This window comes from Manihot esculenta, chromosome 5 (genome assembly GCF_001659605.2).
Source record: "Manihot esculenta cultivar AM560-2 chromosome 5, M.esculenta_v8, whole genome shotgun sequence".
Lineage (NCBI taxonomy): Eukaryota > Viridiplantae > Streptophyta > Magnoliopsida > Malpighiales > Euphorbiaceae > Manihot > Manihot esculenta.
Genome location: NC_035165.2, coordinates 5,204,745 through 5,273,378, shown reverse-complemented (window position 1 = coordinate 5,273,378; position 68,634 = coordinate 5,204,745). Strand labels below are relative to the sequence as shown.

Here is a 68,634-nt window from a genome sequence, read left to right as displayed (position 1 = left end):
TGCGCACTACGGCACTAAGCCAAGTCCAAGTCACAATTAGTTCTGCTTCTTCGCTTCGTTGAAAGCAATACAGCAAAAGACGTAAGCATAGAGACATCTTCAATGGCAAACGCAGAGAAGCAAGTGGTAGTGGTTGCTGTCGATGATAGCGAGCATAGCTTGTATGCTTTGGGCTGGACGCTCGATCATCTTTTCGTTCCCTTTGGTTCTAATTCTCCTTTCAAGCTTGTCGTTCTCCACGCCAAACCTTATGCTGCCACTGCCGTCGGTCTTGCTGGAGCTGGTACTGAACATGCCGTCTATCCATTGGCTTTTTCTTGGTTTGATTAAACTAATAGAGTTGAAATTTACTGTGATTTGTTTAAGCTGCTGCTGATATTTTGCCGTCTGTGGAATCGGACTTGAAGAGGATAGCTGCTAGAGTTATTGAGAAGGCTAGGGAAATCTGCACCAGTAAATCGGTGATTTTTTCTTGCTTGCTTTAGTAATCTACTATCTTATGATGATTACTAAACTCTCTCCAACGATGATTATTTCTGCAATGTTTGTTTTGTATAAGTAGTGACTTCCAAGTATCTATACTAAAAAATTTTCAATCCCAAGATGGATAAAGAAGCTTTTTCCGAACCTCAATCTGTGTACTGCATCTGTAGCCTAAACATGGAGCATTGTTAATTTTCCAATAATTAGGAATTGCGGCTGCTTCTTGGTATGATCAGATTTTGTTTGTTCGAACGAGAATCATATACAGAGGAAACTGTCCTATAAAACATCACTTGGAAAAAAAAAATAGAAGTCTCAAAATTTGGCAACGACTCAAGAATTTTCCGTGTTAATTAAAATAAATAATTACATAGAATTGGGCACTCTCTCCCTCCCAGTTAACGTGAGTGTCGTGGAGCAAATACTCGCTAGGATATTTATACAAAAAAAAAAAAAAAGAAAGAAAGAAAGAAAAAAGAACTTGAACTGTGGCTTTCTTTAAACTACAGTGGCTTGAAGTCGAGCTTCTAAGTTGAACTAGTTTAAATGGTTACCTCTTCATAGTATCATGGGCTATTTGGAATTTTTGACAGGTTTATATTCAGTTATTACCGACCATAATTAGAAAAACTGTATATGCCTACTTACTGTTGTGCGCCTGACTTCCCTTAAATCCAATAAGCTAAACATGGGCAACATTAGCTTGTGCCTTTATATATAAATATTTGTAGATGCTTCGAGTCCCTACCCATTCAAATCACGGTGTTTGCTGCCTCCTGTGTTTGAAAAAAAATACATTTACAGTTATGTTTTAGCCGCTGAAAACAAGGTGGAAGCAGTTGTCTAATTGTGCTCTTGTTTCCCTTGATCTTTTGCTGTGTAGAATACGCAGTAGGAAATTTGAATTCATAGTTTTCTGGTTTGAATCAGTAGTTTCTTGGTTATTTTGGTTTCTATGCAGGTGAATGATGTGTTGTATGAAGTGGCAGAGGGTGATGCAAGGAATGTTCTCTGTGAAGCTGTAGAAAAACACCATGCTTCAATACTGGTTGTGGGTAGTCATGGTTATGGAGCTATTAAAAGGTATTGCCCTACCCATTCTCTGCATTATTGAAAATGGTTGCGGCTGTTGTGAAGGGCTTGTCTCTTGCAGCTATAACAGTATAATTCATGGAGTTTCAAATGGCTTCCTTCTTAGAATCTCTCGGTTGCATTTGGCTGTATGCTGTACTCCATCCAGCAATTATTGCAGAAAGGCTCTTCAGAATTCCAAACTCACATTGTCACCACACATCCAAATCCTGTCTTTAAGTAGTCTTATACAGTCTTTTAACATGTTATCTTTCTATTGCAGGGCAGTACTAGGTAGTGTGAGTGACTACTGTGCTCATCATGCTCACTGCAGCGTGATGATTGTGAAGAAGCCTAAGATAAAGCACTGAGACGACTTACCTGCATCTGAATTAACAGCAATAGGAACAAATACTTCTATGTAATGAAAATAATGGTGCACTTGTCAATGCCGGATGCATGTAGTTCATAATTGCTGCCCATTAAGTGTATGCAAGTGCCTGTGGCTGTGTGTACAACCACTGGCTATTGCGCTTCAGACATTCAATTTATAAATTATATTGTCATATGTAATAATGATTTAGCAATTATTTTCTTTAAAATGTGTGTGTATTTCATTGTCATTTTAGATCAATCTCTAAATTTTATTGTAATCCTCATTTGGCGTTTTGAGATTTAGCGTAGTGTTCTTTCTAGCTAGAAAGTTGCACTGGGGATAGGTCTTATTAATTTATTTTAATTTTTTTAAAATCTTATTAATTCTATTGAAATTTTTAAATATATTTTATCAACAAGTTTTTTTAACAAAAAAAATTATAATCAAATAATGAGTAATAAATTATTTTTTAGAAAATAATTTTATTGAAAAATATATTTTAAATACAAATTATTTTTAGTGAAATATACAGTTTTTGTCCTCTTAATTTCCTTAATTCATTTTTCTAAATCTAATAGATTTCTTTGTTTGATGTAAAAGGATCTGCGAACCAACCAAAAATAGACACGATGCAGTTTTGGGTCAGCAGTTGTATTCTCCGAATTGGAATATGGTCCACAAAAGGTCCGAACCACGTAATCTGACAGGTCAAAAGGAGGATACGTTGAGATAGATTTCCTCGTCCGAGTTTTTCAGATTTGTAGCTTTATTGAAATTTCAAGAATACAAGTGTTCATTGAATGCGTCATAACAGAGAAGTTTGCATACTCTCTCATTCATTTAAGTAACTTGAACCATTAAACTTCTTTGTTTTTCCTCGGTACATCGTAGAGAACCCATTGAAATTCATAAACAGGAGTTTCTGAGCTCCTCGATGCAACTGAAGTAGAAGTTTTAAAAATGCAAAAAGTGACATCATTCTTCCCACAATTTGTTCAACACGTTAAGCAGTCGAGAAGCAATTTTTTTATACCGTTACATTTTGAACTGCTCAATAAGCAATGCACTAAAGAACTTCCAACTAAAAAAACCAGTAAAAGAAAAGAAACATTTCAACCTACTGAAACAATTGCGTCTGAGGAAGACTCGCCCAATGATTCCTCCAGTTCAAAAGTTCCATCTGAGCCGACCTTTCCTCCTTTCAAAAAGTTAGAGTACCAATATGCAGATTTCTTCGGTAGTCTTGGCAATCTGGGATCATCCATATCTACGAAATACAGGCCGTAGCTAGATTCTTTGCCACCGAATATCTCGATTACATCTAAAAATGACCATACAAAATACCCTCTTGTGTCCGATCCATTCCTTCACAATTTTAAGGATGGAAAAAAAAAAAAGAAAGAAAAGAAACATCAGATGAGAAGATATTTGGATGGTACAGCTCTGCATAATCAAGCTTGATGCCAAATTAAGAAACCTGATTGCATCAAGCACACTCCCAATATATGCATGAAGATATTCCACTCTTGATGCGTCTTCCAACGATGAAATATGCGGGCTCACTTGCCCTGCAAAACCATGCAACACAACCGAATTTTCCTTTAAAACCAAACTAATCAATCTTAACAAAGTGAGGAAATATGCACGTAAAGGAAGGGGACAAGACCATTTTCATGGATGTAAATTGGAGGATTGCCATATGCTTGCTTAAAATACTCCAATATTCCTTGCAGACCCCAAGGCCTTAGAGGATACTGAGTCAAGAATAAGAAATTAGTAAATAGTAATGAAATGAAATACTCAAATACTTTGCCATATTAACTAATTTAACAATGTTCAATACATCAATCAACATCAAATTTCCCCCCTCCTAAGTTGTCTCACCTCTGATGAAAATAGTCCGAATGGAACATCTCCATCTTGGTCGACTGCCAGAACAAAAGATTCAACAAGTTACTTCAGCTTCCTAGAGAATTGCAGAGCATATATAAGAGACTTCAGTCTAGTCTAGTAATAGGTTAACGTTGTCAAGGAAATACAAAAGAGAGCTACTGCCATGTCTGCATTAAAATCCCTGTTCTCCAATTTCAGACTTTTGGAGGAATCCATGACGTAGACTGTAGTATAATGTATCAGCCCTATGAAGTCAAACGCTCCCTTAACCAATTCGGATTCTTGGTTGGCAAGCACTGGAAGTCTTAAGCCTGCATTTTTTTTCATTATTTCAGGATAGTCTCCAAACACCAAGGGATTTAAAATCCTGCAAGACAAATAATAAAGAGAAATATAATCAATTGGTTCAGAAAAAGAAAAGGTCTTGCCCATATATTCTGCCTTATTAACTTACCAACCAAAAAAGAAGTCTCGGGCTCTTCCTGCAGCATTTATATCCTCTGTTGAGTTAGACAGGGGGAGAAGCCAAAAGGCATAGAGGGTGATTCCTATAACCCCATGTTGCTTGCTCTGTGCAAGATGCATTATCAGAAAATCAAATTTTATTTCCTTGGGAAGAAAAATGCTGGGGATGATGAGATGGTACCTGATATTTATTCTTATATAATCTTACAGTTGATGAATGTGCCAACAACATATTGTGAGCTGCCAAGTATGGCTCAGTGGATGAATCGCCTTTGGAGCAGTTACCAAATGGATAAGAACATCGTCCAGGCGGCACTGTTCCCTGGTCGTAGCCTCCCACAGCAAAGACGTTGGGTTCATTTATGGTGGACCATGATGAAACCCTATCTCCAAATTCTCTGAAGCACACGTCTGCATAAGCTGTGAAGTCTCTCCTGCACATCCACATAGACATTGGGTAACCTCCAAGCACTGGAAAGCAAAGTGATTAAGAACAAGAATCAAGTGATATACACAATGTTTCTGCTAAGCCATCCTCCATATTCATCTTCAAGTGATTGAGGATGATCAAAATTGTATAACGAAGCGTGTGCTTGGATGCCTGATTCACCAGGATGGATTAGAGCTAAAAATAAGCATTATAGAGAAATAATTTGGAAGTACTTTGTTTAATAGCTAAGATAAGAGAAAAATACTATCAAAATACCCAGAAAGCTTGTTAAATTTTGCTCTCACCATGGCTTATAAGTTCATTGATGAGGTTATTGTAGTACTCTAAGCCCTTTGGATTGAGAGGTCCTCTTCCATCTGATAATGAAAAATTGAAGAATATATATGACCAAATAAACCAGAAATTTGAGATTTTGCTTGTTGCTTCAGAATCATATGGGTTGTGGATAGGAAATCGTACCAGGGATAAGCCTTGACCATGAGATGGAAAATCTATAGGCTTCTAATCCAGTTTCAGCCATAAGTTGGACATCTTCCTGCAATACAGAGATGAAAAATCCCAAAGTTAAACACCAGCTAGTGATTCCAATTACATATAGATATCTAACTGAAAATTTCATCTCACTTAACCTTGTACTTGTGATACTCGTCAACCGCCACATCTCCACCTGGAAAATTAATTAGAAAACTGATCACTTACCCACTTGTTTGGAATCTAAAAATTTAAAATAATTCAGTTCAGTTGATTTCTTTTAATTGTTATGTTTAGAAACATGATAACTGAAAGAACTCAATCATTTTAACTTAAAAATATTTGGAAAAAAAAAAGGCTAAAAGAAAGTGGTTATTGAATTCATTTCTCTTCTTATACATAATCCATTCATTATAGCTTATGCCAAAATTACCCATATAAAACTACTCGAAGTTGCAGAAGAAGACACTGACCTCCATGAGAAAAGGTATCCCAAATGCTGGGAGTCCTCCCGTCCTCACGTGCAGCTCCTTCCACCTTTCAAGAATAGCAAGTATACCAAATACCCATGAACAATTCTTTCAAAAAAAGATAAAGAAAAAGACTTGCTGTACAGACTGACCTGATAAGCAGAGGTTGCTGCACCAAAAATAAAGCCAGGAGGGAAGTCATCCCTGCTATATTTATCAGCAGAAAAGACTGTTAATGCTAAAGTTAGAGTAAGAATTAGCAAGAAATAGAGCCTCAGCATTGCTTCCCCAATCACAAGTTAAGTATGCTGTCAGTTAATTTCTTCTACTTCAACTGCTTATACTGAGAACAATGACGCTAGTTTATCCAGAAATCCTCTCGGAGCCTTGCTGTTAAGATTTTTTAAGTTAGAAAAAAACACTGTTGTGGTTTCTTGACAATCCCAAAGGTCAATTAATGCAAATAAAGGGTGTAGAGACAAAGAAAAAGCTATCAGGACGATTGTGGAAGAGCAAGTGAGTGGCTGTCGAAGGTTGCTTTCAATCAATCTGAAATTATTTGTGTTGAATTTTCTAGTTAAGACGATGTTGGCATTTTCTGTTCTCTTCGTCCACTCATTTTTCAAGTGGGATTTGCCTCTTCTTACTAATAAATTTAAACATCGCTTACGCAAGCTCTGATGCTTTTTTTTGCCTTTGTTTTCAAGTCTCTTTAAATTTCCTTCATTTCTATTTTTTGTAGTTTTCTTTTACGAAAAATGTCAGGTTACCGTTGAATACTCTCCATCATATATAATAATTAATAATTAATTAAATATAAAATAATAATAATTAATATAATAAATATATTTCAACTAATAAAATAAAAAATATTTACTCATCATCTCTCCAAATTATTGTTGTTAACAATTTTTTGTTTTATTTATATGTTCAGTCATTTAATTTATTAGTGTTTCATTAGTAGATACAAATTTAATAAACACTGATAACTTTATTAAAATATTATATAAATTTTAATATTGAAATTTATATAAATAATATTTTATTATTAAAAATTAATACTTTAGTATATTATAATGTATTTCACCTTAAATATAAAATTGTGATCTATTTAATGAAAATAAAAATAAAAATAAATACTTTTTTCAAATAAAAAGTCTAAAAGAGGATTTCAACTTATTTTCCAAAACTAATCATTCTGGTAAGACCGGTCAACTGAGAAAAGAAAACAAAAGTGTAAAATAAAAAATATTTCAATCTTATTTATTTCAAAAGAAAAAATAAATTAATTAAAAAATATTGTGTGAGACTGTGAGTAACTTTTGGAGAGAGGATGAAATTGTTTTTTTTTGAACTGGGGAGAGAGGATGAATTAAAATGAATAATTTTTTTATTGTTATATTTATTTTTATTAAGCATAGACACATAGGCCAATTAATATATTTCAATATTTAATGTACATTTTCAATAATTAAAATAATAATAATAAATGTTTTAATAATTTATAATATAATAATTAATCATAATATATCCTACCAAGATAATTTGAGGGAATCAAGAGGAGGTTTTAATTTTATTATTGTTGTTGTTAGTTTTGTCAAATTAATCACTTTGCACCTCTGCTCATATGCGTGTCGGGAGAATTAAATAGTCACTTGATACGAAAAGAGATTTTGATATACTCATATATACGGATTTAAGTAATAGAGATAGGTAACACTTAGGTGACATTGTGATAGAAAAGCGTTTAAGCGTCATTAACTCATAAAAGGAAAGGAGATAAAAGAGAATAACGTTTTCCTCTCCATCTTACAGAATTACCATAAAATCTTATTGTTTTTGAGTATCAGAGCACCAATAAAAAATATTTTCTTTTAAAATATCAAGAAAAAAAATGCAATGCTTAAGATTTTTTTCAAAGTACAACGATTAAGCAAAGATCATATACACAGAAGGTCAGGTAATGGGAGACAAGGGCGTGAAGTTTTATTCTTATGCAAGCTCAATTAGGGCATCAGAGGTAGAGCCGACGGGTCTTCCCTTCAGAAATTGAGAGTACCAATGTGCAGATAGCTTAGCATGTCTTTTCAATTGTGGGTCATTAATGTCCACATAATAAAGCCCAAAGCATGCTTCATATCCACCCAACAGCTCAAGCACATCTATCAACGACCACGTAAAATACCCTCTTGTATTTGATCCATTCCTGACCCGACCCACCAAACCAAACCCAAAAAAATATATATTTTATTTTCATAAAATTTACATAATCATCCGTAGAAGACCAAAGTTATTGAAATAATTAAAAAAAAAAAAAAGGATGCATACCTAATAGCATCAAGTACACTCCCAATGTATCCATGCATATATTTGACCCTGGAGGTATCATCCAAGGACGAAGTTCGTCGGGTCCTTTGGCCTGCCATTATTTGATCAGAGTAAATTAAAGAAACTCTAAACTCTTAGAAAATCAAGAATTCAGCTTGATATTTTATTTCAATTTAAATTTAATGAAGCTATTTCCTTTGCTTCAACCCCTTACAGAATAAGTTACTTCATAAAAACCTAGAAGAAATACATCAACTTCAGAGAAATTTACTAATTTAGGGATAGAAAGATACCATTTTCGTGAATGTAGATAGGAGGGTTGCCATAAGCTTGCTTCATGTATTCCAGCGCTGCTTGCATACCCGCAGGTTGTATCGGATACTGAGTTTTGTGTATAAATGTAATGACACCATACTTAATTAGTTATGCTACAAAATACGAAAACTAAAGCTTAATAGTGTAATGGTAAAATTAATCCTACCTCAAATTTCGTATTGTCTATATCAGCTTCTCAGCAACAAACGTTAATTTGAAGAAAAAGAAATCGTCAGTTGATGACTTTGACAAAGCTGAGCTCATATCTAGAAATTATACACTATGATTTTACCCATCATCTCTACTGCCATATCTGCTAGATAATCTCTGTACTCCGATTTCAGACTGGCGGAGTCGTCTTTAACCTGTATTGACATGTAGTGATTTACTCCCAGGAAGTCAAACGAACCCTTAACCTGCCTGGATTCTTGATTCGTGAAGGCTGGTAGTCTAGAGCCTGCGTTTTTCTTTACTATGTCAGGATAGACTCCATACACCACAGGGTTCGCTATCCTGGAACAGAACAGTAAATTCTCAAATAAGCTTTGCTGACAGGTAAAACAGAAAATTTCATCCGGGAAAATAGAGTAATTTTAAATTTTAACTTACAAACCCACAAAGAAGTCATTGGCTCTTTGAGTTGCAAGCACATCCTCTGTTGAGTTTGTTAGAGGATAAGTCGCAAAAACAAAGAGATTAATCCCAATAAATCCCTGTTGCTTGTCCTGCACCACCATGACCATCATCAGAACACAGAGTTTATTACAATTTTTGGGTACGAGTAAGTGGAAATGAAAAGGGTAGGACCTGATACTTTTTCCTGTACAATCTCACAGCTGAAGCATGTGCCAACAGGAGATGATGAGCAACCAAGTATGGTTCTGACGTTGAGTTGCCTTGGGTGCAGTTGAATCCGAACGGAGGAGAGCATCGATTAGGAGGCAACTGTCCTACATCATAACTGAAGAGTGGAAGAATGTTGGGTTCATTCAAAGTAGTCCAGTACATAACTCTGTCACCAAACTCTCTGAAACACACATCTGCAAAGGCTGTGAAGTCCTTTCTGCATTCACATTTTGATTCAGTGATGTTCAATTACAAGTATAACAAATGAAACAGCCAAGAGTTGAGTGCTGTACATAATTTTTCTGCTAATCCATCCTCCATACTCGTCTTCAAGCGCCTGCGGATGATCATAATGATACAGTGTAACATGAGGCTGGATGCCTGGTTATATCACCGAAAGATGAACAATCAATCAAATCAAAATAATAAAATTGAAAAAAGAAGTATTTTGTTTATTTTGAGAGCTTAAGCAGTGACCATGGCTGATAAGTTCATTGATGAGGTTGTTGTAATATCTCACAGCCTTTGGGTTGGCTGGTCCCCTTCCATCTGACAGAAATAAAATGATCAAATAAAGAACCAGAAATGGATTCATTTGTATAACACAAGAGTTACTGGAAATCATACTAGGGATAAGCCTTGGCCATGAGATGGAAAATCTATACGCATCTAATCCAATTTCGGCCATGAGTTTAACATCCTCCTGAAGTAGAAACGTGATCATAAAAAAATATATATATTAAATATGCTTCTTCAGATTGTAAGTAATATCTACACAGGATCAATTGTAATTAATAAGGTGCGTTTTAATTCACCTTGTACTTGTGATACTCGTCAACTGATATGTCTCCAGTTGCCCCGCCCATTTTCCCTGGAATTTTTTGTCAGAAATTAACTTATGAATTACAGAAAATTTACATTTGATACTGATTAAGAGCCACAACTTAAAAATACAAGAAAAACGAAAACTATTGAAGAAATATAAAGCAACAATCTGACCTTGGTGAGAAAAGGTATCCCAGATGCTAGGACTCCTTCCATCTTCACTAGCTGCTCCTTCCACCTTTCAAAATTTACCAGCTAACATTATTATGACCTTCCTTAAGTTTCATGTACAGATAGTGGAAACAGCAGTAAGAAAAAAGCTTGATAAACCAACCTGATAAGCAGAGGTGCCAGAACCAAAAATAAATCCAGGAGGAAAGTCCTCTCTGCTATATTTATCAGCAGAAAAGACAGCCACTGCTAAATTTAGCCAAACAATTGGCAAGCAATAAACCCTCAACATGAACATCATGTGCCACAATCTTACCTGCTATGTTCTAGTCCGATAGAAACAAAGCAATCCTTTGTTGCTTCCTTCCTGGTTGAGCTTGCTGAATTTTAACAGCCTCATGTTCCAGTCAACTGTGGTTTTCCTTCCAAGGAGAAGCAGCCAAAAGAAAGAGATAGGAAGCCTATTAAACTAAGAATAATTTGTTGAGAGACAAAGATGTTATTGTGTAAATTATGCAACACAACAGTATAGACGTGTCATTTATGGAGGAATGAATACAAAGAAGATGAGCTCGGCCTTTTTTCTTTTTATAGAAAATTGGGAGAGTGAAATCGGCGTAGACGATTCATCCTTGAATTTAAACAATTTTTTCTTTAACTTTTCCTTCCGTGTATATTTGCATTTGTTCCAAAAACAATAATTCCAGGTTTGACGTAGTCAATGTGACGAGATTCCCACCCAAGCGGCCAAGCCAATACGGACAGGTGATTATCTTCCTCTCTGTGGTTCCACATTTTTCTCACTTAAATCATTTCCACACTTTTCTCACTTAAAGTAATTTACTGAGAGCGTTTTAAAGGTAATTTACTGAGAGCACTTTAAATAGATGGACTCTATACGAGCAAATCTGTTTATTATAAAAAAAAAAAAAATCTAACTGTAAATTAAAATAATTTATTTTCAAAATCCAAATAATATATAATCAAAATATTAAAATTGTCCCGTGGTCATATTTTGAAACTAATGCTTCCCTTTTACATTTATAATCTAAACTTTTAATTTTAAATAAAAAATCTCAACTTTTAAATTTATTATAATTATAGTAATTTTTTAAATTAAATTTAAATTAACTTATACAATATACTATATGCCATTATAAATAATTTAATTAAATAAAATTAAATCTTAACTAAAATCTTAAATTTTTAATTATATAAAGTTCTTAAATTATATAATTAAAATATTTAATTCTCTCATATTTAAATAAAAATTTTAATTGAGAATTTTAGGTAATTAAGAGTTTAAAATTTTAATTAAAATTTAATTCAAGTTAATTAATTTACTTATATAATAAAAATAATGTCACATGATGTGCCTAATTTAGATATAATAAAAAATTAATTTAAAAAGTTAATATAATTACAATAAATTTAAAAATTAAAATTTTTGATCTAAAATTAAAAATTTAGAATATAAATATGAAATCTCGTAAAATTTGAATTTTTTAATCAATAAATTTAATTATAATAATTAAAGATTAAATATTAATATAATTTTAAAAACTATGGCAAAATGAATAAAAAGGTAAGAGGGACTAAATAATCTAATTTTCAAAATATAATGATCAAAAGTGATAAAATGTAATGGTTAAAGAGTAAATTCTACACTTGTCATTTCATCCTATGATTTTTACAATTATTAATGCTTTAGCCTTATTAAAGATCATCTAGCTAAATTAAAATTGATGTAATTTTTCAAATACAAGAACTAAGCTGCTGATCTGATCAAAAACAGATTTAACAGAATTTTGACAAGTGAAATTTCTTTTTGTTGCCATGTGTCAATCAATACAACTGATATACTCTTGCCTTTATATCCTTTCATTTAATAATGTATTTCTCAATCAGCCCTTTCAATTTCCTTTTGCATTCAATTCCTTTTCATTTACAACAAACTCCCACCCCTTTCTGTTTACATAAATTACACTCTCAATAAGCCCTTTTAATATATATAAAATTTGTAATTTCATACTTCATAAAACTTATTAGAGTTATTTATTATACAACACTCCTTCCACTATTGATTGACACATGGCAACAAAAAGAAATTTCACTTGTAAAATTGCATTTTCACAAACGTATCAAATGCTTAAAAATGCTATTTCCAATAACATTTTCGAATTCTTCTGAAAATACCATTTCAAGTGTCGTTTTCATCAGTATTTTCTCTTCTTTTTTTTTTTTCCTTTTTTATTCAGTTCTTACGTTCATTGAGAAAACATCAATAATAATGACGTTTTATTACTTGTACTTGGTCTTTAAGTAGTTTCAAAATTCACATCCACTTTTTTAATTAGTTTTTCTTTCATTTTATTTAAATAATTGATCCTAATTGTTATACATAAACGTAATTTTATCTCGGCAAAATATGTAACAGGAAAATCATAATGACAAGCCACTTAATTGCTTTTGAAAGGCATCTGCAAAATGCCATGTTTAAGAAACAATACATGTAGAGAAGCAGAAAATCATTTAATGCAACATCTAAAAATAGAACCCTTTTCTTTTTAAAATTTAAACTGGTAACCAATCGAGTCATTTGTTCATGGAATCTGCAATTTACATCTCAACAACTTTTTAAAGCTTAACAAAGGTTCACAGTTACTCTGCTCGTGTAAAAGTTCAGAATCACAATCACAAAATATTTCTTTCCTCTTCTCACTTTCCTGCTTTTATGACAGAAATTTCAGCAAAATAATCATGACGCAAAATCTAAATTTTCCTTAACTCACTTTCAAATAGTAGCATTCAAATGATCAAAGCTCCTACAGAATGGCAGCCCAACATACACACCTCCCACTTCTTGGAAGATATTTAGACAATCCCGCAGCAGCTTTAGATCTAACAGGCAAGCATCAATTCATGTCCTGTAACTGTACCCCCAAAAAAAAAACCAACTTGATTGATCTTCAAGTCAGAATATCAGTAGTTAGGAAAAAAATTAGCAGGTCTCCTGCTAATTGCCTAGGTTTTGAAGGGAGGCCCTAATATGTAGAATGCTACCTATATATGGTTATTATATCTAAAACATGTAATTTCAACAACTTTTAATATATGGCATATCTTTTAAGAAAGAAAAGGAATTCATAAACAGAAATCTTTATGGTTTGCAACTTTACTCGAGACATTAATTTTGGGATGTTCTTTTGAACCTCTAATTGCCAGTGAGAATTTATTATTCTTATGCGAATCCATTGGCAATACAGCTTGCCGGAAACCAAGTCTTCGCTTCTGCATATATAATAGACAAATAACAAAATAGCTAAGGTATTGGCATGATACACTTTCTTATCTATTGTTTTAAGACTGATCAAATTACCAATTTGTGATTTGTCTACTACTTAACCTTTTTTTAGAAAAAAAGACTTATTGAAGGTGCAATAGATTGATTTCAAATAATTCAAGGGTTTAAATATACATTTAACCCTTATAGGACTAGTCATTTTAGTCCCTAAGGTGATAAATCAGAAATTCTTCATTGAATGAGTTCTTAATATTTTAAATTAAACAATAATCTGATTCTAAAACAAAGACAAGCATAAGGAAGTTACAAGAGTGATGAAAAATCAGATGCAGGAAGTAAAAGAGAAATTCACAGCATTGGATGTCATTATAGATATCCTCAATCGAGAAACAGACTGAAGGATCCCCAGTCCCCAACCATATGGCTATTACTTTTTAGTACAAATTCAGTAAGGCCAAGTACTACTTGCTCCAATCTCGGGCTACGATTAGAATATTAATTAAGTTTGGAAGTTTCTATACAACTTTAACTATTACAAGTAAACTTACTTTTCCTTCAATATCTCTGTTAATTGAATTAACAAATTATGATCTAATGTTGAAAGGAACAAACTATAAACAAAATATATTAAAGTTCACTTTGTTAATTGGTTCAAGGTTGTGGTAGGACATAAGCAGGCCTGAACATGGAGTAGAAACTTATTACTATTTCAGCAGTACTATACGCATCAACAATGCATTCTGAAGAAGCTAAGAGCAGATTTATAAGTTGCCCACGAGATACAACTCAATATGGGGAAGAATACAAGGTGAAGCGCCCCCTAGTATCTTTCACTTATATTGCAATGGTCGAATCCAAGGGGTTCTGAAGTTATCTACTAGTCATTCCATGTAACAATCCTACATGGAATAGTAGGAATCTCATATAATTTCTCGTTCAGTATGTGAAACAGCCACTTCAAGCAGAAAATGGGAATGAGTAAAATCTGAACCAGCCGTATGAAAAACATATTGAATAAGTAAAACTACCGCCAAGCATAGTTAGTCGGAAAATTATAGACCCACATTCCTTGGGTAATGGGCAAAACTAGTCAATGACATGAGGAAACATTTAGAAAGAATCAAATTCTGGACTTAAAACTTACGTAACCTGGAAAAAATATGGAAACCCAGGATATTAAAGGAAAGAAGTAGCAGGAAATAAGCACACATGCCCAGGGAACCAAATGAGACCATATAATACTGGGAAGTCACAAGAAAAATACATTTATGTAGTGAAATTAAAATCCAACAACAACATCTTGAAGAAATAAAACAAGTGAATTTGAGAAGCAAAAAGACAACAACAACAAAATGCAATGATATAATTTTCCTAATTTCTTCCTAAAACAACTCTAATTCAAACAGTAAAAATGAGAAAAGGGGAGAAAATACCTTGAAATTTAAAGATTACAAATCGAAGCCCTTCAAATACTCGGGGTCACGTTTAGCCCTCTCCTGAAACTTCTTAAACCATCGGTCCAAAATATCCATAGGAACAATCAACCTGCTCCCATCAACTCCACAAAATGACTGCATATAATTAAACAAATTCTCCCCGACTTTCATAGCAAGTCTTTCGATCCTTTTCTCCGCGGCAACATCTAACGACGGCAGTGAAGCCAAGTCCTCGACAGAAACCCCTATTTTAGCAGACAGTGGGGCAGCATCCGGTGCCGTAAGCTGCAACTGTCCACCAGGCTCAGGCCAATTGAGAGAGAGGACGGCAGAGGGACGTGCTAGAGTGACAGCGCCACAGAATTGAAAAGGAGAACCAGGAGCCTGAATGTATACAGCTAGGGCTTTGTCGGGGGGAAGAGTGAAATTGTTTAAGAGGAATATGCAGACTTCGCGGATTTGATCGTAGGCCTCACCTGCGCAAGTTAGAACAAAGCAACAGTAAGGTGACAGCAATTTTTTAATACAACATGGAAAGAGAGAAAGGGAAGGCTTACCTACGAAAGTGTTCATGTCGAGTATCCAATGGAAGGTGTCGATTTGGGAGAAGGAGGAAATGTCCATAGGGAAGCTCCGATTGGGGAAGACTACACCGAACATGATTCTTCTAGAAAGGAAGAGCAAGTGCTTCAGAAGTTCGGTCTATGCTGGTAAACGGCTTTCGTTTGGGACAAGTGATGATGATAGTGATTAATGGAGAGTGTAGTGAAACGGTAGAAGGTTCGAAGACGAAGGAAATGGAACGGGGAAGAGTCTAGTAATGTCTAGAAAGCTTTGGGTTGAGCCAGGTTCAGGACTGCAGGTTCAACGTTTGTCCTCCTTTTCCAGTTTCCCCGATTTGTAGCTGTGGGCTCCAAGCCCAGTGCTATGGACTCTGGATTAATAAATTATTGATGTAACTTGAGTGTTAAATAAATTTCACCAGAGGCATTTTGGTAGATGGCTGATTTTTTTTTTTTTTTTTTATTTTGCAAGTTCAACTGTAACAACTAAATTCTTCACCATTATGGTTAAAAATAAATTGAAAATTTTCACATAAAATATTAATCATCATTTTTTTTCTCATGGATTATTTCACTTTCATAGAATGTGTGAGAAAAGTAATATTATGATGATACTATAAAACACCTTTAATTTTTTTAATTTTTAATCTTATATTGCGACATTGGCATGTGTTTATTACATTGAAAAAAAAAAAAGAAATTTTATGTAATATTTTTAAAAAATAATAGATTTTACGGTAATAAATTTCATATGACAGTGCTATTATAAATGACCAGATCTTTTATAATAACGTGATGGTGTTTTTTTCACATATTTCATTGGTGAAAAATACAAATCAAAATTTTAAATTTTAAATTATTTATCTAGAGATTAAACATAATTTATTCACATTTTTATTATTATTATTAATACTAAATTATATTTTTTTAGCTAATTTTATATTTTTATAATATTTTATAGAAAAAAAAAATAAAGAATAGAAAATTAGTGAAAAATGATTTTAAATGCATGAAAAAATTATTTGACCGAAACAAACCTTTAAAAATGGCTAAGAAAGCTATACTTGAAGCAAGCTAAAAATCAAGATTTTGATGTGCCAGAAGCGATTTGCCTAAATTACTGAGCAAATCGATTATCGCGGAACAGAGAAGAAAAAATAGGTACAGACTAGCGATTAGGGCAAATATCACCATAGGACAGAAAATGTCAAAATGGCGGAAAATACCAGAATTCAAATTCAAATTTCAAGAGTTTTCTTTCATCTTAAACAGGCCAAAACTCATTTAAAATACATCAAAGACTGCAAAAAAAATTCATTCATTCGAAAAAATCTATTTATGAAAAAATACAATTAAAAGAATAATCAAAGACTAAATCAAAAGGGAATTTCATCTCATAAAGGACTGATTTAGTATTTATTTCATCTATTAAAAGATAGCAACCACCAGCAGCAGATCATTATCAATTCGGAGAGTCTCAACAGCACTGAACCAAACTTTTTTTCTTATTTCTTTTCTCTTTGTATATTTTTTGCCCACCATGAGTGGCTAAATTCACTTTCTTCTAGTTGAAGGTGGTGAAATTTCAATTTAATTGTGAATTGGGAGATCTGAAACTCAATTATTAATCTTCTATTTTTCAGTATTTATGCAATTTTATTTTTTATGTCATTATTACCTTATATAGAATCAATAGGACCCGTTACTTTTAATTGCAAAATAATATATTGTTAGTTTAAATGATTTAAGTCCATAATTGCTTAGATTATTCAAATACAAGTAACAATTGGTATAACAACTAAGAGGTTACATGATCTAACTAAACCACGCAGCGGTACGCTAAATTAGAATTAGATTTCTCTATTTATTCAAGCATTTAAGAGTTAAAAAGTAAAAACTCCTAAGGACATTTTTTTGCGACTTGTTAATTAGTATTTGATTAGCTCTAAAGAGAGATTTGATTGTTTGAAAGTTTTTCACAATATAAACTAATTTATTGAAACAGATAGAAAAATCAAAATATCAATGATCAATTACCCAACTGAAATGGATTCTATACTTCAATTAAAGTCTTTTTATCATTAATTTACTCATCTTTTAATCATTACTTTCTTATACTACTTTAATTTTAATTTCAGTTCATTCTCGTCAAAAACCACCCCATTTGTTATTAATTTGTCTAAATTATTATTAGAGAAGCTATTTGTCCAAATCATTGTTAGAAAAGTTTTTTCGTGTTAAATCTCTATAGATTCGATCCTATTTATGTTGATTATTAATGAATTATTTTTTATGATTTTGATAACCTCTATTGCCCGGCTATGCCGAGCGAGCTTTTAATTCACTTTCTAAATCATGTTTTCTCTTGCAACGCGAGACGCCCCTTGTCACAAGATAGCAAGAAAATGCCTACTCCCCAAACTCTGCTCACAATGGAGCACACTCACCTGCAAATTTAGCCCCAGCAATACTCACCTCAAACTGAACCGTATCACCTCATCTCCGAACTGGCACTGATCACCCAGGTATCTTCGATCAAATTGAAATCGGACTAAACCTCCAATTACAGACCACAACTACTCTTTAAACAAAAATATCAACTATTGAATTTGATTAAACCGGATCAAACCTAAATCAAGAGGGACCTACAGTCCAATCCCGGTTTTCCTGAATTCTTAACTAGGACCATAGATTCTGGCCTAATGGCCATCCCTGCCTGCAACATATGTCCTGAACTTGGAAACACTAATTTTCCAGTAGTCTTCACATCTTCCTATTGTCATAACACTTCGTACAAGTATTAACAAAAGTAAGCAAAACGATCAAGATCAAAACCCTATCTCCCACTGCAAAGCTCCGAAAAGCTAAAAGCCGTCAAACAATAACACTCAGAAAGATTAGAAAAAGTTCAATATACCTTCAGTTATATTAAGGGTTCACCATTTAATGCCTTGTACATAACTTGATATCCAGTTACAAATCATGTCATCAGCTGTTCTTAATCTATCAGATAATTGAAGAACATAAACAATTCAGCGCCCGCAAGTTTCTGGCTGTGTCAAGTAAAAGAAGCTGACCGTCACCATGCAATAAATCTTGATTTGGCTTTAGCGTTGGGTTCAAATTGTAAAGAGACACAATAATCAGTAGAATGCTACCTAGTTTATTCCCACATGTTCTCATCTCAGAAAATCATTTTTATTTGATGATAAGCCCATAACTCAGAAAACTCTTCCACAACAATTTCAAGCTTAGTCAGATATTCTTGTATAAAAACAAATCTTAAAGTAACTGCAAAAGAAAAAGTCATATTTACTCCAGATTCAAAGCGATGTTGCTAATGTCAAAAGTAAATGATAAACATGTCCAAGGGAATATCATCTCAACTTCCTCCTAGTTGAGTTGATAAAAGATGAACTAGGTCAAAATAAAGACTAATGCAGTTGCTTCTGAAATTTCAGGTCCCGAAGCTGTTCTTCTATAGGGCAGAGGCTCCTTATTGGCATTTATTAACATACAAATGCCCCTGCAAACTCAATTTCTACCTCAAGCTTTGATTTGGTAGGATAAAGGGGAGGCTATGTGGAGGATTACATATGGAAATTGGATTCAAGAGTGGAATTTCAGCAGGAGAATTCTTTGACTTAGGCACTGTTTTGGGGTTGAGGATGGAAGGCTAAAAAGGGACTTCCTGGAAAAACACAATTTAGATCCTATTTAAAAGAAATGGTTTAGTTGCTATAAAATTGTATGACTAGAACAATGTCAAATTTAATTCTAAAATAATTTTAATACCCTCCAACTAAAATGTTTAATGATGTGCTTTCTTCAACAGAAATACACTCTCAGTCAGTTAAAGTGCTAGCATTGAGTTATATTAATAATCCAAGTCAACATAGGGATCAAATAAAGAAGCCATATTGCTTAATGTGTCCAAAGTTCATGTGGACTAATAATTTAAATGCCCATTGCTCGTAATTGGCATGCAAAAGTCTTAGTCAATAAAATTCCCGCAGTTTATGTTTTCGTTTTAGTCGTTTAATGTAGTTCTTAAACTAGAACACCGAAGGCTTTCTTGATAGGGGTGAACATTAGGTCCTGCTAAAGCGAGGCTAACAAAAATTTGTTTGCTTAAATTTTCTTTGGTGACGTGAAGAAACTCACATCTGCCAATCATCCTTTAATCCTAATTTTCTTGTTCTAGAAACCAAGCCTTAACATCTAAAAAATTGAAAGTATTCCTTGGTCATTCCAGGTCAATAGACCTGAGTTCTTAATCAACCTATGGAGATAACACCACTCAAACCGAATTCGCTATTCTACAAACAACGCCCTCAGTCTAAAAGACAATTCCTAATCATTATAGGTCAATGAGTTCTTAACGGATCCATGGAGATCACCCAAGTTCTGAAAGGTAAAGGCAATGCATTTAAGTAAATTATCTTTCATCAAGCCAAAGCTCGATGCAGAAGTAAGCAAACATAATTAAGTAAAAACCTGAAACGTTCTCAGACTTGAAAATTAGCACACCACAATTATATTAAAACTACGAACCAGTTGAAAAGGTACATAACACAGATATCGATATCATATGCAAGAAACACATAAGCACAGATACAATTACCAATTCAATACCAATCCCAATCACCGCAAAAATAAAATATCTAATAAAACAAGTGATAAAGCTGCTGCAATACCCATAAGAAGTGCCATCAATTGTACAGCGGCAAATCGGTCCAAGCCCCAGAGACATGCCCATTCTCACAAACATAGGCTCGAACAACTGGCTCACCATCGTCATGGTACCCGAAAAACCTCCTCAAACAAAAAGCAGAGTGCAGATCCCAGGTCTCCTTGCACCCACAAAAGGCGCAATTTAGATCAACCTTGCTCCTAATCCCATCATTTATCGTCCTCCAGACCCTTGACCGCTTAAAATTCTTGAAAATCCCCCTGAAAAGCATGTAATTCCGCTTCTCTTCGTTATGAATACAGCCAGGCCAATCACAAATGTACAAGCAATCCCCTCGAAAACGGCTCGCCAATAGCTTATTCCCTTGTTCTCGGCTCAAATTCCAGACCCCAGACGCCAAATGTGATCTCAAAGGTTTGCAGAGTTTCCTCCTCTTACTAACAGAGAAATGTCCACCCGCCTTAACAACAGCTTTATCGTCGTTAACCTCTCCACTCACAGCGGAGGCCCCATCTTGTGATTCAGAGGCATCGTACACGGTGTCGTAATAGAGGTCATCGAATAACGACCAAGAGCAATCGGAATTTCCAGAAGTAGGATCAGAAATGCTGGAAGAGGACGGTGGAGGCGGTAGCGTAGCTTTGAATTGAAAGGACGCGAGCTTATTGTAATTATCATCAGGGCCGAGCTCGCGTTCGAGGCCAAAATCAGAGTGTTCAAGAAGAACGCCGGCGTGGAGGAGGCCAGGGCAGCAGACAGCAAGCTTGTGGAGCGCCGACCAGCCTCCAGGAATCGAAGCGTCAGGAGCACCGAGGAGATCGGTGACAACGGAGGGAATTGTTTGGTTGCATTTAGCCTTCCAACAGAAGTTGCTGATGAGAGAGAGGAACTTGGTGCAGACACAAGCAAGGCGAGCCCAGTTGCGGGGGTCATCTTCGAGCTTGAAGAAGATGTTGAGAACGACGTCGTCGGACAGGATTGAGAAGACGGACACGGTGGTACTGGTATCCGGCATTTTTTCTTTTCTGTTTCTTTTGTTTCACCTTGCAAAGAAAGTGAAGGGTAGAAGAAAGGATGGGTTTTTTCAATTATGTACGGTTTGGTGAGAATGGAAATTAAGATTGAGTGGCTGTTCTGGATTTGTGAGAATCTGCTGGCGGATGCAGCAACTGCTTAATCACTTGAGTTACCATATACTCCCCCCAACGGACTCATTTTTACTTTTATATAATTTTAAAAAATAATCAAATAATAAACTCTATTCCGCTTCCTCCAATAATTTCTATCCATCATTTTTTTTATTATATTATAATTAATAAATTAAATTTTATTTAATTTTATATATTTTAAAATAATTTATATAATGATTATACAAAACACTTTAATAAAATTTAATATTTTTAAAATAAAAATAATAGGAAAGTTAATAAATTTTTTACTATATATAAAAAAATAAAATAAATAAAAATTATGAAATAAAAAGAGTATTTTTAATTTTTAAATAACATTGTTTTATTTAAAAATAAAAGAATTATTATAACATAAGTTTCTCTAAAAAAATGAAATAAATTTTAAAAACTAACCATCTTATGAAAATATATTAAATTGACAAAATTAATTCTACAAAATATATAAACATAATTTTTTTTGAAAATTATTATGATTAAATTATATTTAACCAATGGCATTGCATTAAATAGTTTAATTCTAGTAATATGAAATTATAACATTATTGAAAATATATATTATTCTACCATTCATAGATATACATTATTATCTTTATAATTTTTAGAGTTGTACTTTTTTATATTTATTGGAAATGACGTTACATTTTATTAATTTAATAATTTATCAAAAAGCAATTTTTTCACAAACATATGTATAATTTTATATAATAAATATATTATTATTTTTTGTTAAGATACGCAGTGATCGGATAAGGGAAAAATATATGACCTTTTCCCCTGTTTAGTTAACCAATGAAAAATTCTAACGGAAGGGAAAATAATGGCTATTTTAAATTGCATATTATCCCTCGAGAAAGTTGGCAACAAAAGTGGAAAAGTAAACAGTCAAATGGAAAATTATATAACCATTCTTTTTATTTTTATTCATATTTTCACCGTCACCATCAAGACCATACTCTATGATTATTTGCTATGACTAATTTAAGTAGCAAATTTGAGCATATTAAATAGATTGTTATTCAATTTTTTTAATTTATTGTATAAACATAATTTATAGGATAAGAATAAAATGATATTTTCACCTATTTTCTTTTTTTAATAAAAGAAAAATAAATTTATTTTTCTTTTCATTCACTTCTATTTTCTATTTATCCAAACATAGAGAGAAAAATAAAATTTATTTTTTGTTTCAATAAAGTGAATGTATTTTTTTGTTATAATTGATTTTAACAAAATAAATAGCATTTACCAAAAAGTTCAAAATAAAACATAAAATTATTATAATTTTTTTTTTATGACAACCATTTCTACGTATCCTATTATTAGATTGTTCATTAAATTACTTAAATTTATCTTTTTTAACCCGCACTCCCCTTTTGACATGATTTTCTTATGTAAGACGTTTTCTTTGGCACAGGAGAACAATTTGAAGACGAAACTGATAAGCAAATCCACAGGACCAAGTTTTGACGACTTCCTTTCTTTTATTTCAGAGTTTAGTTACTTGGCCCTAATCATTCCATCTTATTACAATCGGCAAGCAACCATTATTACTCCTAATATTATCATGTTCTCCACAAACTTGCCCGCATCCAGTTTTTGGTGGATTTATCGCCACCACTTGACGACACCTCCCCCTTTCAACTTCATGCCCGACAATCGGTGAAAGCATTCACGTGCGGGACTCTCGACTTTAGGCCTAGACACATGAATGGTGGGACTGGGGATATCACTTCCTATCTCATCTCGACGAGTCACAATTAAGACCGACCCCATAAGCTTCCTAATCGTCCTTGACGCGCATTCCCCTCTTATCAAATTAAACAGGGCTCCAGCGAACACATATTCCATTAACTTTCACCGACGAATCATGCTGCTCAACAAAAGCTCCCACGAACACGAACTGCCACCATTCACCAACACGTCCCACCAAACCAGCCTGCCAAATTAAAACTGAGCTCAAGTTGTTTAAAACTGGCCTCTTAAAATAAATTAGCATCAATCTACATTATAGTCACTTAAATCCATCAAAATAGAGTTCTCAGTTTGGACACAGAATCCACATCACGTCTAGAAAATGTGCAAGCCACAAGAATCCAACTGTCTTGCCCCCAAAAGAAAAAAAAAATATTGTTCTCAGAGTTTGATTGCCTTCAGCAATCAACAACTTCAACTATTTAACAGGGCAACTTAAGCATCACATGCTCATTCAAGTTTTCCCGACTCAGATGGATTCGCCAGTCACATTTCACCTGGTAAACAAATTTAAAACAAGTCAAAACTAGTAATAAATCCAGAAAAGAGAAAATCAAAGACATTCTCTACAAATTCTAGGCTATAAAACTAACAATGAAAGAACACAAAAGAATATAAGGAGAAATAAATGTGAACAAGATAGAGACCGGGATAAGCTCCTGCTCCTACTTCTGCTTCTGCTACCACTTGGGCTCCGGCTGACACTCCGCTTTTTTGGACTCTTGCTAGTCCGTTTCTGACGCTGCAGAATATATTACCAACAAAAATTATCATATATCGCATGCATAACATCCCCAGAGTCAAACAGTAGACAGCCCATTGAAAAGAGGAGAATGAGTTTATTCACAACCATGGCATGCTTGAATGAATTGGAATAAGTACCCTAAGTTGCATGTTATCAACAAATGCAACAGGAAATAGTTTCCTAATTCTAAATTGCATTCAAAAGCTATTCTGTTCAAGAAGAATCCAGTCCCTAATTCATTTTCACTTTCCAGACATTAAATTTTTTTTTCTTAACTCCATTAAAGTAGGTTCCATGACATTTGGAAATTCACATAAACCTATATAAGAAATGACTTACAACTGGAAGTGGAGATCTTGATCTTGAATGCGATCTGCAAAAGTTCCAGAAACAACCCAAATTTAAAATCCACACGTTCCTTTTAAGAACTCTCATCCAAGAGCCTTGATGCCTCTTCCACGTCAGAGTTACCAAATTCAAAAGGTATAAAAGACAGACATAAATCTTTAGCAATTAGAGAGAAAACAAGAAGGGGAAAGAAAGGCCCAGTGCATAAAATTCCACCCAAACAATATACCTAACTAGATGGAGAAGAAAACAAATCTCAACTAAAGAATTATAATAGGTTTCCAAGACACCATTGGACAGAAAGAAGCATGCTTCCCTACTGTACCACAAAATCCACAGTGAGTCCAGCTAGCAGGTCCTATTAGCTTGGCATCTGTTGGAGTAGAAAATGATAATGATATAGTTTCTACCGCACATTGCTGGTGACTTCCAGATCCACTAGCAGTTAGTTCACCAGAAATCCAGCTTTACTATGCAATCCATAATCTCCTTTGTTCCCAATCTAGCACCCATGGACATTTATAGAGCTAAATACATTAGATAAGAGACACCATGAAGGTTTCCAGAGCTGTCCATCTGAAAAACAGCATACCTCCACAACCCAAAAAGATGCAGGAACTGAACCATATCCAATCAAGATCCTATTATCCAATCCCCAGTTCGCTGCATGTATCAAACAAGGCAATTTTCATACAACAAAAAGAGAGAATAAAGATCTTTTGACAGTCCCAAATTGATTGTTTCAATTACCCCATTCATTGAAATTTAAAAAAAAAATTAAGGGAAGAATTTGACATGATAATCTCAGAAAGTAATTTGAACCTAAAATAATTCCAAGTCGTTATTATTAAAACAAAAGCAAATACCAATTTCAACCATTCAAATACAGGACATAATCTATGATAGTCATAAGGAAAATTGACTTGATGGCATTGATCCTAGCAACCACTAAGAGTATTCAAGCTGCATCGGGTTCAAACCAGACTTCAAATCACTAATCAATTGATAAAAAAGGAGCATCAGAAGATAATAAAGTCAAAACAAGACTAGAGAAAAAATAGAAGGATGTCTTGCTATCCAACCACTTGAAAAAACTGACTTAAAGCATATTTAGCATTAACTTCACATATCAGTAGTTGACTGCCTGTTGCTTAAAAAGGGTTTTACTCCAGCATTAGCAAACGGTCTGATTTGAACTTCCTCAGTATGCATAAACATATTGTTTGAATGTATAAATGCATGTACGAGTTAACTTTTTTAATTTTATAAATGATAATAGACTTGTTCTCTCTCTTTCTCTCTCTTTCATGTCTCAGATTCACCAAAAGCCAGTACAACAAAATAATCTTTACCTTGTTAGCCTTCTTTCACTCCAAATAAAGAGGATATCAGTGATCTATTAGGAGAACCTTCAAATCCCATTTCCACTTTCCAGGAATGGAGACCTCACAAGATTAACTCAACAAAAACGCATGCTATAAGAGGAGATGAGTTCAAATTTACAGATTGAAATTCTCATCTCTGTTCTGCGGAATGCGCAACAATTCCACAATACAGAAATATGTCAAACAAACATACATACAACAGAATATGGCAAGCATATCATCCAAATAAACAAAATAAAGAAGAGTAATGCCTCATCAAAGGAATCCTGAAATTAAGCAGACAAGAAAGAATACCTTGACAGAGAATGTGGCTTTGATCCAGAGCGGGACCGAGAAGCAGACCTTGATCTTGACCTAACAGGCGTGCGTCTTGACGACTTGGTTTTAGGTGATTTGCTGCACAAAATAACAAAATTGATAAAAAATAACAACTCTAACCAATTACTACTGAAAAGTGTAGAATAATACAAACCTCCTGCTCCGGCTAGAACTTCGGCCACGGCTGCGACTACCACTACGGCCTCTTGAATAAGAACGGCCACGACTGGGGCTCCTAGACAAGTCCCGCTTAGAATCATACTCCCTCACCTATAAGCCAAAATATTATTGAACAATGCAACAAATATACAAATATTAAGTACACACATATCAGTGCATGTACACATGCATATGTGTGTTTGCGCAAGAAAGAGGGAGAGAGAGATTCCAATCGTACACGAACATATGCCCGGGAAAATGCATTTCGAAACTCGGAGTCATCAAGTTTCTTGATCTGAAGAGAATATGTAAAATTATCAGGCCATGTAAAGTGAACAAAAGGTCAGTAAATCAGACAATAGAAAAGAGAAAAGAAACTTACTGCTGCCTTCATGTCTTCATAGTTTGTGTAATCCACAATCCCTGTGGTACCTAAAGCCAGCAATAAATGACAAGCACAAAATATTACTCCAGATATTTCCACTCCAATGAATCAATTAAAAAAATCCCCATCTTTGCATCAAAGACATTTGAAGCACGAGACTGTCAGTACTGCCCAATATTGAGTGGCATAATTCCAAAAGTATTAATTCTCAACTTGACTCATGTCCATCATAGTGCAAACAAAATATCACAAAGTGTCTAAATAAAAACTGTAAGTAGTAACAGTAGCACTAGGCATAGCCCATCTCAGGAAGAACTGTGCAAGCAAGAATCGAAGGATAAGAATATCACACAAAAATTTGAAAAAAAGAAATCCAGAACTAGATAAAATCCCAATATCAGTAAGACCGAGTATCTTACCGCTACCATCACGAAACACTTGAGAGAAGCAGACATCACCAGCACGCCGCATGTGATCCTGAAGAGAAATAGGCTTAGATACTGATCAACTTCAAATACAACTTTAAGAAATGTTGATTCAACATGCAGGTATCAGCAAGAACACAAAACTACAAACAGAATGAATAGATCACAAAAAGAAAGAAAGAAAAGGAAAAGGAAAAAAAAAAAAAAGAAGGGGGGAGAAATTTTTTCGCAGAAAAGTGGAAAAGGGAGTTCAGGACACCTTGAGGTCTTGCCACGAAGCAGACGAAGGTAACCCAGTGACCAAAACTGCACAAAAGATAATTTCAGGTTAAGTAACATATGATACATATGCTAATTTATGGCTACTCGTTAATAAAATGCTCAATGGTAAAATATGCATCACATTTACTACATACCACGATACTCAGAGCGCCTAGATACTCCTCGTCCCCGACCACCACTGTAACTACTATGGCGATCTGAGGATGAATGTCCACGCCCTCCATGTGCAAGCTCCACCTATATTATAAGCATGAAATATGAGATCCAAAAGAAGAGCACAGCTGACAGATAATCATACAATGCAAAGCATAACGCCATAAAATTAACTAACTCGTAATCGATGCCCATCAAAGTCATAGCCATCACGACCACGAATTGCATCTTCTGCATCCCGAGCCTCTTCAAACTGCAAAAACAATTAGTAGAAAGTTGAAGCACGCAAAATAATAGGAAGGAAGATGATGAATGAGCATTTGCTAGCTTACCTCAACAAATGCATAACCAGGGGGTCTTGGTGGGATCTTGAGATCAATGTGTGCTATGGGACCATACTGCAAATGGAAAGAGAATTTCAGAGATTCCAGAGGGACATTCATTACAACTTCAATTAAGTCCTACATAAATTATTACTATTTTCTTTCATGTCAAACCCTGCAACAGTTAGTCACAGACCAAAACTCTAAATATCAAGAAGTTTTCTTTAGTGATCTCACAGACAAGCTCCGACAAGTAACAATTAACACTCTTAAGTGCTAAAGACTATGACAATGGACAACAATTAAAACAACTCAATACAAGCACCTTCCATAAGAATTGCAGGATCATAAAAAATCCTTTGCTCCTCCTTCCAAGTCTATTATCAAGTGTTTCTGTGACTATACAATTACAGGTGAATGGATTTTGTCCACTTCTTAGTGGAAACTTCAACTGCTGTTCCAATACTTTACAATTAATATTTTGATTTTTCATCCCACACAAAGATATGGATCTCTTTAAAATAGCGTACAAACTAATTTTTACTTAACACATAAAAAACTTGTTAACCCCCATTCAATAGTAAGCTAATCCAACCAAAATGGATAGACACGCCATAAAAGAAAGAAACCCATCTGCTGATGGTGAAGAACCAATTATGAATTTCAAAAATGCAGGATTTAGATAGGGCATGATATCAGTTAGGCGTAGGGTTATTTATTTGGACACTTTCCTGCACCTCTCTGTATTTCTAATGGCACTAGACTGATAATAGTGCTATAGAACCCATCAACAAGGAAAAAGGAAAAAAAAAATTAAAGTATAGATTTGCATGCTTGGAATTGTAATTAACTCAAAAGAAACAATAAAAGGGCATATAATTGAAATAGCAAAATGCGTAATGTGGAAACTAGAAGCATATCACGTTCAAATTGAATTCAAAAAAAAATTAAAGTATAGATTTGCATGCTTGGAATTGTACATTAACTCAAAAGAAACAATAAAAGGGCATACAAATTCATAATTGAAATAGCAAAATGCGTAATGTGGAAACTAGAAGCATATCACGTTCAAATTGAATTCAAAAAGCACCGGAAACAGTATTACCTTGTAAAATAAATCCTCCACTTCTCTCTCGCGAATATCACCGGGCAGATTTCCAACATAGAGAGTTCTGCTCGCGCGGCTACTCATTCTCCCTGATATTTCACAGATAAGAGCCTTAAATTTAACAATCAAACCAGCGCTCATTATTTTCAAAACTTTATAGAAGAAAATAACTAAAATAGGAACTTATATCACGTATTTATGTATTCATTTATTTATTTATCATCAATCAACTAAACCTCAATACATTTAACAATTCCAACACATTTATGAGTTGAAAACAATGGAAGATGAGGGAAAACGTCACACTTTCCCTGCAATTTCCAGCAATCCAAACAAAGGTCGAATAACTGATCTTTAGGTTTGTCTGGAATGTAGATAAGAGCATACCTTTCGATGAAACAGAAGCTCCGCCAGAGGAGAAGAAAAACTTCGAAAGTTAGGGTTTTGAGATTGAGCGATAGCTTTTTTTTCTCTTTATCGAAGATTGAGCGATAGTTGGCGATACGCATATTGGTTAAGTAATATTATATGGTAAAGATATGGTGTTGCACCGCCTAGAAACTTTACGGTGCGCCCTCTTTGTAGTAGAGAAATCTAGTGGTCTAAAATCTTCGGATCTTTTTTGTAGTTAACTTATCTAGCGGGTCATCGATTTTGTAATGGGACCGCATTTACAATTTAGTCTCTGAGTATTGCTATTATTAACAAGTCAATTCTTGTATTTTTAAAAACTTATTAAAACATCCTTATCTTTTCTCTCCGTCAACAAAATAGTCCTTCTGTCTATTTTTGTCGTTGAAAATATAATAAATGACTAAATTACCCCTCATTATTTTCCTCCTCCTCCCTCTCTTCCTCCTTCTCCTCCTTCCTTTTCTTCTTCATCAATTCTTCCTCTTTCTTCTGCTTCTTCTTCTGCTTTTGCTTCTCCTTCTGCTTCTACTTCTTCTTTTGCTTCTTCTTCTTCTTCTTCTTCTTCTTCTTCTTCTTCTTCTTCTTCTTCTTCTTCTTCTTCTTTCTTTTGCTTCTTTTTATTCTTTTTCTTCTTTCTATTCTTCTTCTTCTTCTCATTCTTCTCCTTCTTCTTCTTTTTCTTCTTTCTCTTCTTCTCCTTCTTCTTTTTCTTATTTTTCTTCTTATTTTTTCTTCTTTCTCTTCTTCTTCTTCTCCTTCTTCTTCTTCTTCTTTTTCGGAGGAGGAGGAAGAGGAGGAGAAAAGAAAAAATATGGACTATTTCGTTAATAAAAAAACGATAAGAACATTTTAATAGATGTGAGAAAAGATAAAGACTATTTTGTTGACAAACAGAAACGATAAGGACGTTTTAATAGATTTCTAAAAATATAGGAATGGACGATTTCGTTGACGGAAAGAAACGATAGGAAATGACTATTTTGTTGATGGAAATAAACGATAAAGACGTTTTAATAGATATGAGAAAAAATAAGGACTATTTCATTTACGAAAATAAATGATAATGACGTTTTAATAGAAATTGAAAAAGATAAAAATATTTTAATAGATTTTTGAAAATATAAGGACTAACTTGTTAATAATAGCAATATCCAAGAACTAAATAAATGATTTTATTTGAGGGTAAAATTGGATTTTAAAAATTTTCTCTCTCCTCCTTTATCTAATTTTAACAGAAAAGAGGACGGAATGACTATTTCCAGAGACTAAATTATTAATATTGGTAATATCTAGAGACTAAATTGTAAATATCCCCTATTAAAATATACTATCTTTTTGTGCCATTATTTTTATTTATTTTATTTATATATATATATTAAGAAATATAATATTTTTTATTAACTTTTTAATTATATTTATATTATATTTTATTAAATATTAAAAAAGATAAAATTAAATAGAATATAATAATTAGAGAGATTTACAATTTAGTCCCTGAGTACTGCCATTATTAACAAGTCAGTCTCTGTATTTTTAGAAATCTATTAAAATGTCCTTATCTTTTCTCTCCATCAACAAAATAGTCATTCCGTATATTTTTACCGTTAAAAATATAGTAAAATACTAAATTACCCTCAATTATTTTTCTTCTCCTCCCTTTTATTTTTCATCAATTCTTTCTCCTGCTTCTGCTTCTTCTTCTGTTTCTGCTTCTTCTGCTTCTTCTTCTTCTCCTTCTTCTCCTCCTTCTTCTTCTTTTGCTTCTTTTTCTTCTTTTTCTTCTTCTTCTTCTCCTTCTTCTTCTTCTTCTTCTTTTTCTTATTTTTCTTCTTTTTTTCTTCTTTTTCTTCTTCTTCTCCTTCTCCTTCTCCTTCTTCTTCTCCTTCTTCTTCTTCTTCTTTTTCTTCTTTTTCGGGGGAAGAGGAGGAGGAGGAGGAAAGAAAAGATAGGGACTATTTCGTTGACAAAAAGAAACGATAAGGACATTTTAATAGATGTGAGAAAAGATAGGAACTATTTTGTTGACAAAAATATACGATAAGAACGTTTTAATAGATTTCTAAAAATATAGGGAGGGATGATTTCGTTGACGGAAAGAAACGATGAAAAATGACTATTTCGTTGACGGAAAGAAACGATAAGGACATTTTAATATATATGAGAAAATATAGGGACTATTTTATTAACGGAAAAAAACGATAAGGACGTTTTAATATATATGAAAAAAAATAAAAATGTTTTAATAGATTTTTGAAAATGTAAGGACTAACTTGTTAATAATAACAATATCCAATTACTAAATAAAAGATTTTATTTGAGAGTAAAATTGGATTTTAAAAATTTTATCTCTCCTCCTTTATTTAATTTTAACGGAAAAGATAACGTAAGGACTATTTCGTTGACGGAAAAAAAATATAAGGACGTTTTAATAAGTTTTTAAAAATACAGAAACTGACTTGTTAATAATGGCAATACTCAGGAACTAAATTGTAAATCTCCATAATAATTAATTTATATATTATTATAATTTAAAAAAGGAAATAAATAATAATTTTGAAATAATTAAAAAATAAATGAATAAAAACTCTTAATTAACTTTTAAAAGAATAAATTAATTTTAATCTTTTAAATATTTACGCTTTTTTAGAGGTAACACTTCACCCAAGTACAAATGCAAATATGATAATCATTGAGGATTATATTTATATTTATTACAGTTTTAGATTATTTCGTGATGAGTTGCGTTTTATTTGGTTTTGTTTTTTAAATAAAAATTAGAGATTAAACGAATAGCGTATGTGATTTCTTAAATTTATTAATTTATTTAAATACACTTATCATCAAATTAAATTTATGAGGTTACTTGATATTTTTTTTAAGTTTATTATTTAGTATTTTTAAATATATTTTATTATGTCATATATATTTAATTGATATATAGATATTAATATAACTACACAATATTTTTCAGCGAGATATATATATTTACAACAATTATTCTCTATAATTTAGTATGCAAAATATATGAAATATTATTGTTCTCAACAATTATGATAAATATAGTTTGTTTAGGTAAATTGTGAGAATAAAATATAAAAAATCACATATAAAAGAATTACGAGAATGTATAAGTGTTTATATTGTGAAAATTTTTAATTTAAGTATGAAATATTTTTGAGATACATTTTTAAAAGAATTTAAAATTAATAAATTATATTATAAATTAAAAATAAAAAACTTATCATGTAACACGAAATTAATTTAGACAGATTTTTTTATTTTATCAAAATATATATATATCTCAACGCAACAACATGTCTATTTAAAAATATATCCCCAATAGCTATTAATAGTCATTCTAAATTCTATATATTTTTTTATTATCTCTTAATTTTTTAATTTAATTTTTTTAAGAAAAAATTATAAAATTATTTTATATCATTTTATTAATTTTATTATATTTTGAATGAGTATTATCGCAAACCTATAATAAATATAATAGGAATAATTAACTTCTAAAGGAAAGTGTTGTTATTTCACGTTTTAAAGTTATTTAGAATATGTATTATTAATTATTTAAAATATGTATTATTAAATATAACACGTATTAATTATTTAAATTGAACAAAATTAATTGTTTTCATTGAAAATTTAACATAAGTTAATTTATAAACCAATAATGGCAAATTACAAGCATTTTAATGTACTAAACTTGAAATTTAAAAAACTTTTACAATATAAATTTAATGTTAGTGACAAAATTAACGTTTTGTCTTTCTCACCCATGGAATGAAACATTGTCCAATTTTCGAGGAGCCTTTTTTTTTGGATTGTTGTTAATTTTTATTTAAGTGGGATATATCTTTTAAATGACAATAATACCCTTAAAAATAAAAATATTAAAAAAATAAAATAAATTACATTTAATTTTTAAAATATATTATAATTAAAAATCAGTTTTTATATTTTTAAAAATAAATATTTAAACCACCCTATTTTCAATTCTTATAAATTTACGATTCCTTCTTTCATTCTTTCATTAATTTGAAGATAAATAGCTAGTTAAATATTTTAAAAAAAAATTTCTTTCTACAATATACTTATTAGAATAAATGTAAAAAAAAAATTTACATTTAAAAATTTAAATCATTTTTTTTCTCAAATTTACTGTAATTTTCAATTTTATTTACTTTAAAAATCAAGTAATTTTAAATATTTAAATTATTTTAATTTTATACGTTAAAAATATCTGAAAATAAAATTTGAATTCTTCTTAAATTTTCTATTATTTTCAATTTTCTTAATATAAAATTAAATTAATCATATAATTAACTCCTTTATGTTTTTATATACTAAAAAATATATTCGTATCAAAAATAATTTAAAATTTTCTGACTTGCTATAATTTTCTGACTTGCTGTAATTTCTCACATGCTACAATATTCTATTCAATTTAATATAAAAAATAATAAAAAATAAATATTAAATTTTTTTTCTAAACACGGTGATAGAACATCTCCTAAATATTGATTTAAAATTTCCTAAAATTATAAAGATTCATTTCTAATTTTAAAATTTTCAACGTACATTTATAATTATTTAAAATGAAAAATTAACAGCGCATGTAAATTGTGATTAATTATAATTCTAAACAGAAAAATTAATATTTTACCTAATATTAATTTTTGGAATTTATTTTTATAATTATTAATCTTTCCTAAAATAATAATAATAAACTAATTTTAGCTAAATATTTCAGCTAAAATTTATTCTTGTAAATTAATATTTATAAATATTCATTTTATTTTAGCTAAAAGTATTTAGCAAATATTAATTTTATTTTAACTAAAAGTATTTAACTAGGAAATTATTTTTATATTTTATTTTATTTTAGCTAAAATTATAAATGGTTCGTATATAAATAAAAATAATTTTTAGTTCACGTTAATTAATATTAGATAATATATAATTTTTTATGTAATTATTATAGAATATTTTTCTTTTTAATTAAATTTTCTTGTAAATTTAAACTTGTGAAATTTTTCTAAACGATGTTGAATTATGTGTGAATTTTTGGAATATTTATTATTTAAAGTAAATATCAAAAAATATTTATCGTTTAAAGTAAATATTAAAAATTATTTATAAATTATTTATATTTATTTTTTAAAATAAATATAATTTTTTTTTATTTTTAATATTTAATTCTAATTATTTTAAATTTCATAGGACTAAACCTCCATAAGAGTCTATATATACCAAATGAATAAGAGAGATAAACTTTTCTACTATTATCAAAAGTATACCATTGTAATTTGAAATTTTGATAATTTAAAATATGATATCAAATAAAATAAAATTATAGATTTATTTTTATTTATTAAATAGATTATATTTCGTTCTAAATTATTAATTAAATTATTATTTTTATGTATAAACTTTTTAGGTATAGTTATTGATGTGAAATAAACATACAATACAAATAGTAAAAGAAAAAAAAACGATATCATAATTGTCACCAAAGAGTAATTATAATATATTTTTTTTATTTTATATATATGTATTGAATTTTTTTTTTAATTTAAATTTATTTTTTATTTAATTATTTTATTTTATTTAATCTTATATCAAAGAATTTATCCTTGATTTTGCAAAAAAATATATATATATATATTTTTGATAATAAATGTCACATTTTAAAAAATTTTGTCCGAAGATAATATTAACATTAAATTATGTGATATATTATATAAATACTTATTATTATCTTAAAATTAAATGTTATTATTATAAATCATTAATATTTTAATATACAGGTGAATTACACGGTAAACTATTTCAAAAAACAGAATAATACTTAATTCAAATATTTTTATAATAATTATATTATAGATAGAACTATTTATAATAATATTTTTTTATAATTATAATTACAATAAAATTAAAAGAACTCATATTTTTTTTATTAAATTTAATAAAATTTATTGAAGTATCAAAGTTCAATTTTAAAAGAAATAGTTGATATTACATATCATGGAAGTATTTTATTGAATATTTAATTACTTGACATATAATATTTAATTACAAATTTAGCAAATTGTTTATTTATTTATAAATATTTTATATTTATTTTTTAGAATACTAAATGTTATTTTAAAAGAATAATAATTATTATTTTAAATAAAAATAATCATTAGTATAAATTTTACAAGAAATATAATAAGAAAATTTATGATAATGGTGATGATACAGCAAGATGCTATCATATTATAACCTTTTAAATGTTGAATTTATTGAAAGATATTGTTATAATTTTTTTAAAATTTATTTTTATTTAATTTTAATATAATAAACTTAATAATATAAAAAAAATAAAATATAAAATTTTATCTTTTATATTACACTATAGGTACGTGCTTAGTTTTAATATTATAAATAAAGAGACAGTTAGTAAATACGTTAAAGAAGAGGGATGTATATATAATTTCTAAATTTATAATTTTAAATTTAGATCAAACATTCAAAAGTTAAAATATCATTAAAAATAATTAAAAACAAGCATGAAAAAAAGTTAAAGATTAAAGAAAAAAAAAATCAAAGATATACCATATACAGATAATGAAGTAAATCAAAACATGAAAAAAAAAATTAAAGTTAAAAAAAATAAATAATTTTATTTACATGATTTTTATATAAAGATCAAAATTGTCTTAATTATTATATAAAATTTTTTATTTTATTTTATTATTAGATTTAAATTATTTTACATGTTGATTATTTAAATTAATTTTAGTGTTTAAGTTTATTATTCTACTTTATTAAATTAATTTTTAAATTAATTTATGCATTTATATATGTGTAAATATTATTTTTAACAAATTAATTTAATAAAAAAATATTTTATTAAACGCAATAAATTAATGTATAATTTCATCATCAGCAAAATAAAAATAACATTAAAAATTAAGGATAAGTATATAATATTATTTAAATATGTTAAAAAATTTTAAATTAATATACATAAATAATAATTATACTATTAACGAGTTAAAAATTAAAAATAATATACAACGCACATCGATTAAAATTAGTATATTAAAACATCTCTATCATTAATATATACAAACGTCTCAAATATTTTAAAAAATTTACTAGTTAATTTATTTATTACTTTTAACTATTAAATATTATAAAAAAGTCTAAAACACTTCAAAAAGAATAATTAATGAACTTTTTAAAAATTTAAAACACTAACTAATATATTTTTTAAATTTATGTAGATTAAATAGTAAAATATTTAATGACAAAATTAATTAAACAATTAACTAGTAGATTTTTTCAAACGTTTTAATGTATTTCTTTTTTAAAATTAAAATTGAGTAACAAATTAGTGATTTTTTTAAATTTTATTTAATTAAAAGTAAAAAATTAAAATTAAATTATTTTATTTTATAAAAAAATACATTTAAATTCCTTTCTTTAAACAAATCACTCGACAATGAATATCAGAAGGATGGAAAAGTACACCTTCGCATGTTCTTTATTACTAGAATTTAAAAGACAACAATTATTGGTTAGGCATGATGGCTATCAACGCCATCCCCACTCTCCTTGCCCTTTCGTGCAGCTGCTCGTATTTTACGCTGCTCCTCCTTGTAAATCCGATTTCTTCTTTGAAACTGAAATAAAAATTGGCATTGACCAGAACAGGAATCAATATATGAAATGGAAACAAAAAGGCAGGTGAGTACATCCATATAATCCAACCAAACTGAAAAATTTGAAAACTGGAGTTTTTATTTTTTATTAAACCAAATCGAACTGAACCAAAAAAAAGGGTCCAGTTCAATTCGGAAATCAATTCCAGCCACTTTCAAATATTCCTATTCCCAGCACCATTCAACAGAGTCGTTTCCTCCATTCCTAACCAACTGTTTCCAACAGCAAACTATCCTTCTCCCCATCCACATGCAGGAAAACAATAATCAACGCCCACTAATACAAAAGCCAAAATAAACATCAATTTCCATAGCATATTTAAACAATTTATTACACAATGGAAATGAAATCAAAACCTCCAAGATAACAAATATACAATAAGAAAGAGAGGAACTTGATCTAATATAAAGAAATCAAAGTCTTCATCAGTGAGCCGATCAGTGCATCACCATGACAGACCCAGTCTGTGTGCACTGTAGATCAAGTAGATGGCAGTCGAGTAGATTGCTGGATCCACTAGTGAGTAGTGATTAATGAAGTGTGGGTTCTGTCGGCAGCCATTTAAAAGAGGAAAGAAAGGATAGCAAGAAGAAGAGAAGAGGTTCTATTGGGTGTTGGCAGTCCTTTAGGAACGCAAGAAGAAGAAGAAAGGGAAGAAGGGGAGAAAAGGGCAATGGTAATCAGCTGGAACAGGGATGCAAATCACAATAAGCCTTAAATACCTAGGGGTTAGAAGAACAGTGGCAATAAGGTACAAAAATGATTCGGTTTGATTTTTTTTTTTTTCAGTTTTTTAACTTTAATAATTGAACTAAACCAAAAAACCAAAAATTCTTCAAAATAATAACCGAAACTGAGCTGATTCGTTGAAAAACCAAATTAAATTGGCTCAATTTTTCAATTTAAACCGATAAGTGCTCGCCCCTAGAGATCAATTTATACAATACTGATAATTCACAGCCAGATCAACCAGGGATCAAGGACAAGGATAGTCCTGGCAACAGGCTGGTCCCAATCCAGTTTCAAGCTGGAACCACCAGTTCAGAAGGCCATAGTTCGAACCATTTTCGGTTCAACAGGCTTACCAATTAGTCACCTTTAAAAATTTTAAAGCTACGACATTAATATTTTATACAGTAATTAACATACATTACTTGGGTCCTAATAATTTCTTATTAATGCTCAAAAACCTGATGCATCAAATTAGGACTTAAGTGTGATGACCTGCAGGCCAATCCAAGTTTATATTTAAAATATATACTAAAAACTACGTAACAATGCATTCGACGCAAATGTCTTCCTCAAATGGTCAAAATAATGTGAATTTTGATAACATGATGGATGAAGGTAAACAGAAAACTGACTGCTTCCAAATAAGGTGTTAAGAAGTAGAAGTACTAGTTTCCAATAAAAGAAAAGTGACAAAGCAGAGGCACAAGCCTTGGCAAGACTGGGTTAATTTGCTTCAAGGGTTACCTAAGATTAACATCAAGAACAGTACAGCATAAATCTAGGAATATGCTTCTGGGATTTGCTTGTCAACTAAAATTCTCACAAGGAACTATCAAGGAATCTTGCTCATTGGGGTTTCTTTGTCATGTCTATAAAAATACTGTTGCAGTTGGAACAGCTTTGAAGTAAAGAAACTAACAAGTCAAACATTACTAACCCAAACCAGTCCTCCTTTCCATTACAAAGGAACGAGCAAAAAGGCTTCCAGCAATAAAATGTGTGGAACAGAGACTCTAGGGGAATTGGAAACGTTAATCAACCAGATAAATTGCAGGGAAAAGGTTGACCTGGATACATAAAGTTTAACATAATGTCACAAAAGAGATGATCTAGTTGCTAAAGAAAGCAGTTAAGCATTTAGGGAACTATATAAAGGCTTTCGTAACTACTTGTATTTTGGAGCAAAAATGACAGTTATTCTGTTCCAGAGCCATGAAGCTATACTTCAGCTCTAAATATCTGTAAAATCAGATGTAATTACGGAGAATAAACATTCTGAACTTCAATAAGAAATATGTTCTTGTTTCCTCCTAAATTCTGCTTCTTCACCTCTCTCTATCTTCTGTTTCTCATATCTCTGTACTCCTTCTCCACTCTACTCTCTCTATTTCTCTGTAATTATACTACAATACCTCTGGTAGGTTGAAACTTCAACACATGTTTATTAGAGTTCAAGGCTCTCAAGTCTCAAGAGAGAAAAGGAGTAGAAAAGCATCATAAGGTTCTCCCATCTATGTTACTAAAACTATTTATTATAACCCAAAAAGCACCAACATCAGTATAAAAATTGGATCACTTATCAGTCCGCCAAAGACCAGAAAAAAAGAAATTTACGGGGAAAAAAGAGCACTGGTGCTGCTCATGGATTTGTATCTGAGACATGCACCTAAGTTTTATCAACTCTTTAGATTCAGATGCTTGATGGAATTGCGTTGCCAAGACTATAAAGTAACAAGAATAAATATATTATCTTCCATTTCCCCTACGTAAATAATAACAGTCAAATAAGGAGTTCCGCAAATTTGAGTTAAACACCTGATACCACATTAACATGTAATACACCTATAATTAATTTCGCCCAAACTATATGATCGAGAATCAGAGAAAGTTTACTAAACTAGAGCAAACCCAAATTTTTCTAGCATATGCTTCGACAATTTCATCGACGTTTTCGGATGCCACATTTCTCATTCCACTAATGATTTCATCAATGGTACGCATTCCCACTTTCATATTTAACTGAAAAAACCTCGGAATATGACTAGTAAAACTAACCATCTCGTGATTTTAAAGCTTATTTGGGGAAGAGGGAAGAGGATTGAAGCTTTTGACTCCAGATTAGGGTTTTATCAAATCGTGAGAATTAACAAACTCTAGTCATAATATAAAGTAAGACGATATTAACGTAGTGAGATAGAATGCGAAACAAGGAAGAACAGCCTAAAGAATATCAGAGCTGAAGCAAAAATTGAACAGAACCAAACAATAGATGAAATTTTGACAAAATCCAAAATATACCGCATCGAATAAGTCCAATTTAAATGCTAAGGGAACCGATTGAACAGTACGTGAAAAGTTAGGAGATACCTCTTTAGAGTGATGGAGGCACTCAAGGTAATCTTCGCGGAGGAGTGCACAGTCCTTAGGCTCTCTGCAACGAGACATGCATTCGCTGAAGTCAATCCAGAAATCGTAGCATCTGCCCTTGTTTCCTGTGATCCCCCAACCTGACGCCATTTCTCGCTCGGTCTAGCTATCGAGCTGCGCCTAAGCCAAACAGTGTCGATGGGTGTGGAACTGATGTTGAGTTTTTCAACTAGGAGCCGATTGAGGAGATTACACGCTCGGAGCTGCTGATCAGCCAAAGTGCCGGAATCAGTACGTGGAGGTGGAGCTATCCATGGACTTGCAGTCACGGGGTAATGTTTATGATTTCGGATTCTCACCCGTCCGGGTTTGCTCCGACAAAATGCTCCAGTTAGGTCATGGGATTTGGCCCAAAAAACTGGAGGGAAGGTAAGCTACCGGGTCTTAATTGAAAAATTTTTTAAATTTTATTTGAAAATCAAATGTTTCTGAAAATTTTTTCGTTAATTTATAAACCTTCTCCTTGCTAGGACTGCACAACATTTTTAGGTATCGTAAATAAATTTTAATTGTATATATAAATTGAGTTTTAAACTTAAAATTCATATTTGATATAGAATTTTATTATCATTAAATTAACATTAGTAATAAGTATATATATTTTATATTTGCATTTACTTGTTGCTATAATGGTGCTATAAATTTGGACTAAAATTAATAAACTATAAATATTAAAATTTTATATTTTCTATATTTAATATTAAGAATTTCACAATAATTTAATAATTTCCTTGTAATAAAAATTTTTAATATTTTAAGTTAAAAATTATTATATTAAAATAAATTGAAGTCGATTTATTTTGATAAGATTAGTTTTTCTCTCCCCTTTGTTTCCTTCTATTTCTTTTTTGTTTTATCTTTTAGTGATATGTAACCGATGTCCTATAGCCATGTTATCCTGTTATAGTCACATTGATTGTATGTATTGATGTACTGCGGTTTTTTTTGCCGTCAGGCGACCATTTAATTCTATTCAGCGCCACTTGGACACGATCTCAGACATTACAGGGTTTGTTGTTCCACGAGACTAATAAAAATTCGAGACCAAGTCCCCTACATGCAGGTACGCGCTCAGTACGGCTCATCGGAATAAGTCCTAGGCTTGTATAAGGAGTAAGCCTGTGCATTGGGTCCTAATAGAACAAGACCCAATCTTTCTAGCATGGGTTGAGCCAAGGCTTGGGCACCTAGGGCCCGACTATCATCAAGTGCCCCTTACCCACTCATTCATTATTCCATGATTCATGAGGGGTAAACTTTGAGATTCCAATTATTACTGCGCGGTTCTAGGAGAGTTCTGTCAAAATGTCCCTTTTTTGCCTTTATCCATTTTAAGTTTACACTCTTACTTTCACTCGTCGCTCTATTTCTTATGCTGCTTCTGCTATTTTGCTCTCTCTTCTCTGTAATTCTTGATTTTTCAATCCGAGGTACATCTTACTCCTCTCATAGCATCTACTAAGATTCCTGATGTAGTGGGTATGGTGTCCTCTGTTACTCCTACCTCCTTCTCCCACTATTATTTTCGCGACTATTTTGATACCACCATCTTTTAAATTAGGGCTCTTCTATTCTCCCTTACCCACCACCGATGGACCTGATAGACGCTCAACAGGGGCGTAACCTGGTTTTTTTTGTTAAATAGCATGAATTCGGGCTGGCCTTCCCTTTTACCCCTTTCTTTATCGAGGTTTGTCGTCATTTTAGGGTGACTCTACGAATGTTGTCCCCTAACTCTATTCTGTTAATGCGTTGTTTCGAGTATGTCTGTCTGTCTGTGTTGGGATTTTGCCCATTCTATCGATTTATTTTGTACTTTCTTCTACCTTGTAGGGTCTACCAATGGGTTTTATTACTTCGATCCCCAGCCTGGATTGTCTATATTTACGAGATACAAGTACTTGATTAAATGTTGGGCAAAAAATTTTATGGTTGTGGAGCTAAAGAAAAGCTCAGGGGTTAACTGAGAGATCGACCTCTCCTAAGGAGAAGTTCCTCAAGGTTGTAATGACTTCCCTAGGTTAAGCCTAGTAGACCAGATTTGCCTTCTTCAATTGACCTTTGTATAGAAGAAATATGATATCAAGAACTGCATATTTATGTATAGCTTGCAGGACTACTAGGAAGCCTCTTTATGTTCCTCTTTTATTGTTTCGAGCTCTGACTAGACTGATATTTATTTTTCAGCTTCCTCCGTGTCAATGGGTTCCATCAAGCTTCTCAAGAATTTTACTCTATGTAGGGAGAGCATGAAGGAGACTCTGGCTGCCTTTAAGGCCAACAGTCTCTAGCTGATGTGACCATGGAGGTTTTCAAGGTTGTAGCCCCCACATCTTCAGCTCGTCACGCTACTCGTACCCCTGCACCTTCTCTGGCTTTGGTGCCCATGTTAGGGGAGCTCTCGTTCAGCGACTTTTAGGACGTCGATCCCTCCTAGAGTGTCAGCTTCTTCCAAGACTCCTCTTGCTCCAACGGAAGTTCCTAAGGATCCTATCACGATTAACGAGTCGGCTGAGAGCAGCTCGAAAGAAGGTACCAGGACTGCTCCCTTGGATGTCCCACCCATTCAAGCCGTGGGTGCTATCACAATTAAAGGCAGGGCTGCTAAACGCGCTCAGACTATAGAACCCGCAGGGGCAGCCCCTTCCCCTAACGTTGATAAGGGGAAAAAGGCGGTAGATCACTTATCGTCTGATCCGGACAACGAGTTACTGAACACCGTCGAGGTGACCGCTGAGTCTACGCCAGCCTTTATGGTCAGGATGCTATGTGAGAGGATGTTTGGGGGGGTCCCTGATACTTCTGACCCCCGTTTTCTGGCCCTCATTAACCAATTGGCCTGCGTCAGCAAACAACAGGCTGCCTGTAGCTCGCGCTCTATGGAGGCCCTTGGGGACGGTCTAAGGGAGATGTTCGTCATGTTACATTGTTTATCCTTCTTAATAGTGCTTTTAAGTTTGCGGTTTTTCAGACTTTATCTTTTCTTTTTTGTGGTAGGCCTTCGACATGTTCATGGAGATCGATGCACAAAATCAATCTCTCTAGAGCTTGATGGACCAGTGCATTGCTGAGGCACACCAAGACGAAAATCTTGTTGCCACTGGTGAGGCTTGTGGGCTCATTATCAAGTTCCGGGGGCAAATTAAAGACCTCACCAAGTAGTTGGGGGAGATGAGGAAAGAGGTCGCCAGGTCTTCCCTAGGCCATTATCTTGGACCTTTTTGTATGTCGTTTTGGTTATTAATAAAAGAGGTTTTTACTATCATTATTATTTGTTTGCATGTTACATAATAATGATTGACATCCCTAGTTACTTATTATTATGTTGATAATAATAAAATATAACTAGTATGGTTATTGATTGATAATCACGAGATGATTATGTATATGTTGATATAATTCAATAATCATAGATACTTGTTAGAGAACACAGTATTTGATGGACCCGTACTGAGATCACTACATGGGTTATTGTCATAAGTGAATCTCAAAGTAGTTATATCTTAATCATTTGACTTGAGATTGTCATAGTTTTCAACATAAGGATTGTTATGTTTTGACATAACTAAACATTATCTTTAATCGGACAATCATAAAGGTTATGATTGAGCATAACAGAAATTATATAGAGGATATTAAACAATCAAGATAGAATTTGTCCCTCTCTTTGAGAGAGATATCTTCTGGGCCCCTCGATAAGTGAGATTGAGAAAAGCATGGCCGTACTCAAATGAATTGATAGTATGATCAATATCATTTGAATTTATCAGTCTACTTAGAGATCGAGAAATCATAAGTTTGAACATTATAAGTTTGACATTGACCATGACTTATGTTCAAACTAGATATTGTGTGACAAAGGGATTAATACATGTTCTATTTATTAGGATTTATCGGACTATTGATCCTCATATTAATTGGGTAGTCATAATGTCTTGCTAGAGGCCACTTATGATTTATGGGTCTTGTGGGACTAGATCTATTGCCAATTAATGTGAGCCTATTGGGTCACACACAAAAGAACGTTGTTGATGTACTATGTCATATTAATGGGTTAAAATCCCAAAGCCCATTAATATAATTAATAATAATAAAATTTTATTATTAATTACTTATTATTATAAAATAATAATATTTAAAAGGATCTGCAGTCTATTTGTAACTGTTACAGATAAAAGACTATCACATAAGATATTTGAGTATCTGCGAGATTGTAATAGTTGGTTATGAACACAACTCTATCACATAAGATATTTGAGTATCTGCGAGATCGTGATAGTAGGTTATGAACACAACTCTTTCACGAAAAGAGTTGTGGAAAAAACAAAAGACTAAAAACGAATAAAAACCGCTTATGCGAAGTGTAAGTAGGGTTTTTGAGAATTTGTTTTAGTTGCAGATCGGGAGCACATAGTTTATCCATCTTGAGAGAGCTAGCACTCTAGAAGAATAGAAGACGTTCGTGTGGATACTATAGAGAGTGTTCATTGAAAAAGCAGCACCATCAGTCCGCAATAGTATCTTCTTGTCGAGTCTAACAGGTTAGTCTTGTATCCTTCTTTTTGAAATAAACGAAACACACGAATCCCGGGAAGGATAACAAAGATTTTTAATTTTTTCGCTGCGTGTTTGGGTTGCAGTAAATCTCTGAGTTTCCTAACAGCTTATGCGGTGGAGCCTCAGCGAGATGAAGCCCTTGCATAGCTATCTGTTTTGAACGAGATCAGCCAACAATGAGGCTCGGGCTCAACGCGATAAGCCCTTGGCTCGTGCTACACATCCTATACTTCCTATTGGCCTTTTTTATTAATACAAGGTTAGCTAACTACTGTGGCTACATTTCTTCCCTAATAAACTTGACCTCTTCTAATTTCTCCACTTCTTTCCTCGTGGCCTATTGTTTCTCCTTTCTGAAGACTCTCTTCTTTTGTTTCACTGGCTTGGCATCAGGGATGACATTCAGTTTGTGGGTCATTATCTTAGGATCGATCCTCGGCATATCCGAGGCTTTTAGGCAAAGCTTGAAGCATGCCGCCGGATTAAGGCCATTGCAGCTTGCTTTTGACTTTCTTCTAGGCTCGAATTAATGTTGAAGATCTTATTGCTTTCTTCTACAGATAATGGGAAAGTCTCTAGCTTGTCCACAGGTTCAATCATGGCCTCCTTCTTTTCATCTCTGACCTCCATAACTTTAGAGTTTATCTCCTCTGGTTGGGCTCATTATTCCTTTATCGTGGCTAGGTATACAGCTCTGCCCTCCTCCCACCTTCCCTGGATGATTCTGACCCTTACCTTCGTTGGAAACTTTATGGTCAGATACAAAATGTTGGTCACTCCTTCAAAATCATACATCATTGGCCTTCCCAAGATGTCATTGTAACTCAGAGCTAGCTTCACCATCAGGAATACTGCGTAGTAAGTCCATGACAAGGGAGACTCCCCTAGAGTGAGGGCTACCTTTACTTTTTCTTTCATCGCTACCGGGGTTCCCCTTATCCTTTTGATCGGGGCTTGGTCCCTGACGAGCTGCTTCTCGGGTATTTTCATCTACTGGAAGACCGGGTAGGATAATAGATTCACCTTGCTGCCATCATCCACTAGCACCTAACGAACCTTGAAGTTGTGGATGATTGCTTCAATGACCAAGGCATCGCCATAGGGAATCTGCACCCCCTATGCATCCTCTAGGGAAAATGAGATGGTTATTGGGTAGTGCTCATCGACTTGCATCACATCTGCGCCATTTTCATTTTCATTTCTACCTCTCTTCTTCCCCCTCCTGCTCCTACGACTTCCAAACTCCTCAACAATCATGTTGATCATTGTACTGGAGCCGTTGTTTATTAGTGCTCCAATCTGTCTTCTGTGCCTTTCTTCAGTCGCACCTTGTTGTTGCCTCTAGCCCTCTGGCTTGTTTACAAAATTTTAAAGATGGCCCCCTCTTAGTCAGCCTTTTTATCTTGTTCATTAACTCATAGCAATCGTTTGTGTCATGGCCATGTGTTTTGTGGTATTGGCAGTATTTATCTAGGTCCCTCCTTCTTGCCTCTACTTTCATGGGCTTGGGCGATTGCACAAAATCTTTGTCATGGACTGCTACGAGCACTTCAGCTCTGGACACGTTCATGGGAGTGACTTCAGTGGGGAGCCAGGGTTGATAAGGTCTCTATTTTTTTTTCTTTCCCATCAATGTTTGTTCAATGCCTTCAATCCCCAGTCCTGTCTCCTTTCTGACCTGTCTTGACTCTTATCCTCCCCTACCCTGCCTCATTCTCTGTCATCCCTAGCAAATCGGCTAGTTGTCAAGGCGTCATTCTGCCTCATATATTTCTCTGCCCTTTTCATCACCTTTGACAGGGTAGTAGGGAGCTTCCTGCATAGTGACCCAAAAAACTCCAAGGAGGTTGTGCCCTTTTGCATAGCTTCTACTGCCCTTCCCTCATCCAGCTCGGTTATCTATAAAGCCTTAGAGTTGAATCTGGCCACATACTCTCTCAGGAATTCATTCCTTCTCTGTCACACGGTTTCTAAGTAGCTCGTTTTTCTTTTCGCAGGAACTCTGATAATAAATCTGCTGATGAATATACTAGCCAAGTCTATGAAGTTCTTGATGCTCCCCGACTCCAAGCTGTTAAACCATGCTCGGGTTGGTCCTATTGAGGTGGTTGGGAAGACCTTAAATATTAGGGCGTCCGAATGAGTCTACAACTCCATGAATGTCTTGTAGTTTAAAACATACTCTCAGGGGTTTCCCGTCCCATCATAGACTGCCATAGTTGGCATCATGAACTTCTTTAGTGTAATATCCGGCTAGACTCCGGTATCGGAATTCCTACCGTCCGGTGGAATCTCCGATGTCGGAAGCCTCTAGTAGGGTAGAAACATGTTTTCATAAAATGTTTTAATGTATTTCATGGTTTTAAGCAAAAAGGAAATGAGTTTTTGCATGAAAATAATCTTGGAGGAAGACCCAGGTTCGGCCGCCGAACATGCATGCGCTTCGGGTGTGCCTTAGGCCCCCGAAGCATAAGTGCGGAAAGTCCAGGTTCGGGCGCCGAACCTCATGTTCGGCCGTCGAACTTGCATGCGTTGCGGAGGCACGTTCGGCCCCCGAATGTGGCCTGGCCAGCCACCTATAAAGGGGTCCCTTAGCCGAAACGGGTGAGCTTTTCTCCCCATTTTCGGCCAAGGTGAGCTCTCCGCCATCCCTCACCGATATTGAGTTTCTTCCTTCCATTCTTCATGATTTTTATGAGTTTTCACCTTTGTTTTGAAGATTTTCGAGTATAAAGCAAGTTTTGAAGCTTTGAGGTTCAAGAAGCTCAATCTCTCCCATCTCCGAGCTAGGGTCGTTCTCCTCTCGATCTTCAAGAGGTAAGGGCCGATCTTGAGCTCATTTTATGTTTTAAACAAGTTTTAAGTTGATTCATGGGGTAGAAATGTATGTTTATGTTAGTAGAGTATTATTAGGTTTTATGTGTTTTATGGACAATGTATGATGGTTGTGGTTGCTTGATGTGTTGTAGTTGGGGTTTAAGATAGTTTGAAGCCCCTAGGAGCTTATGTATGTGTTTATGCATGTTTTGGTTGAGTTATATGCATGATTGAAGGTTTTGGGAGGCAAATGTGCATGAGGAACCAAGTTTCTGCCCTTTTGGCAGAAACCAGGTTCGGCAGCCGAACCTGCCTGGGAGGCCAGCCTTTCGGCTGCCGAAGCCTGCCCTCGAAAGGAGACTTTCGTCTCTGGAGGGCACTTTCGGCCGCCGAAAGTGCCGCCGAACATGCATGAGTTTCGTCTCTGTCTGGGAGTTTCGGCCGCCGAAGGTGCCGCCGAACCTGCCTGACTTTCGGCTCTGGAGGGATTTTCGGCCGCCGAACCTGCCACCGAAAGTGCCCTGTTCAGCCTTTCTTTGCATGTTTTGCATGATTGTTTTGAGGTGTTTTAGGGGATTTTTGGGGGGATGTTTTTAGAGTTATGTTCTAGTTGTTTGGTCCCTCATTTGAGTCCACCTGTGTAGGTTCGGACCCGAGGAACCGAGGACCCCAGCAGTGAGTCAGCTGCTTCAGTCATTGTCAGAGCTAGTTGAGGTGAGTAGAATAAACCTTTACGTTTTAAAGCAAATCAATTATAAAGTTTCGAGCATGTTCATGCATCATGAATGCCATGTGATGATCTAGGTTGTTTGCATTAGAATTCACGAATATGTTGCATTACATAATTTGATGATGATGTGGATGGATATTGGATGATCCTTAGTCCTCGATATGATGCGATGTGATATGATACGGTATGGTACGGAAGTCCAGGTTGTACTCATTCTACGTCCCTGGCACATTGGAATGTTATGTTATGTTATGTTATGATAAGAGAAAGACCGGTTGACCCATTCTACGTCCCGGCACTTTGGAATGTAGAGGACTCTTGGTGACAATACCATCCGTGATGTGATTTGTCTGTGATGTGTTGCATTCCATTATAGCATATGATTTAAATGTTTTATTATTCTGCTCACTGGGCTCTAGTAGCTCACCCCTTTTCCCTAATCCCCCAGGGTTGCAGGTTCTGGCTAGACAGAGAAGTCAAGGTGAATGAAGTCTTGAGTTGTAATAGTTAGAATGTGGACATGACAAATTGTATAATGATGTAAAGTTATGAATAGTTATGTTATGTAAATATTGATTATGAGATTGAGGTTTAGAAGTTGTGCTTGACCGAGTTTGCATGATAATCCCTCTTGTAAGCATGATCTATGTTTTAAATGTTTTTTGTTCCACCAAGCTTGTGTATGATGAGATGCCCCATTGGAGCATTTGTTGAGAGCTCCAGTGTGGGGTTTATGTTTATGTTTATGTATATGTTTATGTGCATGCACAGGTTAAGCTTGGTAAAAGAAAAGAAAAGTTCAAATTTTTTTGTATATTCATGATCATGTATGGGATTAAACAGGTTCACAGGTTGTATGTCAGGCTTGCTACGGGTCCCGGCGGCTTTAAGCCGACCTGGATCCTAGCGCCGGTAGCGGTCCGATTTTCGGGTCGTTACATTTGGTATGGTTTCTTGTTGAACCCGTTTTACAAATGGCGATGAGGTTGGCAATAGGGGACTACTATTATTTTGTACTCCCAACTCTGTCAGCAGTTGCTCTTTCAATCTTTCTAACTTTTGGTCTACGTCTGCGTCTTCCCTTCTGGATCTCTTTTCTAGGCGGTATTTTCTTGCTAACTCTTCACTCTCTGACCTTTTTGCTGGTTTGAAAAAGTAGCTCACAGCCCCGTCATTCTTAATAATCTCCCTCACTATCCTACCTCTAGCTCGGGTTGCCAGTCGTTTCTTTGACTAGCCTCTTCGTCTCCATCGTCTATCCTCTTACTGCTCTGTTACGAGATTTGATAGTTCAATGTGGATTAGAGCTCATTGATGTTGAGCCCCTCGACTACAGGTGATATGCTCAACATAGTACTGAGTTCTCTCTGCTGTAACATCTGGCCTAGCCAGTGGGCGGTGTTCTGTAATTGAAGTGCAATACTTTACAGTTCTTGGTTAGATAAGATAGTTTGGGGCATGGTCCCGGCTGAGTTTGGTGAAGGGTTAAATAACATGGGTAGTTGATTTACTGGAATGGTTGGGCTAAAGAACGAGAACTGTGGACGCTCATGGGTTGAGCTTAGGTTGTTTGAGGTGTTTCTAGTATGGTTTTCACTGTAGTTGGCCATGTGGATCTGAGTGGGTGAAACGATGATGAGAACTCCGGTGATGATAAGATTTCCTTCGTCTCCACAGACAATGTCGATTGATGTCTGAGATCCAGTAAGGGGTTAAGCTCAGAGTTTATTTTGGTAAGTTTGGTTTTTCTCTCTTCCTTGTTTCCTTTTATTCCTTTTCTCTTCTGTCCTTTAGTGATGTGTAACTGTCGTCCTGCGCTTGTATCCTCCTGTCATAATCACATTAGCAGTACGTACGAATATACTGCGTCCTTTTCTATCGTTAGGCGGCCATTTAATTCCATTCAAGGTCAACGGATATCTGAGACCAGGTCCCCATGTGCAAATCCGTGCTTAGCGCGGCTCATCGGGACAAGTCCTGGACTTGTACAAGGAGTAGGCCCAAGCATTGGACCCTAATAGAACTAAGGTCTAGTCGCCTAGGTGCCTAGGGCTCGGCCATCATAAAAAATAATTAAATCATTAAAAATAATAAACCATTCAAAATAATTACTCACACTTCAATTTACTTATTCTCTTTGATATTTAGTCCCCTCATTTACAGGTCTCGCTGATGTCTGTGCCTCTCAGAGGCTTCTCTGCCCCTCCGAATGGGAAAGCCTCCCCTACTCAGCCATGGATTTGTCCTTCTATAGTCAAGTGGGATGCATATATCTCTTCTTTTTTTTTTTCTTATTTTTGCAGCGGTACTTAAGGTGGAGGGCTCTTAGTTGGGATTTTTTTTTCTTTTATGTTGTTGGTTTCTCTCTTCTTCTTTTCAAGTTGTCAACTCTCAATCCATGGGGCTCCAATGGTTTTTGTTTAGCAAGTGGGAGGTGAGGCAGTGGCTTAGTTTTTATGTTGGGTTGCATGTTACTTCCCGTGATTCAGGCTGAGGTAACCGTCCTAGTCCAGAGGATGAGCTCCTGGTTTCCTTTCGTTGATTCCTCCCTAGCTTTGGTTTTGTTATACTTGCAGAGCTTGTTGTTGGTTGTCTCTTATTTTGCCTTCTAATGGGTTGCATGTTGTCTCTCTTGATCGTGGGTGTGGTAGTTGTCTCGATTAGAAGGTTGAATCCTCATTTTTTTTATGATGACTCCTCTACAATGTTCTTGAATCTGCGTTGTGATATGTTTTTCTATCTCTTGGAATAGCTAACAGATTTGAACTTTTATTTAATGGTCTTCGACAATGCTCTAATATGTATTTCATGTTTTTTCTTCTTTGATGCTTTGCTAAAGTGTCATTTTACTTCATATGGTTCTTCTTTAACTGGCTGATGTACCAAATTAGAAGTGGCGCTAATTTCACCTGTTTCGGATCCAAATATTCAATAGGTTCAAGTTTTTTTAGTTCGAATTAGGTTTTCAGGATAGACTTTTCTTTTTATTCCTTTGTATCCTTGGCCTGTTTGATCATGGTTATTTGTTTGGGTTTGTACCCTTTTACATCAATGAAGCCATATTTTTGAGGAAAAAAAAACCACCTTGGCAGGACTTCACAAAGTCGCAGAATTTTGGGGATTTTAGGGCTTATAGACGGAAATTTCAATCAGCAGCAGCGCCGCCTGCGAGGATCTGATTTGGATACTTTTTAGTTCCGTAGCTGGCCCACATATTACAGGCCTTAAATGAGCCCAAATCAAATAGACATCGAGACCTAGGAGATTGCTCGCCGGCGATTTTGTTCTCTCTGTGGACTGATCTGTGTAGGTAATCAAGTTCAGGACCACCGAGCAAAGTTTGGTGCAGTGATTTATTACTTTCATGTGGACTAAATGATTTAACAGAATCATGTGATTTCAAGCTACGAAGATGTGATCTAATCACCTTGTCTTTATAGCAAAGTCTTGTGTAGCTGCCTAAACTTTGCCGTTTCACCAAACGACAGAACTCAACAAAAACAAATTGCCCACTTGCTTTCTTCTCAATCCTCTTATTGCCACAAATCGATCCTTCCCATTTCCAACTCAACTATTATTCTTTTGCTAATAACTTTTAGTTTCCTTCAGCAATTAGCAATTCTCTATCATCATTAATAGGTTGCTTATCTGCGTGAATGGTCCTACCATGAGATGCTTCTGCTGCTAATTGACATTAATCATCTGTCTTCATTCTCAACTTCAAATTTTGTATTGAAAATTGAAATCTTCTAGTTTGATTTGCTTGGAACATTGGGTTGGTGCTCAAAATTTATTGTTTACCCAATTTCTCATGTAAAAAGGTGATTTAGAAATCTAGAATATATATTCCCTCATCCCAAATCTATGACAAACTCACCTGCCTGTTCACATGTTCTTCACCATCCAAACCTAAATACTTCATCTCACAACCCCACTCAGATCTTCTTTCATTATTACACTCACCAGCCTCTTGCTCTTTCTAGCAAAGCTCTCTGTAAAAGGGAACCTACTCTTTCCAGATCAGCTTTAGACTCCCTTTATAAAGGTTTCCCCTGCAAATCTCTTGGCTTCACACTCCCCCATCTCACAAAATGTCTATCTTCTACTGAGTTCATAGCCTAGGTACCTAGCCTGAGTCTCAGTTTCCAATCTTTAGTTTTTCTCCATTTTTATCAAAGAATGAGACTTGCCATCTTATTCATTGTCTTCCTATTCCTCTCATGGCTAAATTTCAGGGGCTGGGCTTCCAGTAGTAGGGACACTTATGTTAGAGATGCATGTAGTGTGACCAGGTATCAGAATCTCTGTATCCATTCACTAGCTTCATTTTCACGAATAGCTAGAAGAAGTCCTAGCAAGTGGGCTCGGGCTGGGGTCTCGGTCACAATAGGTGAGGCTAAAAACGCTAGTCAATACCTCAACAAATTGAAGAAAAACAGACTCGTCAAAGGCAACAGAAACAGAATTGCCCTGTCAGATTGCATTGAGAACTTCCAGGACACAATTGACAATCTTCACAAATCGCTTGGTGTACTCAGGAAACTTGACGCCACCAGCTTCGATACTCAAATGGGAGATATAATTACATGGATGAGTGCTGCACTTACTGATGAAGACACTTGTCTGGATGGTTTTGAGGAGCAAAACACTCGCACACAAGTTATACAAGTCCTTCAGAACAGAGTCACAAGAGTCACCTATATTACCAGCAACGCTCTGGCTCTTGTCAACAAACTTGCATCTACTGGTTTGGGAAGCTCTACCAATTAATCCTAATTTAATACCAGATCCTAATATTATTGGAATAATTAAGCCAGCCCAATATCTTCCAGTTGTGTATGTTCTGTTCTTATGTGAATCCATAAGCCTTTGCAGTAATAGTACTTGTTTATTATTAAAGTTTCAGACTTTTTTCTCGGGCGTTCATGGGAGTGCAATGGGGCCCTGACCCATGAAAATGGAAACATTAAGTATCGAACAACAGACATACGAGGACCCTTACATTATCCGATTGCAATCTAGGATCCCCATGCCATGTGTATACCTGAATCAGTGTCTAATGATATTATATTGACTGCAGATATTTTTTTTCAAGGGAGAAATTGGAGGGGGTGGAAGAAAAGGATCGCTGGTGTTGGCGTGGATCATCTGAGCCATTTGTGAAATATTCATAAAAAAAAAACACAAAAAGTCTAAAATGTCAGACAAAGGCGTGGACTGCTTAGCTACACAACTGCCCACAAATTAGCCACCGTTCACGTCACAGTCACAGTCACAGTCCCACCAGTAATATTTGGGTCTGCAGTGAGAGTGGAAAATAACCAAACTGATATTTTTCAACACAACATGCAAAAGGAAGGGTATTATTTGGTCTTTTTTCAGTTTCCAACGATTTTCTATCGACCTGTTTTGAAAAGACATTAAAAGTCAAGCTTTCGGAGGATGAGTCACCACTCTTCTGCAAGGGAAATCAATAATCTGCCAAGTCATTGATTTGTCGGTGAATTTGGTCATCTCAAGTTAATTTCTCTACAGTTTTTTCTCTGTCATTTCCGAGCCATGTGGAAAGAAAATCCAACTGTCTGGTCCACTCCATGGAAGCTGACGTGTAACGTTTATTAATTTCCAATAACTAGCTGTAAAAATATATCTATTTATAGTGCACTTAATAAAAAGAAAAAAAAAATTATGAAATTCGTAGACAAGATTTGATGATGAACTTCTGGAAATCGTAGGGACTGTACTATATGACAGGTATGGGACCATGTAAAAAATATTTTTTTTTTATCAATGGAATCTATTCAAGCATTCTATCTAAGTAAACATATCAAGGAAAAGTTATACAACTGCTTAACTTTTTAATTAAAAAATAAATAAATAATACCATAAATCTCAACTTAAGAGTTTTTTTTTTTTAATACAAACCAAAACTTTATTTCTAACTTTTTTTTCTACAAAATTTCGGCTCAAATTCTGCGCATTAAATTAATTTCACAATTAAAACTTTATTTATTTTATAAAAAATATTTTTTATATTTTTTTAATATTTGAAATATTCAAAAAAAATTAATTAATAAAAATATTTTTTTATCAAATAAAATTAAGTTATTTTAAAAATAACAACTTTATTTTAAAAAAAAATTTCTACACTTTAAAAAATTTCTTTCATTTATTTTTAGAAAATAACTTCTATTTAAAAAATATTTTTCATAACAAAATTATTTTTTAATAAAATAAATTTTTTATTTAATTTTAATTTAAAAACTAAAATTTATTAATAAATTTATATATAAAAACTTTAATAAAAATTTTAAATTATAAAAAATGATAAAAAGAAAATTTTTTTAATCATTTTTTCTCTCGATATAAAATAGTTTATATTAATAAAATTTTCTGAATGTCTTTAACATTAAAAAAATATAAAAATTATTTTTCTGTGAAACAAAACGGAACCTTTGTATGTTTTTATATTTCAGTTTTTGTGAGCAAAATCCAATCAAATTATAATATATTGTTAACAAATTATGCAAATTTATAGAAACAAATATTTATTATATAGTTCATTTTTCCTTTTTCTATTTTAAATAATATTTCTAAAATTCATGTGCTAGTGAAAAATAATTAATATATTATATAAAATCAAATTAATTTAATTGAAATAACTAGATTCTTTAAAATTTTATTTCTTGATAGAGTAAATTAAAATTGAAAAGTAATGTAATCTAATTAAAAAATAAAATTTTCAATAATATCAATTTCTATAAAAATATTTTGAATCTTAATTAATAATGAATTATTTTTAAAATATGCAAAATTACTAAGAAATGAATTTTTCATTTTTCATTTTTTTAAATAAAAATTATCAATATTTTTAGAAAACTGAAAGGAAACGGTTTTGTTATAAAACTTGATTTTCCGATTTTATCTTACAAAATTGATTGCTTTCATTTTTTTATCCCATCTAATAACATACCACTTTCTTTATTAACATATTAGTTTATATATTTCTTAATATATTCTCATTTAATATGTATTAAGAACAAATTTTATTAGTTTTAAAAATAAGCTATTGATATAAATATTTAATATTGGTGATCTAAAATCTAGAAAATAAGATTTTATAAAGGATTTGATAAGTTTGGTTTAAGAGAATGATGCGTCTCAGTGACGTATAATGGCTTCATTGCCATTGGACCACATGTCTCTGCCATACGGATACGGTCGCATGAAAATATCAGATATCTGCTCCATACGTAACGACCATTTAATTCTCCCTTTTAGCACGCGGGTTAACCGAGCAGTTCGAAGTTGAGCCAGTAATTCTCATTTTGCTAAGCGTCCAGACCGGGTTCGGAAAGAGAATGCTGAATTCTGAGAAAAGCCCGACTTCAAGAGTGAATGGGCTAGATCTTCTCACTCGTAGAACTTTGCAGGTCATGAGCCGGCTTTGTCACTGTGTATTCGGCCTCTCACAAAGATAGTGAAAGATAGTAAAACACAGCAGTCATCAGATATAATAATTTTTTTGGAGAAATAAAATTCACCGGCTGTAATTAACAAATTTAATTTTACATGGACGAAACAATGCTGTCGTCTTCCTTTTTTTTTTTTTTTTTGCCATTTTGAAATAACAGTGCTGTCAAAATACAAAGTTTGTTTTCTGTTATTTGAAAATTTATTTAACACAAGCATCATTGTATTAATTTTAAATTCATTTCGAAATATTATTTTAAAATACTTTATATTTAAATTAAAATTTTTTACCATATAAACATTAGTTAAATCTTATAATTTTTATATGTAAGATTTTTTATTTTTCCTTTCTTATAACTTCTTATTTGTTTAAAGCTATTTTTACAACACTGATGGGTGAGGAGCTTTGCTGCACCTCTTCCTTTTATACTTAATCTTTCTTCTAAGTTGCTTCTATTCAGTCGCCAACCTTCTCAATCCTAATCTCGTTACATCCACTGAACTTGTAGTCCTGAAAAAAATGCAATATACATTTTTAAAATTAAAAAAAAAAATCTAAAAATTGAGAAGATAGATTCTATATTTAAAAGAAAAAAAAAATCTGTAGCTTTTTAGTTCGATAAGGAACTGTCATTAATTATATTAAAGCTGTTATTTAAAATAATCTAAAACAATCACTAAATTGAGAATTAAATTTTTTTTTTTAAATGGGGATTATAATTGGTGATTGAAATAATAGAATCTGAAATCTCTCAAATTTATTCAAATGCACTTATTATGAAACCAAATATGTGAGTGTCGAATATTGAATTATTAAAATACTAAAAAAAAATTTTCAAATAATTAAATTATATAATAAATAAATAATTTTTTAAAAGAATTTCACATTAGAGTTGAAATTTTAAAAATAAAAAATAAATTTTTTAAATTAAAAAAATAGAGAATAAAAAAAATAAAATAAAATGAACAATTAAAATTAAATGAATTAAAGAGTATTGAAGATGAATAAAGATTTATTTGATAAAAAGATTAAAAAATTTAATTTTGTAAGTATAAATATTTTAATCGATTAATTTTAAAATAAATTTTAATTAATAAATTTTTTAAATATTTAAAAATTTAATAGTATTTTTTATTAATATATAAAACTATCTAAATATTCTTAGATAATTTAAAATTTTTCAGGAAAGCTCACACCCGATGGCTCCACCTGGCTCTATCCTTAAATATAACCATATTATTAACTTTTTATATGAATTATATAACTAAATATATTTATTTTAAAAATAAATATTTAGTTTAATAGAAATTTGCAATGTAACTTTTATTATAATATAAAACTTATATAATATTTTATATGTAAAATGTATTATCATGGTAGTCCGATGATATGTTCGGAACAATATTATATTGTGGTTACAGAAATATGTAAGAAATAAGATATAAGATGATAATAAAAATTTATTACAGTCGCTTCGACATAAGTTAATATTTTAAAATAAAAATATAATAAATAATTTAAAATTTTAATAGTGTGAGAGATAAATATAATTTTATTCATATGATCGTTTTTTTATACTTTAATAAAATTAAAATAAATATAAAATTGAGGTAAATATATGGAGATTTAATAATAATTTTTTTATTATATATAAAACTATCTAAACATCCTTATATAATTTAAATTTTTTCAGAAAAGCTCGCATCCCCATGGCTCCACCTGGCTCCATCCTTGAATATAACCATATTATTAACTTTTTACATGAATTATATAACTGAATATATTTATTTTAAAAATGAATATTTAGTTTAATAGAAATTTGCAATGTAATTTTATTATAATATAAAACTTATATAATATTTTATATATAAAATGTATTGTATATAATATTGATGAAATTATGCTGATGACATTGTTAGAATAATTATGTGGTTAGAAGAAATTTGTAAAAGAAGAGATGTAAGGTGGTATATTTTAAAAAAGTTGAGATAAATATAATATTTTTTAAAATTTTAGTAATAATATCACCGATCAATTAATAACAAACACCACTAATTAATAGATTAGTGATTCTTTCTATTTCCTTTCATTTCGTCTAATTTCGTAGAATTAGCTAGTGTTTTTTTTATTGAAAAGTTGATCACATTATCTTTAAATTTTTTAAAAAATTTATATTTATTTCAATTTTTTTATAATATAAAAATAAAACGATAATATAGATAAAGATATATTATTTCTAATACTATTAAAACTCTAAATTATTTATTATATTTTTTTATTTCTTTAAAATATTAATTTAAGTATTGAAATGACTTTTGTAAGCAAAATTCCATCAATATTATTACCATATATGTAAATTTATTAACTACAAATTTATTTTATCAAAATCTGATTATTGTTATTGTTCGTTCATATTATTTAAATTTTTTTAATTGAGGTAATACTTAAAATTTTTATTAAGTATAAAAAATTATTAATAAAATATATAATAACAATAATCAAATCTAAATCGATAAATATAATAAAAAAAAGTAATTATCTGAATTTGTAAATTCAGATGTTAGAAAATTGATGATTAACCAATGGTAAAATTATATACACGAATTTAAAAATATATACGAATAAATTAAAGTGTCTACGAAAATCAAACCCAAGAATGGGTTTGTTAAATGCATATATCAATCTATTTGGAAATTATGACAAATAATCCAAATAAAAAATTAGTTTAATTTCATAATTTAAAATAAATATAATTTATTTAACGTCGAACGAAAATGCATGTGCTTTCTCACGAATCTCTCTTTACTTAAACTTGAATATCTCAAAGGCTCTGATCCCTATATATTATAAAGTATGAGATATTGTTGCTTTGTCTACGAAAAGATGAAAATTTAAGGAATGTTGAAGAAAGTGTTACAATTACGCGGAGTGGTTTATGGCTTTAAAAGAATGAAAGAAAGCAAGCCTTATAAACAAATAATAATAAAAGGATAAAAAAAAGCATATGGTTGAATTTTGAAAAATTTCAGATTAAATATTTCAATTTATCAAGAGTAAACAGTATTTTATTTAAATCTATTTAATTAAATTAATTTATAATTTTAGTTTAATTTTAAAAAATTTAATTATTTTAATTTGATTAAAATTTTAAATTAGAAAAAATTTTAATAAAATCAAAATGACTTGATTAATTAATAATATTAGAAATATTAGATTTTAATTAAAATTAAATTATTTTAGTTGAATTTTACAATATTAAAAATAAAATGTAAGTACTAAAAAAAATAATTAAAAAATTTAATTGAATTAAAGTATATCAATTTAATTTAAGTTAATTTTTTTATAATTTCATTTAATTTTTTTAAATATTTAATTTTAATTTTAAATTTATTTAAAATCGAATCCATTCAAATCGATATCCGTTTGAAAGAAAAAAGGGGGATGGAGGGCATATAATATAAGTGCAGCTACAAGTTAGGTTAGCCATAAAATGTGCGTTTAATTCACTCCAAGCTTCCACCAAACTGCGTTTTGAGTAGGCAATTGCAATTGCAATTGCAATTGGCTCTCTCCTTGACTTTTCAATAGCAAATCCCACACCAATATATAATAACACACCTAATCTTCACTTCAGCATTCCCCCACCCCCCTTCCTTCTCCTTAAAGCCACAACCTATTTCTGATCATTCAACATTTTTACTTTTCTTTTTAAAGAAAGACGAAAATAGTATTAAAAAAATTATAAAAGAAGAGTGATATTTATTCATTTCACCCTTTATCCAATTTTTTGTCAAACATGTTTTTATTTCTTTAAATAATTAATATGCATAAAAAATAAACTTAACAAATTACTCAATTCAGCTTCTATTGCTTATTAATTAAAACACTTTAGCATTACTTACTAATTCGATATCTAAAAAATTGTTTTTAAAAGCAGTAAAAAATTAATTTTTTTTTAAATGGATAAATAAAAATTGAGAGAATAGAATCTGAAATTTCTCAGATTTATTTATATGCATTTTATCACCAGATTAAGCTTATGAATATATAATAAATTAATTTTAGTGTGTATAAATTAATTTAATTGTAATAAAAAAATATTACTATATTTAAATATACAAAAATAACAATATAAATAGTAGTAATATATTTAGATAAAATCTAAGCTTTAAAATATGATGACAATAAATGTAAAAAAAGAAATTAACAACCTTATCTTCATCCAGAAAAGGAAATCAAACAAAGAAATGCAGGAAAATTAGGCAATGAATTTAATGCAATTAGCAACTTAGGTCAAATCTTTAATTTATTAAGATGATTTGGATAAAAAGTATTATTACATTACTTAAATTCTTAAAATTTATAAAATACACATCTATTTGTTTTTCTGAAAGATAAATTGAATGCCTTAAAAATGATTAATTTTTTCTATTTTGAGTGCTCTAAATATTTAAAAAAACGTGTAGTTCTTGCTCTAATGATCCGACTTAGAAGGCTAACTGCTAAGGCATGCACCCAGTTCCTGCGCTTGTAAGCTGCAAGGTCAATTTTTTTTGTGATGATTATACCATACATAATTTATAGGCCAAGCATGGGATGCATTTTCTTTTTCCTTTTCCTTTTCTTTTTTTTTTTTAAAAAAAAACTCATTTAGAATATATATATATAGTTGGTTGATTGAAGAATATTCTGAATATAATAATTAAATAGAAATGAAAAGCAATATCTTTTTACGGAATAAGTAAGAGTCACCATTTAATCGGTTCGATTTAAAATTAAATCGAACTGAATAAATTAAAAATTAAAATTTTAATATTTATAAAAACCGAATCGAATTGATTTTGATAAGAAATCGAATCGAATTGAATCGATTTGATTCAGTTCGATTCAATTTATTTGATCGGTTTCAATTTTTAATAAATTTTTTATTTTTTACACTTTATTTTTAATATTTTAAAATTTAATTAAAATATTTTAATTTTAATATGATTTAATTTCTCCATAATATTAAAAATAATATATTATTATCGCTAATCAATTCGATTTAAATTTTTTTAAATTTTTTCTCATTAAAATTGAATCAAATTAAAATAATTAAAATTTTTAAAATTAAAAATTCAATCGAATTAAAATAAAAAAAATCAAATTAAAATTTTAAATCAATTTAATTTAATTAATTTTTCAATTTAAATCAAATACTGCTCACATCTCACAATAAACTCTATGATTTATGCGGTAAAATAAATTAATAAAATTTAGATAAATATTTAAATAGAATTTAAAGGTAAATAGGTGAATTAAAAAAATAAATAATTAATGAATATTTTATTTTATAAAAAATAATAATTTTTAATTAAATATTTCTATTTTATTTATTTGCTATAAGATACAATTTCTTGGTAAAAGACTTTTACTTGGGTAAAATTTGCATAATGTAAGTATTCTATAAGATAAAAGTAACTTTTAAATTATTGAGCGATTCGAATTATCGTGAATTCAACAAACATCAAAATGAGTTTTATTTATTTTTTTATAATAAAATTAATTTATTTATAATACGAAAATAAATTAACTGAATATAGGTAAATATTTATCTATAATTTAACTTGCGTTAAAGGTTTGCTTAACGAAATTAAAAGTAAAATATAAAATAAAATAAAATAAAATAAAATAAAACAAAACACAACACGCCAACTTGTTAATGAAAATATTTCCATTAACAAAAATTAATTAATGCTACCAAATTACCAAATATTCGAATCCTCTCAATTCTCACCTAATGACAACCGTTTACTTTTCTAAAATTCTCACCAAAAAAAAGAGAGCAGCAGTATACTTGCGTGGCATTTCCGTAATTATATTCTCAAAGAAACCTTATTTCAATGCTGCTCTCTCTTTAAATAGCGAAACTCGCTTTCGCCAAAAACCACCGCAAGTTCGTAGCCGGTAACTCTGTTTCTGGCGAACGAGTCCTTCTGAACTCTTGAATCAATCTAAAACAAACCACAAAAGAGAGAAAAGGCTTTCACAGCGAGATTGGAAGAAGTTTTGTTCTTGATCTCTCAATTTCATTCTCAAATTTTAGTCACGAAGATGGGGTCGGAATTGATATTTAGAGGCCACGACGACACCCAACATGAGACCGACTCCTACTCGCCCAAGCCTCCCAAGCGGTGGCTCTCCTTTACCCGCCCAATTCGTTACATGCTCCGCGAGCAGCGACTCGTCTTTGTCCTCGTCGGCATTGTTATTGCTACCCTTTTCTTCACCGTCCTTTCTTCCTCTTCTAAGGCGCCGTATGTGCACCACCACAAATATGAGCCGATCTCTGATGCCCTTGCTCACTTCTCTAGCGAGTCAGCATCATCCAGATACAAATTGTACGAACCTCGCATGGCTGGGTTTGGGTCGATGAATTCGGGCGGGAAGATTCCGTTGGGGCTCAAACGGAAGGGTTTGAGAATAGTGGTGACCGGTGGGGCTGGGTTTGTTGGGTCACACTTGGTGGACCGTCTGATCGAAAGAGGTGACAGCGTGATCGTGGTGGACAATTTCTTCACGGGAAGGAAAGAGAACGTGATGCACCACTTCAAAAACCCAAGATTCGAGCTTATCCGGCACGACGTCGTAGAGCCGCTGTTGCTGGAAGTGGACCAGATCTATCACCTTGCTTGTCCAGCATCACCCGTGCATTACAAGCACAACCCGGTGAAGACCATAAAGACCAATGTGGTGGGGACATTGAATATGCTAGGGCTGGCGAAGAGGGTCGGTGCCAGATTTTTGCTCACCAGCACCAGCGAGGTCTACGGTGATCCTCTTCAGCACCCGCAGGTCGAGACGTACTGGGGCAACGTCAATCCCATCGGTGAGTCCTCTCTCTCTCTCTCGCTTTTTCAATTAAAATATTATCCGGCGATCGGGATCCGGCAACGTGTCAGCTCGTGAACAAGCTTGCGCAAGTTAGAAGTACAAAAGGCGCGATGCTAACGCGAGCTTGGCACGAGGCAAATGTTGGGAAGGCCTTGTCGTGTTTTGTCTTTTCAAGTGGCGGTGGTGGAGTTGGTGGCCGGTTCAGAATGCTGACTCTTGACCTTAGATCGGACACGGGATAATAGGGTCAAAGAGATGCGCAATTTGCGGGTCAAAAATCTGACGGTCGAGATTTTTTCATTTTTGAACTCTAGATCTGACCAAAAAGCTTTTTTGCTTAAAAATGTGACAGGTGTCCGAAGCTGCTACGACGAGGGAAAGAGGACAGCTGAGACTTTGACAATGGATTATCACAGAGGAGCAGGTGTCGAGGTTAGCAAATTTAAATCACCATTTTCGTTTCTTTTTTGCAACTTTGCCACATGAAAATGTCAGTTAAAAATGTGATCTTTATTGATACTTTATATAATTCACAGGTCAGGATTGCTAGAATTTTCAATACCTATGGGCCCCGAATGTGCATTGACGACGGCCGTGTTGTTAGTAATTTTGTTGCTCAGGTCGGTAGAAGTTTAAAATGATAAAAATATATGTATATATTTTTTTCCTGTGGAGTTAGCAATTGACGAAATTGGGGGGACATTCATTGCAGGCATTAAGGAAGGAACCTTTGACTGTTTATGGTGATGGGAAGCAGACAAGGAGTTTCCAATATGTTTCTGATTTGGTAAAAAGTCCCTTTTTAATTCCTCTCTTTAGAGATGCTTTATTGCCTTTTTTTTTTTTGGCTTTCCTTTTCTTTTCCCCCTTTGTTTTCGAATCCAAATTTCAAAGTGAAAGAGTGAATCTTTAGATTGGACATCATTTGAGTATAACTTTAGCAGACGTTATGAACTAATAATGTATTCTGCTTTTGCATAGCTAATGCCTCTGGCATTTGGCATCGCAACTTTGCCCATTTTTCACTTACACGTGATGAGGAAGGACGATCCAATAATTAATCTCTTACTTTCACTTGCAACGCATACATAACAGATATCTTTTTACTCAATTCTGTAACTTGGAGTTAAGTAGCAGTTACCACATGCATACCATTACCCAAACCAAATATAAACCCCAAGTGGGCCTCCTTTATAATTGTCCGTGGGGTATGCAGTAGGTATGGTATTGTGCAGTTTGGTTTCTTTTCTTTTCTTTTTTAAAATAATTTTATTAAACAGTTCATTTGTTCATTGAAAGCGGGATCCCTTTGTGCCCTTTAGCATTTATAATTGACATTTCCTCTCATTATTTTATTATTCAAAAGTAAATGCGTATGGGTTGCTGAGCCTTTTGAAATGCCTTGTTTTTTCTACCAAAACATGTTTTGATTGAATCCAATGGATTTGTTTTAATAGTTTCTGCTGGCAGTGCTCGAGATTTACACTGCTGTCCTGTTGTATTTATATTCAAAAATCAGGTTGAAGGTCTGATGCGTCTTATGGAAGGGGAACATGTGGGACCCTTCAATCTTGGCAATCCCGGTGAATTTACCATGCTTGAGCTTGCTCAGGTAAGTTTGTTTTTCTTCTGCTTCATATCCCTATTTATCCATTTAAGTACCATTCCAATTTCCTTTTTGGGTTTTAAGTCAGCATATTTAGATATTGTCCTGGACAGACGCATTCCATGACATTGATCATCTACACTGTGGTTTAAGATTTGTGACCATCAGCTGGTATTGAGATACATTATGATTACCTAGAATCAGTGTGCATGTTTAGACTAAAATAATGATAATTTTTCTTAATCAAAAAGCTTAATATGGGAATTCTTCTCTTTCTCTCTCTCTCTCTCTCATATTTCACTTGATTTACTGTACAATTGATGGAACCTTGTATGGGTCACAATCACTAATTGCTTTTGCAAGCATACTCAGCATGTCCCTTTTTGGTTGGTGTAGGTGGTCCAAGAAACTATCGATCCGAATGCTAGGATAGAGTTCAGGCCTAACACAGAAGATGACCCACACAAGAGGAAGCCTGATATTACGAAGGCAAAAGATATGCTCGGCTGGGAGCCCAAGATATCCCTTCGGAAGGGTCTGCCATTGATGGTATCAGATTTCCGGCAACGCATCTTTGGGGACCACAACGAAGCTAGCACCACTAGCAATATTTCAACAGCTTAAGTTGGAACTTCTTTTTTTTTTCCTTGAGCAGCAGAAGAAGCAACATAATTATTTGGTAGATAACCAATTTGTCTTTGCCCTTTAAAACAACAATACAGTTACAGTGGCAACAAAAGTACCAGCAAAGGAGTACCTTGTTCTATGAGGAAGGAACTTGGAGGTGTTCCTTGGCATTTATTTGGCAGTCAGCTTCATAATCTCCATGTCTTCTTTTTTCTTTTTTTGCGTGTAATTTCTCTTTGAAGATAATAGACAGCGAGTATTGCAATTAAAATTACTTTTTATTTTATTTTATTTTATTGATGCAATCGATATATGTAGCAGCATCAACAATGGCTTACCCCGTTCATTTACGGCTCTATTATCATACATAACGGTCTCTTCCTTATAACGGTCTCTTCCTTTCTTCAATTAAGGATTTGCAATTTGTGGTTTTCAGATGCACGAAAAACGAAATTACAAATTTAAATGCGAAAGACTATGAGAGTTTTTTTTTGGTCCCTGCAAATTAATATTCGCATTATATAGCTGCCATTAGTAGTAAAGTTTTATTAGAATAAGGAATACAAATCTATTAATCCTACTAATCATATTATTGTTAATTCAGTGGTAATAAAATTTTCAAATAAAATTTAATTGTTATATTTGTAACAGTATTTACTTGACGGAAGGGAATATCAACAAACTATAAAGAGTATTATACATGTTAGTCGAATCAGTCTCATATATAGTAGAATGAAAATCTGCAACGTACGTCGTTTCAACAACAGTCAAAATAGCATGTGCCTGTTCTACTACAATAGAGAAACACCATAATCATATAGCAATAATATATATTATCTTATCTGTACTATCTCTAGTTACCACAATAACAATAGGAGGGGAAATTAATTTAGCCAAGGCACATTACAATTAAACTTGATACATCCCAAAAGAGAGGAAACCAAATAGCAACTGAACAAAACTTATGTGGCTGAGAGAGAGATTAATAAAAGCATCACTCTGCTGAAATAGGTTGAAATCAATAGAGATGCGACATGATGTAACAACAGAATCAGATTATACAAACAACAAATATCTTTATTTCTTTTCTTCTAGATATGGCATAAGGTAAGTGTAGTTAGGGTCAGTAGCAGAGGGCTCTTTGTATCCATCTGAACCCTTTCCAATAAGGTTTCCTACCATATTACAAAATGTAATACCCGGCTAGACTCCGGTATCGGAATTCCTATTGTCCGGTGGAATCTCGGATGTCGGAACCCTTTAGAAGGGTAAAATTATGTTTTTATAAAATGTTTTTATGTATTTTATGGTTTTAAGTAAGAAAGAAATTGAGTTTTGAATGAAAGTGACCATAGAGGGAAATCCAGGTTCGGCCGCCGAACATTGTGGAGTTTAGGGAGCACTTTTGGCTTCCGAAGGTGGTCTGGCCAACCACCTATAAAAGGCCCCGTATCCGAAAACGGGTGAGTTTTCTTCCCCATTTTCGGTCCACGGTGAGTCCATGCCCTCCCATGGTTGGTTTTGATGATTTTCTTCAAATCTTTCAAGTTTTAACAAGTTTTAACTTGGTTCTTGAAGATTTTGAGCTTAGATCGAAGTTGTGAAGCTTGGAGACCTCCGGAACCCGTTTTCCCCAAATCTCCAAGTTAGGTCACGCCCTCTCTCGATCTTCAAGAGGTAAGCGTCAATCCTCACCTTCTTCGATGTTCTAAGCAAGTTTTATGAAAGTTTATGGGGTAGAAATGCATGTTTAAATTAGTTGTTTGTTGTTAGGGTTAATGTTGAGTTTATGGATAATGTATGTTGTATGGATTGCTATATGTGTTTGTGTTGGGGTTTAGGTTAGTTTGAGACCCTTATTGTAATACCCGGCTAGACTCCGGTATCGGAATTCCTATCGTCCGGTGGAATCTCGGATGTCGAAAACCTCTAGAAGGGTAAAATCATGTTTTTATAAAATGTTTTAATGTATCTTATGGTTTTAAGCAAAAAGGAAATTGAGTTTTAAATGAAAAAGACCAAGGAAACATTTCCAGGTTCGGCCGCCGAACCCCAAGTTCGGCCGTCGAACGTGGGATGGTTTAGGGGGGCAAGTTAGGCTTCCGAAAGTTTCAAAGGTTCGGCCGCCGAACTTGCATGAGTTTTGGAGGCACTTTAGGCTACCGAAAAGTGGTCTGCCAGCCCCTATATAAGAGCTCCATAGCCGAAACGGGCGAGTTTTCTCCCCATTTTCGGCCACGGTGATTTCTTGCTCTCCCATGGTTCATTTTAGATGTTTTTCCTTCGATCTTTCATATTTTAACAAGCTTTATGTTGATTTGAAGATATTTGAATAAAAGAGCGAGTTTTGGAAGCTTGGAGACCAAAGAGTTGAGATCTCTCCCATCTCCAAGTTGGATCGTCTCTCCTCTCGTTCTTCAAGAGGTAAGAGTAGATCCATAGTTCCTTTAATATTTTAAGTAAGTTTTATGAAGTTTCTTGGGGTAGAAATGCATGTGTAGGTTTATGTGGAGTTTATGGGTTTACTGTGCATTTATGAACAATGTATGTTGGATATGCATGTTTGATGTGTTGTAGATGGGGTTTAGGATAGTTTGAAGCCTCTAGGAGCTTGTATGCTTGAGTATGCATGTTGTAGAATAGGAAAATGCATGATTGAATGAGTTGGGAGGCATTTATGCATGTTGTGCTGAGTTTCTGCCCTTTTGGGAAGAACTCAGGTTCGGCAGCCGAAGGCTCTTTCGGCCGCTGAACCTGCCTTTGGTAGCATGCATCGGCTGTCGAACCCTGCCCCCGAAAGTGGACTTTCGGCTCTGGAAGGGAGTTTCGGCCGCCGAAGGTGTCGCCGAACATGCATGAGTTTCGTCTCTGGAGGGAACCTTCGGCCGCCGAAAGTGCTGCCAAAGGTGCATGACTTTCGGCTCTGGAGGGCCTTTCGGCCGCCGAAAGTGCCCTGTTCAGCCCTCCTTTACATGATTTATGTGATTATTTTAAGGTGTTTTAGGGGGTTTTTGGGGAGTATTTTAGAGTCATGTTTATGTATGTTAGGTCCCTCATTTGAGTCCACCTGTGTAGGTTCGGACCCGAGGAACCGAGGACCCCAGCAGTGAGTTCAGCTGCTTCTGAGTCTGTTAGAGCTTCAGCCAGAGGTGAGTGGAATATCTTATTTCGTTTCAAAGTAAATAAATAAATTCTGAGCATGATACACGCATCATGAATGCCATGAGATATACTAGGGTGCTTGCATTAGAATTCACGAATATGTTGCATTGCATAATATGTTGTTGATGTGGGTGAATGTTGGATGATCCTTTAGCCGCACTACGTTATGATATGATGTGATACGGTATGGAAGACCAGTGAGGCCCATTCTACGCCCCTGACACTATGTAAGAGAAAGACCAGTGAGGCCCATTCTACGCCCCTGGCATATTAGAATGTTATGTCATGAATGTAATGTAAGAGAAAGACCAGTGAGGCCCAGTCTACGCCCCTGGCACTATTGGAATGAGTAGTGGGCTATTGGTGACAAGTTCATCCTTGATGTGGATTGTTTGTGATATGTTGCATTTCATGAAAGCATGAAATTTAAATTGAATGTTTAGTTATTCTGCTCACTGGGCTTTATAGCTCACCCCTCTCCCTTAACCCCCAGGTTTGCAGGTACAGGGTAGACCAGGAGGTCAGCAGGAGTAGAGTCATGTGTTATGTAATAGCTAGTTGTGGACATGGATATGATGTAATGTAAAAGTATGATATAGAAATGTTATGTAATGATGCTTATGAAAGTTTAGAGTTGTGCTTGACCATAGTATTATGTTAATCCCTTTCTAGTACATGATCTTAATGTTTAATGATGATTATTGTAAACCAAACTTAATTTATGTTATGTCACCCTATTGGAGCATTGATGAGGACTCCAAG

At 33.1% G+C, this 68,634-nt stretch overlaps 9 protein-coding genes across 20 annotated transcripts in view; 3 read left to right on the top strand and 6 right to left on the bottom strand.

The window, feature by feature from the left end:
* LOC110616213 (universal stress protein PHOS34) overlaps positions 1 to 2,177 on the top strand; it is a 2,202-nt gene extending 25 nt beyond the window's left edge. Inside the window, exons 1-4 of the mRNA XM_021758562.2 lie at positions 1 to 283; positions 367 to 461; positions 1,445 to 1,566; positions 1,838 to 2,177. The exon at positions 1 to 283 is cut by the window's left edge and continues 25 nt beyond it. Coding sequence (XP_021614254.1) covers positions 103 to 283; positions 367 to 461; positions 1,445 to 1,566; positions 1,838 to 1,925 — 486 coding nt within the window. The 5' untranslated portion in view covers positions 1 to 102 and the 3' untranslated portion in view covers positions 1,926 to 2,177. The remainder of the gene's footprint in view (positions 284 to 366; positions 462 to 1,444; positions 1,567 to 1,837) is intronic.
* A 687-nt stretch (positions 2,178 to 2,864) lies between these two features.
* Positions 2,865 to 6,300, bottom strand: LOC110615839 (beta-glucosidase 11). Its single transcript, XM_043956355.1, has 13 exons — positions 5,833 to 6,300; positions 5,684 to 5,747; positions 5,369 to 5,406; positions 5,199 to 5,274; positions 5,024 to 5,095; positions 4,802 to 4,889; positions 4,470 to 4,722; positions 4,278 to 4,393; positions 3,970 to 4,190; positions 3,815 to 3,858; positions 3,597 to 3,684; positions 3,408 to 3,498; positions 2,865 to 3,295 (listed from the first exon to the last, which is right to left on the bottom strand). Exons 1-13 carry the CDS (start codon positions 5,959 to 5,961, stop codon positions 3,043 to 3,045), a joined length of 1,533 nt encoding a protein of 510 aa, XP_043812290.1. The 5' UTR covers positions 5,962 to 6,300; the 3' UTR covers positions 2,865 to 3,042.
* A 1,288-nt stretch (positions 6,301 to 7,588) lies between these two features.
* Positions 7,589 to 10,843, bottom strand: LOC110615840 (beta-glucosidase 11). The gene is given in 13 exon segments (XM_043956633.1): positions 7,589 to 7,886; positions 8,009 to 8,099; positions 8,302 to 8,389; positions 8,490 to 8,515; positions 8,616 to 8,836; positions 8,933 to 9,088; positions 9,090 to 9,386; positions 9,463 to 9,550; positions 9,647 to 9,718; positions 9,797 to 9,872; positions 9,985 to 10,040; positions 10,169 to 10,232; positions 10,329 to 10,843. Coding segments are annotated over 13 exon segments (1,587 nt in total). The 5' UTR covers positions 10,467 to 10,843; the 3' UTR covers positions 7,589 to 7,672.
* A 1,867-nt stretch (positions 10,844 to 12,710) lies between these two features.
* On the bottom strand, positions 12,711 to 15,796 carry LOC110615842 (protein OPI10 homolog). 6 transcript variants are annotated; one of them, XR_002488105.2, is made up of 4 exons: positions 15,463 to 15,795; positions 14,903 to 15,381; positions 13,345 to 13,456; positions 12,711 to 13,098 (listed from the first exon to the last, which is right to left on the bottom strand). XR_002488105.2 is itself a non-coding variant. In XM_021758001.2 (3 exons), exons 1-2 carry the CDS (start codon positions 15,563 to 15,565, stop codon positions 14,918 to 14,920), a joined length of 567 nt encoding a protein of 188 aa, XP_021613693.1. In that variant the 5' UTR covers positions 15,566 to 15,796; the 3' UTR covers positions 12,711 to 13,132; positions 14,903 to 14,917. The 6 variants fall into 6 exon arrangements, 5 of the variants coding, with proteins under 5 accessions (XP_021613693.1, XP_043812571.1, XP_043812570.1 ...); XM_021758001.2 differs by lacking the exon at positions 13,345 to 13,456 and having other exon boundaries at positions 12,711 to 13,132; positions 15,463 to 15,796; XM_043956636.1 differs by lacking the exon at positions 13,345 to 13,456 and having other exon boundaries at positions 12,711 to 13,122; positions 15,463 to 15,796.
* A 4,183-nt stretch (positions 15,797 to 19,979) lies between these two features.
* Positions 19,980 to 21,347, bottom strand: LOC110615841 (phytochrome A-associated F-box protein). The gene has a single exon (XM_021757998.2). The coding sequence runs from the start codon at positions 21,174 to 21,176 to the stop codon at positions 20,181 to 20,183; it is 996 nt and encodes a 331-aa protein (XP_021613690.1). The 5' UTR covers positions 21,177 to 21,347; the 3' UTR covers positions 19,980 to 20,180.
* Positions 21,348 to 23,312: 1,965 nt separating this feature from the next.
* LOC110614767 (serine/arginine-rich-splicing factor SR34) lies at positions 23,313 to 29,272 on the bottom strand. 7 transcript variants are annotated; one of them, XR_002487837.2, is made up of 16 exons: positions 29,122 to 29,272; positions 28,732 to 28,823; positions 27,636 to 27,701; positions 27,482 to 27,556; positions 27,285 to 27,387; positions 27,128 to 27,174; positions 26,863 to 26,920; positions 26,441 to 26,490; positions 26,297 to 26,353; positions 26,054 to 26,169; positions 25,876 to 25,977; positions 24,789 to 24,859; positions 24,607 to 24,698; positions 24,188 to 24,515; positions 23,751 to 23,845; positions 23,313 to 23,600 (listed from the first exon to the last, which is right to left on the bottom strand). XR_002487837.2 is itself a non-coding variant. In XM_021756422.2 (14 exons), the coding sequence occupies exons 2-14, from the start codon at positions 28,816 to 28,818 to the stop codon at positions 23,597 to 23,599; spliced, it is 894 nt and encodes a 297-aa protein (XP_021612114.1). In that variant the 5' UTR covers positions 28,819 to 28,823; positions 29,122 to 29,272; the 3' UTR covers positions 23,313 to 23,596. The 7 variants fall into 7 exon arrangements, 1 of the variants encoding a protein (XP_021612114.1); XR_006350691.1 differs by having other exon boundaries at positions 24,612 to 24,698; XR_006350692.1 differs by lacking the exon at positions 23,313 to 23,600 and having other exon boundaries at positions 23,745 to 23,845; positions 24,188 to 24,221; positions 24,426 to 24,515.
* Positions 29,273 to 36,568: 7,296 nt separating this feature from the next.
* On the bottom strand, positions 36,569 to 40,384 carry LOC110614768 (NADH dehydrogenase [ubiquinone] iron-sulfur protein 5-B). The gene is made up of 2 exons (XM_021756424.2): positions 39,967 to 40,384; positions 36,569 to 36,827 (listed from the first exon to the last, which is right to left on the bottom strand). The coding sequence occupies exons 1-2, from the start codon at positions 40,114 to 40,116 to the stop codon at positions 36,723 to 36,725; spliced, it is 255 nt and encodes an 84-aa protein (XP_021612116.1). The 5' UTR covers positions 40,117 to 40,384; the 3' UTR covers positions 36,569 to 36,722.
* Positions 40,385 to 51,957: 11,573 nt separating this feature from the next.
* On the top strand, positions 51,958 to 53,035 carry LOC110614651 (pectinesterase inhibitor 6). The gene has a single exon (XM_021756256.2). It carries the CDS (start codon positions 52,310 to 52,312, stop codon positions 52,898 to 52,900), a length of 591 nt encoding a protein of 196 aa, XP_021611948.1. The 5' UTR covers positions 51,958 to 52,309; the 3' UTR covers positions 52,901 to 53,035.
* Positions 53,036 to 61,511: 8,476 nt separating this feature from the next.
* LOC110615722 (UDP-glucuronic acid decarboxylase 4) lies at positions 61,512 to 65,001 on the top strand. Its single transcript, XM_021757769.2, has 6 exons — positions 61,512 to 62,472; positions 62,830 to 62,909; positions 63,014 to 63,097; positions 63,190 to 63,264; positions 63,997 to 64,089; positions 64,480 to 65,001. Exons 1-6 carry the CDS (start codon positions 61,698 to 61,700, stop codon positions 64,705 to 64,707), a joined length of 1,335 nt encoding a protein of 444 aa, XP_021613461.1. The 5' UTR covers positions 61,512 to 61,697; the 3' UTR covers positions 64,708 to 65,001.
* Positions 65,002 to 68,634: the final 3,633 nt, after the last annotated feature.

Excerpts from the sequence above, each read along its gene's own strand:
- LOC110615839 (XM_043956355.1), bottom strand. The coding sequence starts at position 5,961 with ATGCTGAGGCTCTATTTCTTGCTAATTCTTACTCTAACTTTAGCATTA. Across the intron at positions 5,748-5,832 it reads CAGCAACCTCTGCTTATCAG|GTGGAAGGAGCTGCACGTGA; the intron begins GTCAGTCTGTAC and ends TATTCTTGAAAG. Across the intron at positions 4,191-4,277 it reads CGAGACTTCTTTTTTGGTTG|GATTTTAAATCCCTTGGTGT; the intron begins GTAAGTTAATAA and ends TTTGTCTTGCAG.
- LOC110615842 (XM_021758001.2), bottom strand. The coding sequence starts at position 15,565 with ATGTTCGGTGTAGTCTTCCCCAATCGGAGCTTCCCTATGGACATTTCC. Across the intron at positions 15,382-15,462 it reads CGACATGAACACTTTCGTAG|GTGAGGCCTACGATCAAATC; the intron begins GTAAGCCTTCCC and ends TAACTTGCGCAG.
- LOC110615841 (XM_021757998.2), bottom strand. The coding sequence starts at position 21,176 with ATGCCGGATACCAGTACCACCGTGTCCGTCTTCTCAATCCTGTCCGAC.
- LOC110614767 (XM_021756422.2), bottom strand. The coding sequence starts at position 28,818 with ATGAGTAGCCGCGCGAGCAGAACTCTCTATGTTGGAAATCTGCCCGGT. Across the intron at positions 25,978-26,053 it reads AGTTCTAGCCGGAGCAGGAG|CAAATCACCTAAAACCAAGT; the intron begins GTTTGTATTATT and ends TATTTTGTGCAG. Across the intron at positions 24,222-25,875 it reads AAGCCACATTCTCTGTCAAG|ATCGCATTCAAGATCAAGAT; the intron begins GTATTCTTTCTT and ends GAACTTTTGCAG.
- LOC110614768 (XM_021756424.2), bottom strand. The coding sequence starts at position 40,116 with ATGGCGTCAGGTTGGGGGATCACAGGAAACAAGGGCAGATGCTACGAT. Across the intron at positions 36,828-39,966 it reads GCCTCCATCACTCTAAAGAG|TTTCAAAGAAGAAATCGGAT; the intron begins GTATCTCCTAAC and ends TTTTTATTTCAG.
- LOC110614651 (XM_021756256.2), top strand. The coding sequence starts at position 52,310 with ATGAGACTTGCCATCTTATTCATTGTCTTCCTATTCCTCTCATGGCTA.
- LOC110615722 (XM_021757769.2), top strand. The coding sequence starts at position 61,698 with ATGGGGTCGGAATTGATATTTAGAGGCCACGACGACACCCAACATGAG. Across the intron at positions 63,098-63,189 it reads TTAGTAATTTTGTTGCTCAG|GCATTAAGGAAGGAACCTTT; the intron begins GTCGGTAGAAGT and ends CATTCATTGCAG. Across the intron at positions 64,090-64,479 it reads CCATGCTTGAGCTTGCTCAG|GTGGTCCAAGAAACTATCGA; the intron begins GTAAGTTTGTTT and ends TGGTTGGTGTAG.